Genomic DNA, 72,089 nt, shown 5'->3' with positions numbered 1-72,089 from the left:
TTCTTAGGATACCTATGAGTCCAAATCAACTGGACAGCAACGGGTTGTATGTTTACATAATTTGGACATGTTATCAGGATGGATCAGTCCCTGGAGAAGGACATCGTGCTTGGGAAAGTAGAAGATCAGCAAAAAACAGGAAGACCCTCAATGAGATAGACTGACACAGTGGCTGCAACAACGGGCTCGAGCATAACGATGATTGTGAGGATGGCACAAGACTGGGCAGCGTGTCATTCTGTTGTGCATAAAGTCGCTATGAGTCAGAACTGACTCGAGAGCACCTAACAACAACAGTAATACAAACATGAATGAGGGATGAAAAACCACTCCAGATGTCTACGATCTAGACCAAGAAAGGAACCATGACATTTCCCATATGAGAGATACTGGAAATCAAGCCTCTTATTTGGATTCTCTGCAACGAGTCTTGGATACCTCCAACTGTGCTATTTTCTGAAGTGAGATAAATTTTTCTGAAATGCAAATATGTGCACATTACTGCCTTGCTTAAACCTATTCCCACTGCCTTCAGCAGAATGCCCAGGAAAGGTGTTCAAGGATTTTCCTGAGCTATCTCGTTCCTGCCTCTTGAACCTCATTTTGATAGCTCCATGTGCTTCAGCCCTGCCAAAATAATTGCAGTCCTTACATAGACTTATATTGTAATTATGTTTGCGCCCAGGTGAAGCTGATCTCTCTCCCTTCCCACCCAGTAAACTCTAACTCTGACCCACCCTCGCCGGAAAGCCCCCTTCTTTTCTTGCAGTCTGTTATGGATTGAATTGTGTCCCCCAAAAATGTGTGTCAACTTGGCTAGGCCATGATACCCAGCATTGTGTGATTGTCCCTCATTTTGTCATCTGATGTGATATTCCTGTGTGTTGTAAATTCTACCTTTATGATGTTAATGACGCAGAACTAGAGGCAGTTATACTAATGATGGAAATCCTGGTGGTGTAGTGGTTAAGTGCTATGGCTGCTAACCAAAGGGTCAGCAGTTTGAATCTGCCAGGCACTCCTTGGAAACTCTATGGGGCAGTTCTACTCTGTCCTATAGGGTTGCTATGAGTTGGAATCGACTTGATGGCACTGGGTTTGTTTTGTTTTATTGGGTATATTAATGACACAGGACTCAATCTACAGGATTAGGTTGTATCTTGAGCCAATCTCTTTTGAGATATAAAAGAGGGAAGCAAGCAGAGAGACAGGGAGACCTCGTATCAAGAAAGAAGTACTAGAAGAACTATGCATCCTTTGGACCTGGGGTTGCTGTGCTAAGAAGCTCCTAGACCAGGGAAAGATTGATGACAAGGATCTTCTCCCAGAGCCAACAGAGAGAGAAAGCCTTGCCCTGGAGCTGAAACCCTGAATTCAGACTTCTAGCTTCCTAAACCATGAAAGAATAAAATTCTGTTTGTTAAAGCCATCACTTATGGTATTTCTGTTATAAAGCAGCCCTAAATAACTAAGACAGAGTCCCTTGTCATAACACTGTCTTATCACACTTATGCCCACAGGCTCCACTACCCTGCCATGGTCTTGTTTTCTGGTCTCTTTGCTTATGAGTGTGACAGCACAATAGAAGCCACGAGGGGACCTCTATCTCTTCATCTCCAAGACCATCATAGTGTTTTGCATCCAGTAGGTTCACAGTGCAGGCTCACTGATTTATACTGAAGGATGTATATAGAAGTGCATATATGTTTTAAGAAGAAGAAATTAATGTTAGCTTAAATAAATTTATATTGTTTTCAAAGTAGCTTAAATCAAAATGAAAACTTTTTTTTTAGCAATAAAGTATAAGAAGTTTTTCTTCCTGTATTCGCATTTAATACTACACTGAGTTTTAGTAAAAATTTAAGCAGTTACATAGTCACTAGGGGTCACTCTTACAATTTTGAATCTTACAAACTTGTGTAGGTTATTTTCCTTGAAATGATTTAATTTCAACACTTCGTCAATGGCATATATAAAGATTCCAGTGACCGTACTCGATGGGTGTGTCTGCCAATTACCTGGAAGGTATGTTTAACTTTTTGGTTGTTAAATATCATTAGGATGGTCTTCCTAACAATATTTAAGAGAACCAGCAAGGTCAATGAAAAACCTGGTAGCTGAATTACATACAAATGAAAAACAAAATAATATTTCATCAATTATCTCATTAGAGAGTTTTACCTTAATGCTATTACGTCAATTGTTAAAGATTAAAAAAAAAGATAATGGCAAGCCTCGCTTCTGTGAAATGCAGATCATTTTTCCATGGCTCCATCATTTAAATTACCTGCGGAAATGCAAGCATAATGCTTGGCTCTTCAATCCACCAAGTGTCATCTCAGCAGGGTTCTTAATCACAAACAGGCTGAAAGGCAACCAAAAGACATTTGGAAATGACAGGGGAGCAGCAAAAAGAGAAACAAATCTCTTCTTAACTGTTCTGTGAGCATCCTTATTCATGTACCCACTCCCAGACCTTCTAAGTAATTCGTGTGTGGCAATCAATCATGGCGCTTCAGGCAGGCACCAGCTCAGGTGTCGGGTCTTTGATTTCCTGTCTCCCAGGAGCAGGAATTTAAGGAGTTAGGGGAGGATGGGCTGGACAGAAGGCTGGGTAGAATAGACAGAGGGCTGTGGACAGAGCAAGTGACCCCTTCACCTGGTATCTGCAGCATGATGCCCGGGGCATGTTCTCAGGAGGAATAACCTTAGGAAAAGAAATGCAAGCAAGGCTTATGACACTAATACAATTGTTTCTGAGAAACTGAAATACTTGGAGGATTAAAAAAAATTTACATTTCAAAAATAAGTTTGAAGATATAGTAAGATTGAGAAAAAAAGACCATAGGCTTTAAAGTCAAATAACAAGGTTGAGATACCATCTCAGCTACTCAGAAGCAACGTACTCAACTTTCCCACGAGAAAGTTCTAAGCCTCACTTTTTCTCACGTGTGTAATGGGAGTATAAAAGGAGAGAAAAAAAAATATGTACATATACAGATAGATACGTATATATAATTATATCTCCAAATACCAAATATATACAATTATATCTCCATATATTTTATCTATATACATATATACAATTATGTCTCTCTCTATATAATCTCCAATTCTCACTACCTGGTTAAAAAAAAAAAAAATTGTATTAAAAAAGCTTCCTTCCCTATTCTGCTATCTGAGGAAAGCGTATCTCCCTAATCAAAAATCAGGAAACATCGACCCGATATACAATTTAGGTACAAGACAGATATTGAAATTGGATCTGTCAGAGAAAACTCAGGGCGTTTAGTTGCCATAACAATATGGCAAAACCTGATTCCCATTCATTCAGTCTCTCTGAAAGGCATCATAAGCCATTCATTGATTTTTCCAAAAGGGAAAATAAGAAGAAAAATGAACCAATTGAATATGAAGTTGGGCCATCCAATTTCAATTGCAAACTTGGGCAATGGGCCTGCCAGACCCTCTCCATGGGTGCAGCTGTATTGAGTATAAAGAAACCCACAAGATAGAGACCGCTTAACTCAGAGATAGTGGAGATGCTCGGGTCCAGACTTCAGTAAGACCCCGGAAGAGATGATCACTGCAGCCCTAACTCTGGGGTCTGCTGACTCTGACTGCCTTATGCCAGAGTTACCTTTACATCCAGCCTCCTGTCTCCCAAAGCCTCAGCTGACAGAATTTAGGGAAAGGAGAACTTGTAATGGAAGCCACAGAGCACGGGCAGGGCTATTTAAAGCGTTTAGTGGCCGGCGCTGAGAATAGAACTTCAAGAGCAACTCTGGGGAGACACGCTGAGAAACCAGCTGATTCTAACTCTAAAGTATTTGCTTATGAAACGACAAAAACACTATTGCTCTGAATCTTGAGGATCCAAAGAAATAAGCATTGTATCTGGGAAGTTTCTTATGTATCTTTCTGTGATCTCAAGGGTTTCGCACAAATGACGCTGCCATTTTGGAACTGAATATCACAACCACTGGGTGATGCAAATGGTTAAGTCCTTGCCTGCTAACTGAAAGGCTGGAGGCTCTAGTCTACCCAGAGACACCTTGGAGGAAAGGCCTGACAATCTACTTCTGAAAAATAAGCCATTGAAAACCCTATGGAACACAGTTCTACGCCGACACACACAGGGTTACCATAAGTCAGAGTCAAATCTACGGCAACTGGTTTTTTCTGTGGGTAGGTAGGCACAGAGCGTCATGGTGCAGAGCAGGACCTTGTACACACAGCAATCTGACATTGATTACATTACCTGACTTCTCTAATCCAACTTTCCTGCTATCTAAAATGGGATAATAACACCTACCTTTCAAAGTCTGGTTAGGATTAAAAACTAACCAAAAAGATAATACACGTAAAGAAGTTAGCACAGTGCCTGACACATAAACCAAAAAAAAAAACAAACTCGTTGCCATTAAGTCAATACCGACTCATGGAAATACCATGAGTTACAGAGCAGAACTCACTGCTCCCTAGAATTTCTTTTATGGAAGCAGGCCTCCAGACCTTTTTTTCTGTGGCACTACTGGGTGGGTTTGAACCTTTAGGTTAGTTGTCAACCACAAACCATTTGCGTCATCCAGGGATGCATAACCAAAAACCAAACCAAACCCAGTGCCGTTGAGTTGATTCCGACCTATAGCAGAGTAGAACTGCCCCATAGAGTTTCCGAGGAGCGCCTGGAGGATTCAAACTGCTGACCCCTTGGTTAGCAGCTGTAGCACTTAACCACTACGCCACCAGGGTTTCCGGCCAGGAACGCATAAAAAAAAATAAGCACTAAATAAATAGTAGTTTCCGTAATTATTATCATCATCATTAAATTACAAAATCAAAACAAAATAAAATCATCTGCCTTGTTCCTTTTAGTTTTTTTCAAGAAGAGGTACAGAGTTCTTTCTAAGCTGCTTGCAATTCTCATAATTGCTACTTGTTAGCAGGGCAAGGGTGGTGCCATGCCTGACCTTATTTTCTTTTGTAGCATTTGAAAATATTTGCAAAAGAGCTGTAAACCAAAATTTCTTAGTCTACAGCAATGATATAAGCATAGGATTGCCCTAGAATTCAACATAGTTGTCTCTAGAGGCAGAGGAATGGGCAAGATGATCCCTTAAGATTCCTTAGATCCTGGAGGCTCTAACTTTTCAACCATTTGGATTTGCTCAAAAGATGGTCTCTTACATTCGCATGACGATCTCTTGGCTGTGGACGGAGTACATCTGCATTTAGTGCCAAAGGAGGACTGCCTTACCGTAAAATGGTAACAAAATGCATAAATGGAGCAATGACTTCATGCCTAATTTTTTCCTCTTGAGCTGGTGTACAGATGACTTCATGAATAAATGAGCTATCTATCCATCATTCCAAGACCATTCGAAAGGGACTGCAATTTCCCCAAAGACTCTTCCATTCCTTAGTCCTAGTTTGTTCATGCACAGTGGTATGTATTCACATGTGTCTGCATATTTCCCATAAACCTTGGTTAAAATACAAATTCCTTAAAGAGAAGATGAATATTGTACCTTTTTGTTGAAAGCATCTTAATGGAGACTCTCATCAAAGGATCTCGGGACAAAACTTTATTCCAACAAGTCTGAGAATTCCAGCAAAGTTCAGGAAGATTTTGAAACGTAAAACATGAGCTCTGTGGGCTGACTCTTCTGTTTATTAATTCATTCAACTATCCGCCCATGTTTTCATTCAACAATTTTTTTGAAGCATCTATTAGGTACCATGATACATGTTAAATCTAGATATTGGGAATACAGTATGTTGTAAGACTTAGTCCCTGAATTCAAGAAATTCACAGTCCAGAGGAGGAGATGTCAACCAGTTGCTTGCCTCATTTTATGATGGATGCTATAAGATGTCTGTGGCAGGTGTAGCAGAAGGACCAAAACGGTGAGTGAGAATATCCATGTTGTGAATGGAAACAGAATAGGTACCAGTGCAGTTGAATCATGAAGGCTGATTACTTGTTCATCAAAAGGGCACTTTTGCACTGAGCTAAGTTTGGCTAGAGTTTTATTAAATGGTTATATTATCAAAATAATAAAATTCACCTTAATTGATTTTCTCATCACACTTGGTTTCTTTTTACAGTTCTGATATATATGGACATAAATCAGAAAAATAAAATCCTAGGAATGGGTACAGTGCTATGGAGACATAGAGGAATGCATGCTTAATTGCCTTGGTGAGAACACTTCCTAGAGAGATGGCATCTGAGCTGCCTTATATAGACAATTTTGACAGTCAAAGAAGAAAAGAGTCGTTCCAGGTGGAGGGCAAGGCTGCGTGCAGGCAGAGAGGAGAAAAGTATTAGTGATTTAGAGAATGGTGATTCATTTAGTAAAGCTGGACCCAAGAGAAGAGAAGGGAGAAGCAAGGGCCAATCTGCCATCAACTTATCTTTCAGGAAAGCCTTGTATACTGAACAATGAAGAGAGAATTCAGTCCTTTGACCACTGGGAAGTTATGAAGGCTTCTTCTTAAACTGGGGATATTGTCACCTGATTCATGATTAGAAATACCTCTCTGCTGGTAAGGTTTGAAGGTGAGAGAATCTGAAGAGATCAAGACCTCTTTGGAGGTTGGTACTGTAGTCTAGGCTTGCTGTGAAATCGTCGAGCCAATTCTGACTCATGGTGACCCCACGTGTGCCCGAGTAGAAGTGTACCATAGGGTTTTCAATGTCTGTAACCTTTTGGAAGTAGATTGCCAGGCCTTTCTTTCGAGGTGCCTCAGGTTGGATTCAAACTTTTGGTTAGTAGCCTAGCTCTTGACCATTTGCACCACCCAGGGATTCCCCATATTCCAGACTAGAAGTACTGAAAGTCCTCTCCGATCAATGCTTATCAAACATACTTCCCAGATATAAATGGCCAAAGCACATTAATGATAATTAAAGCAGTCCCAGCACAGCTGTTTGACTCTTAACCAAAACAAATGCTTAAAGCTCTTGGAAATTTTAGTAGAATTAATTTCAGTTCTCCAATAGTAGAGGGAAAAATCTTCAAGCACATTTTCTACTGAATATTTCACAGGATGAACAAATCACAGAACCTGAGTATGTACAGTTAATGAAATGTATAAATATTCTACCCATTCAGAAGGAATGTATGCATTAAATCCAAGGAAGGAACAAAACAACGTTGAGAATAAACACTAAATGGAAGGAAAGTCAGATTGTATTCAGCAGGTAATAAAAACATGTAAACCTCTGTGTATTCTAACCTAGAAATCACTTAACCAGTAGGAAGTGAAAGTTTATAAACCCAACAACCTCTCAGGGGGTTTCTGAGGATGCTAAATGCCATTCAAATCATTTTATCATTTTCTAAGTTTGTTTCCACCCAGGGTCTTATTTATACACATAGAACCTTTAACAGGTTGTTATGGTTGTCCACATTTAAGAAGACTGGAGAAAATTAGTTTCGAAGAAGTTGAATAACTGCATAAAATCTCAGAACTCTTTGTGGTACAGCAAAGGCTGCAGCTGAAGCATCTCTTATGCTGAACCATATAAATTGCCATATTTGAGGTTAAAAGTGTATAAATATTGGCAATTTTGTATGGTTCAACCTAACAGGTCCTAAGTGCTGTGCTAAAATTTTCAGTCAACAACCTGCAATTGTATACTAGTTTCATTGTTGCAAAGGCAAATTAATTCAAAATGTCAAGTAAAATGTCATGTGAAATGGTTCTGAATCTCAGTTCAGCTGGGCACCAAGCTGGCCCATGTTTGTCACCAAAATGGATATTAAGATAAGCTAAAGAAAGAGCTACGTAAAAATCATTCCTTCTCTTATTTTACTGAGAATCATAAATATTTTTCTGTTCCTTATACTCATGACCGCCAGGGTGTTTTCAATCACCTCATATGCATGTGAAAGCTGGATATTGAATAAGGGAGACCTAAGAAGAATTGATGCCTTTGAATTATGGTGTTAAGTGAGGAATATCGAATATACCATGGACTGCCAAAAGAACGAACAAATCTGTCTTAGAAGAAGTACAGCCAGAATGCTCCTTAGAAGCAAGGATGGCGAGACTTTGTCTCACATACTTTGAGCATGTTATTAGCAGATATCAGTCCCTGAAGAAGGACATCATGTTGGTAAAGTTCAGGGTCAGTGAAAAAGAGGATGACCCTCAATGAGATGGATAGACACAGTGGCAGGGACAGTGACCTCAAGCATAGCAATGATCATAAGGATGGTGTAGGACTGGGCAGTGTTTCATGCTGTTATACATAGGGTTGCTGTGAGTCGGAACTGACTTGACGACACCTAACAACAACAACAATAACACACTCGTGATTTGCCATCTATGGAATATTATAGATTATAAAAAAATATTAAAATACAGATTTATTATGTGTAACATCTTATCCTAGAAATACTATTACACACACACACACACACAATTACTTCTGTGTGTTTCTCCAGTTCAAAATATCCTTCTCATTAAAATGTACCATTTTTAGAACTGCATTTTCCTCCAGGTTCCTGAAAAGAAAAAAAGAGAAAGATGCTCACTAATACGACTGTAAAGATGAGCCTGTGCCTGTGAACCATGGTAGCTGGTGAAAAAGAGACACACGATCCTTTACCAGGAGGTTCCAATCAAGAACTCTCTGAATCATGTCCTTTTGGTTGCAATGTGAAGGCTACAGATTTTCAACGACCTTTGCTTTGTTATTTGCTTCTAATTGAAAGAATGTGTCTAGGATCACTACAAAGAACTCTCATTATCTCAAGTTCCATCTCAGCCCTTGAGAAAGGTTGTTCTACTGGTGACCTTTGGCTGGTTTGTTTCATCAGCATGCTTTCTAGTGACTGCATATGGTGACCAAAGTTATCTACCAGAACACAGAATTTTTGCAAAGGACTTAAATATGCCTAGGCCAATATCCCTCAAATATTTGTACTCATTATCCCCAACAGTTGATCGATCCAAAGCAGTCGGCAGAAGATTCCATCCTGGGGCAACTCCAAATATAGAATTTTCCTTTTCTTTCTTACTTTAATGTTGAACTGAAATATGTCACCCAGAACTGATAGTCGTTTTGTCACCCAGAGGTCACAAAATTTTGTCTCTCTCTTCCCCAGAGCACCAGTTATATGCTGCGTTGGTCTCACCCCCTCTAGGCTAAAAGCTACACTAATTCCTTCATCTGTTCTTGGATGATATGATGCAGAATTCCCACAACAAGTTGAACATTTTCCTCTGACATCTCCACATGATTTTTAAATGTAGTGCTCAGAAGTACCTTCCTTCCCATCTTAAATGGAAATGCTAGCCCTGCCACTCTCCTGCTTAGGATCTGGAAGTGTTTTTACATCACCTCCAGGGTAAAAGGAAACCCTAGTGGCATAGTGGTTCAGTGCTACAGCTGCTAAGCAAAGGGCCAGCAGTTCGAATCTGCCAGGTACTCCTTGGAAACTCTATCGGGCAATTCCACTCTGTCGTATAGGGTCGCTATGAGTCAGAATCGATTTGACGGCACTGGGTTTGCTTTGATTTTGGTTCCAGGATAAAGTCTAATCTCTTGACCCTGTCGTAGAACACGTCCGATCTCTTCTTCCACTCACCCATACTACCCAGTACTATCGCAGCCACGCAGTCAAGTCTGGTTTTAAAGCTTCTCCAGGCCTTTGCACAGGCTGTTCTTACTCTTTTTCACACGGAGAAGCTCTACAAGATTCAGCTCAAGATTACATCCTCAAACTAGTCTGTCTTTCTCCGTTTAGGCTGAGTTAGGCGCTGCTCTGCTGTGTTTCAGCACACCTGTGTCTCTCTCCACTCCTGGAATTTATCATACAGTCCTGCATTTGAAGGTTTCCTTTTCATCTCCCTCCTAAACTCACACAGATGGACCACAGCCTCTCTGGAGGTGGGCCCGGTCCTCTCATCTCCATGTATGTGGGTTCCAGCACCGTTACTGATAGAGGAAAAGTCTAAATTGAATACACACAGGAAATTAACACAGCATGGCAGTTGGAGACTGAGCAGAAATACATATATAGACCAGTTTTCACAGGCTGCAGGAGCCCTGGTTGCTCAGTGGTTAAGTGCTCAACTGCTACCTGAAAGGTTGGTGGTTCAAACCCACCAGTCACTCCTCAGGAGAAAGTCTGCTTTTGTCAAGATCACAGTCTTGGAAACCTATGGAGCAGTTCTCTTCTGTCTTACAGGGTTGCTATGAGTTGGAATCTACTCAAGGACAATGGGTTTCATTTTGTTTTTTATAGACTACAGGCTGTGGAAACACTAGGATGTTAACATGGTTCTTCTGTTAACCAACAGTCCCAGCCTGCTAGCCTGGCTCAACTGCCACGTTGGAGAGGGCTCTCTTTCAAGGAAGTGCTCAAATCACCCATAAAGCTGACTTTTTTTTAGTAACTTCTGCTCACAGAGACTATGTGTCATGGCTTAGTGGCTGGAGAGCTGGCACGTGTTCCTGGTTCTCAATATCATGAAAAGAAATGGAAAGTCATCTCAAAATGGGAAGAAATAAAGCTATTTTGAGAATAAGTGAAATATATTTTGCTTTCTTCTTTTTATTCTTACCATACAATGTCAGGGTGATCTTAATTCCCAAGATTTTCTGCAGTTCTGAATGCACTTCTTGAATACCCAGCCAACTAGAAAAGATTTAGAGTCAGGAGTGAAATGGTCATTCTTTAAATAGGATTAGAGTGACTGCCAGTGAGTAGTGTCAAAGTCATTTGAATATGAAGTAAGCAATTCATGGGAAGAACGTTTAGATCAACTTCTTGAAATAATGGAGAAAACCAGAAGCTTCTTTACTCTGGCCCATAAGGAGAAGTCATCACATGAAGACAAAATGATTTATAAACAAGTGACAAACAACAAAATGCATGTATGTATACATACATGCACACACATATATCTGTGTAGGGTCACTATGAATCAGAACAGACTGAATGGCGACAGGTTTGGTTTTTTATACAGATAAAGATATGTACATGTATAAAAACAAAAAATAAACAAAAAACAAAACACAACAATGTGTTGCCATCAAGTTGATTCTAACTCTATAGGATGGAGTAGAACTGCCCTCATAGGGTTTCCAAGAAGTGCCTCGTGGATTTGAATGGCTGACCTTTCGGTTAGCACCTGAACACTTAACCACTGTGCTACCAAGGCACTCATAAACCCTCCTCCCCCAACAACAACAACAACAACAAAACCCAACCAGTAAACCCAACCAGTTGCTGTTAAATGAGTTCCAACTTATGGTGACCCCATGGGCACAGAGCACAACTACACTGTGCAGGGTTTTCAAGGCTGTGACTTTTTGGAGGTAGATAGTCAGGCCTTTTTTCCGAGGTGCTTCTGAGTGAGTTGAAACTGCCAACGTTTTGGTTAGTAGTGGAGCACTTAATGGTTTGCGCCAGCCAGGGACTCGTTATAGGCATATGGATATGAGTACGGATATAGATATATAGATATGGATCCCTATGCAAAACCTCCGGCCGTAGCATTTTATAGCCATACTCACTCCCCAAATAAAAACCCTTCAGGGAATTTAAAGCCCTTCATAAATAGGTCCCTTCCTAACTCCATAGCAACTGGTGTGGAAAGCATTTTAAATATAAAACAATACCCAGATTCTACACTCAGAGGTTCTGTCTTAGTTGACCTCGAATGGGGACTGCGCATGGGCAGTTTTTAAAGCTCCCAGGTGATGCTAATGTTTTTCCAGGGTTGAGAAATTATACCTCTAGCCTCGGCCCAACTCCCTCTTGCTGGTACTATAAAAAAAAGTGTTTTTAATGTAGCATTTAAGGGCACATGAGATGCATATATATATATATATATATTTTTTTTTTAAATTAAACCATGTGTTTGAATTTGATTGATGTCGAAACATGTGTCTACTGACTGGTATCGGGTTTACCCTCATTTCTGCTTAACATCACCAGGTCCCATCAGAGAATAATGATAAGGAGAAGGAGAAGGAAGAGGAGGAGAGGAGCCAACGTTTATTGAGAACTTACTAGGCACTGTTCTAAGCTCTTTATAAGTAATGATCCATTTAGTCCTTGAAACAAATTTAAGACTTAAATGCTATTATTATTCCCTTTTTACATTTTATAGATGAGGAAAAGAGCCCAGAAAAGTTGAGTAAGGTCACTGAGTTAGTAAAAGCCTAAAGTCACCAAATTAAAAATCCAGAATGTTGTATTCTGTGGCAGCCAGCAATTCACGTGGGAACCTGTTCCCAATGATTTCATAAGCATTCAATACAGGATGAGACAAGAATGGGTCTAAAAACACCTGGTGCTAAAATGCCTGGGTTCAACCTGCCTCTACTGTTTCTGGCGGTGTGACCTTATACAAAATGCTTAAACTCTTTGACTCTCATTTTCTCTGTTTGATTAAATGGGATTGCAATAGTTTAAACTTCACAGGGAGCAGACTAAGGCCTAGAATAGCTAAACAACTTGCCAATCAGGATTCACAGAGTTAAGCACCAGGAGAAAAATAAAAACTTAGATATTTTGATTTGTAGATTCACTTCTGTTTTAGCATGATACGTCTTATGTAGGAGACATATTGGAGGAACATGAATACCTAGATAAGAAACTGACATTCTCTAACCATAGGAGCTATGACTCAGTACAGAGGACACTCCCGTTTTCTGTAGGGGCTCAGCCCAGGTGTTTGAACTAGTTAAAAACTCAGTGGGAATCCTTTGAGGTTGGTGTTTTTTCTGAAAGTACATGGAGCCTGCCAGTGATGTATCAATTTTCAGAGCCTGACATTAGAATCTGCAGGTTATGAGGCCAAAATTCTCCTCGAGTCAGATAGATGTTTTTTCCTGCTCCACAGTGTGCACCATTACATGAGGACAGGAGGCATCATCAGAACCACAAGGAGACCCTGAATTCTTGCCTGTGTGCTTTCTGACTGACCTGCTTTCTGCAAAGTAAGCACTTGGTGTCATTATGTTCTAGAAAGTAATGAGCCACAGACAGGACAAGGAGGTTATAAAGGGGGCATATGGCTTATCTGTAGCCCCAACTGAATTTCCGTTCATCTGTAGGGCCCCATCAACCCTGAAACTGCAGTTTGTGGGCAAGTAGTAGCTCGATACAAAAGCAAAAACCAATTATCTTATTTTATTAAGCCTGGGCCGTTTCATTTCAGTCTGAATGAAATAATTTGGCATTCAGTACCTTGGTGTTCTAGAAGAACTTGGTCTTATTGAAAATAAATTGAAATTCTATTTTGTTATATTAGACAAAAAGTGCTGTTCTTCATTGAAGCAATCTTCTATTGATTTTCTAGCTGTGTTTTCTATGTATACAAATCAAGATATGAAAATTAAAATAATATTTACCTTACAAAGAATTCACATTTCTATTGATAGCTAATATGATTGGCTCTTACCATATTTCACATACTCTTGCATATGTTATTTCAATTGTCACAGCAATTCTATGAGATAATGTTACCATCATATCAATTTTCAGTTGAAGAAACTGAGCGAGAAAGGCAAAGTAATTTGCCTAAAGTCACTCTGATAAAAATAGCTCTTAACCAATAGGTTTTATTGACTTTCAAATAATTGTCTTGTTGTCAATATGATTTATGAAGTGATACTCCTTTATCGTTTGTATTTCAGGTAGACAAAGTCAATATAATCAGTGTGGTTTTCTTAGGCTACCAGAGATGTTAAACATTTGGGGCTGCTCAAAAGTGGTTTACATGAACATTTTATAAGTGAAAAGACCAACTTCTTTAGAGTTGACAATTAAGGAAGTAATGAGACCAAGTGCTGGCACCCCAGATTAGGACACCTTTGTTTAGGTCTTTCTGGGGCCATGTTATTACCCTGAGAAACTGGCCTAACCTACAGAGTGTTCTTTCTATGTTAAATAAAGGTAATCTCTCTTCTTTTATACACTCAGGAGTATGGTGAGGACCAGTTAAAATAATTGTTCCTTCAAGATACGTTCTTTGGGGCTCTGGAATTTAAGGAGAAAAGCAAGGGTGACCACAGCCCTGTCGCCCCTCCACAGCACCTCTGCTCGGACCAGTACAGTAGCTCTTCTCTTTTACATATTAATGTTTTAAGTCTTGAAAAAAGGCACTTCTAAAAAAAAAAAAAAAATACAGGTTTCAAACAATCGTTATGGATTGAATTGTGTCCCCCTAAAATATGTGTTGGAATCCTAACTCCTATAAAAAAAAAAAATACCTGCTTGGATATAGAGTTTTGTTATATTAATTAGGCCATACCAACATAGAATGGATCCTAAACCTAAGCACTTCTGAGTAATATAGAGAGCAGCATAGACATGAGAACACAAACAGAAAAATGCAGATGCCCTGTGATGGTTGCCAAGGAACTGAGGAACACCTGGAGCTACCGACAAGGAAAGATATCAAAGTGTATGAGACCCTGATTTGGACTTTTAGCCTCCAGCACTGTGGAAAAATAAATCTGTCCTTTAAAGCCACACACTTTTCATATTTCTCTTACAGAAGCTCTAGGAAACTAAGTCAACAAGCCAAATAATTGAGATGATACATGAAAAAAACATGCTTTATGGTGTGCAACAACGGGTTTTTTTATTACTCCCCAAGTATAACCATAAAAATGAGCCATGCTTTTATTCACAGAGAAGAAGGACAGTGATAGAAAAAGCCCTGGATTTGAGATCAGATAGACAAAAGCCTGGATTCCTATTCTACCACATAGAGTGATTGTGGATAAATCACTTTAAACTGTTTTCTCATCAGCAAAATGCATATGAGAAACCATGCACACAGGCTTGTTTGGGGATTAATTGTGCCATTGTCTATGAAGCGTCTTGCACTGTATGAATTATATCACTTTTATTCTTCTTCTGTTCATATAAATGCTGTAAAATTGGAATAAACTTTGCCATCATAAAACCAAAAAAAAAAACCCATTGCCGTAGGGTTGATTCGTACTCATAGCAACCCTGTAGAACACAGTAGAACTGCCCTATAGGGTTTCCAAGGAGCGCCTGGTGGATTTGAACTGCTGACCTTTTGGTTAACACCTGTAGCTCTAATCCACTATGCCACCAGGGTTTCCTTACCATTGTAAGAGACAATAAATACAAAAGTATAAATAAAAGCACAGGAAGACTTACAGCCTGTGTAAGTTTATATATAAAAGAACCCTGCTTCCTGTTTTTACCTACACTGGGGGCCAGGAGCATGACCAAAGCATTCTTCTACACACCAACACAGAACATTTACTGATAGCAATTAACATTAAAGTTCAGAATTCCAGTAAAATAATGCTGTTCTCTCCATCTAACTTTTTTTTTCCAGACTCACATTGTGTTTTCAAATCGAAGAAAAACGTATTAGAGAATAACTTCTATCTATACTGCCAATTTGTTGCATCCATATGTTGCACCCATGACATTTTTATCCACACTTGCACTTGATATAAGAGATTATATTAGATATCTATCACTGAACAACAAATTCCTACTTGATTAGCAGGTCGAAACAAACCTTATTTATTAGCTCACAGGTACTATAGGTCGAGAATCTGGACATGGTTTAGCTGAGCCTTCTGTAATGTTTCAATCAGGGTGTCATCAGGAGCTACTTTCTCATCTGGAGGGGTAACTGGGGATGGATCCATTTCCAAACTCATTTAGGTCATTGGAAAAATGAATCTCCTGTAGGTATAGGACTGGGGTATGTGTTCTTGCTGTTTGTTCTCTGAGAGTCTCTCTCAGGTCCTAGAGGCCTCCTACAGTTCCCTGCTCCGTGGTCCTTTCCAAAGCCATTCACAATATGGCATCTTAGTTATTCAAGGCCCACAGAAGAGCAAGGCAGACTAGTGCACATCTGCTTACAAGACTGAGCCTTACCTAATGTAACGCAGTCATGGGGCGACACCCATCATCTTTACCATATAATGTAACAATCCAGAGAATATCCCATCACCTTTGTCATGTTCTATGGGTTAGAGGCAAGTCCCCATATTCAAGGAGATAGGATTATAAAAGGTGTGAATATCAGAAAGCCAGGATCATTGGGGTCCTTTTAGGGCCTACACACCACAGAAACATAGGAGAAACATGTTGTTGTCATTGTTGTGTGCCATCCAGTCAATTCCAATTCATAGACACCCTATAGGACAGAGTAGAACTGCCCCACAGGATTTCCTAGGCTGTTATGGGCACAGATTGTCAGGACTTTTCTCCTGTGGAAAGGCTGGTGGGTTTGAACTGCCGACCTTTTGGTTAGCAATCGAGACCTCAGCCATTGTACCACCAGGGTTCCTTAGAAGAAATATAAACAGGTATAAATAATTTTTTTGTAAAAATGTGGGCTGTGGACTGACCTTTTTTTATTATTATTTTTTAACTCATCTTTTGTTAAGAGATGTGATTTCTGGAAAGTAAATTAGCACCATGTTCAAGGTACTCCCCATGTACAGAGTTTGGGGGAAGATCTACTTCCCATGATGGTGCCAATATAATTTTAATTACCACTTTAGCAAGTTTTATGTATACTTAGTTTGGGCAAAACTCAAAACACTCAGTAAACTACTATCTGGTATATTCTTAAAGACACCATAGTCCCAATGCTTGAGTGTACTTGGGCACTTCCATGTTTCAAGCATGTTCATGGACTGTGTAGAATCTAAGAACTTTAACCTTATTTCCTAGAAAATATGATTTCCCTAGTAGAAAAGAAATCATCAATTTTTTTCCCTCAAAGAACTTCACAATTCCTTTTCAAAATTTCTAGTGGTTTGTGGATGTGCAGCTGACAAATATTTCTCATCCAAAATATTGTTGTTTTCAAGGGACAATGTTCACCTAATGATAATGATAATTTGGCTTGTGGGAAGGGGTCAGGTGATATATACACATTTTTACCACCTTCTTTATGTTTTTCTGGGTGGCTTTAATTTACTGCAAAGAGATTTTTTTCTTCACAAATCCTAAGGATGTAATTCTCTTTAAATAACTACACTGTGAGATACAAGGTAGTTGAAGGAAGGAAGACAGGTTCACAATTCCCCCCGCTGTAAAAAGAGCAATACTTAGTACTGCAGACAAGTTTGCATGCTGACTGTATGGCAAGCAATGCTAATATGGATTTACAACCATGCCGACGGGCCCAAGTCCAACATAGTGTTCGAGGTTCCCTGTTGCTATGTCAGTGATGTTCACAGACTCCGGCATCTGAGTCGTAAACTACACAGTGACACATATTACAAACTGAGGGCGTGCGAAGGAATCCTCAGGTGCGAATCACAACCTAAAATGAACATAATAAAACTTAATTTGAAAATACTGGACACGTCAAAATTGTATTTCCCACTCTCTTTGCCAGAAATATGGAAACTTCTTGTTACAAATATAAAGATTACAACCCAGGAACCCTACGGAGCAGTTCTACCATGAGTTGGAGTCGACAGCAATGTTTTGTTTTATCTTTTTATACTGCCTACTCTAAACCTTGCGGTTGCTAACTGGGAAGGATTGCACAGGGGAAAGCTGAGCTGGACAAAGTATCAAGGAACTGCAACGAAGAGCAATTACCAGGTGCTGGATGTCCATAAAGAAGTGTGATAACATCACCATAATATAAAGTCACAGAAGTGTGAGCCATCTACATTGCAGAGATGGGCAAGATATATGAACTGCATACCTATTTGTTCCAACCGTATCAGCCATGAGGGAGCACTAAATAATGATATCCTGCATTGACATTGTATGTGATTATGAAGGCACCTGGGACAAGAATTTGCCTCATAGCCACTTCTGGGCCATAACAAGGTTGCATGCACGCACGCACACACACACACACAAATGGGCAAACCCACACATATATGTGCACACACAAATGGACCCACAAAGAAACACACAAATGGGCACACACACATACACACATCCAAGAGTATGAGACATCACCACTGAAGACACGTGCAAAACATTAGCATGAGGTAACATTAAATAATGATATCTTCATTTAGAATAACTTCAAGATTATTTCATAAATTTATTCTACAGCTAGATGACACATCCAACTTTAAGATCGAAATATGTTTGAGATCAATCATTTTGGTTGCAAAATGTTTTGAAATATTTTATGCACTCCTTGTCCTTATTAAACATTAGAACTGTGAATTTAAGTTAAAACCACCTTGAAGAGAGGCCTTATTAATGGATATCAATTGCTGCAGAGTAGCTGGTTGCTTGGTCTGTAAATAAATGACCCTAGTTATAGCTCTGATTTGTAAAATATATATTTTTTGTTATTTCCTTAAACTGAGTTGGACACCTTTCACTTCTTATTAATTTCATAGTGACTCTAGAGTCATGGAATTGACCGGACAGCAATGCATTTGGAATTTGTTTTTTTTGTCTAGCTTCTAATGTAATGTTTCTAGTATTCCTTTGGCTGGAAACCTTGTTTTCAGGCAAGTCTTCTCTAATGGTGACAAGAGCTCAACAAGCCCAATTGGAAGATAAATTCTTTCAGTCCTATTGTTGTTGTTGTCAGGTGCCATCAAGTTGGTTCCTGCCGACCATGAACCTATGTACAACAGAATGAAACACTGCCCCATCCTGTGCCAACCTTACAATCATTGTTATGTTTGAGCCCATTGCTGCAGACACTGTGTCAATCCATCTCATTGAAGGTCTTCCTTTTTTTCACTGACTTCCCACTTTACCAAGCATGATGTCCTTCTCCAGGGACTGGTCCCTACTGATAATGTGTCCAAAGCATGTGAGATCCATCCTTGCTTCTAAGAAGCATTCTGGCTGTATTTCTTCCAAGACAGATTTGTTTGTTCTTCTGGCAGTCCATATTATATTCAATATTCTTAGCCAACACTGTAATTCAAAGGCATCAATTCTTCTTCGATCTTCCTTATTCGTTGTCCAGCTTTAGCAAGCATATAAGGTGGTTGAAAATACCATGGCTTGAGTCAGGGGCACCTCAGTCCTCAAAGTGACTTTTCATGCTTTTTAACACTTTAAAGAGGTCTTTCGCAGCAGATTTGCCCATGCAATACACAGTTTGATTTCTTGACTGCTACTTCCAAGGGTGTTGATTGTAGATCCAAGTAAAATTAAATCCTTGACAACTTCAGTATTTCTCCATTTATCATGATATTGCTTATTTGTCCAGTTATAAGGACTTTTGTTTTCTTTATGTAGAGGTGTAATCCATACTGAAGGCTGTGGTCTTCAATTTTCAGCAGTAAGTGCTTCAAGTCCTCTTCACTTTCAGCAAGTAAAATTGTGTCATCTGCATAATGCAGGTTGTTAATGAGTCCTCCTTCAATCCTCATGCTATATTCTTGTTCTTATAGTCCAGTTTCTTGGATTATTTACTTAGCATACGGACTGAATAAGTATAATGAAAGGATACAATCCTGACATACATGTTTCCTGACTTTACATCATGCAGTACCCCCTTGTTTTGTTCCAAAGACTGCCTCTTGGTTTATGTCGAGGTTCTTCATTAGCACAATTAAGTGTTCAGGGATTCCCATTCTTTGAAATGTTATACATAATTTGTATGATCCACACAGTCGAGTGCCTTTTCATAGTCAATAAAACACAGGTAAACATTTTTCTGGTATTTTCTGCTTTCAGTCAAGATCCATCTGACATTAATAGTGATATCCCTCGTTCCACATCCTCTTTGAATCCGACTTAAACTTCTGGCAGTTCCCTGTCAATGTTCTGCTGCAAACATTTTGGAATGATCTTCAGCGAAATTTTACTTGTGTGTGATGTTAATGATATTTTTTGATAATTTCCACAATGTATTGGATCATCTTTCTTTGGAATGGCCACAAATATGGATCTCTTCCAGTCGGTTGGCCAGGAAGCTGTCTTCCAAATTTTGTAGCATTGAGGGGTGAGCACCTCCAGTGCTGCATCCATTTGTTGAAATATCTCAAAAGGTATTCCATCAATTCCTGGAGCCTTGTTTTTCGCTATTTCCTCAGTGTACCTTGCACTTCTTCCTTCAGTACCATCAGTTCTTGATCATATGCTACCACCTGAAATGGTTAAACATCCACCAATTATTTAGGTATAGGGACTCTGTGTATTCCTTCCATCTTCTTTTGGTGTTTCCTGCGTTGTTCAATATTTTTCCCAGTAGAATCCTTCACTATTGCAACTCAAGTCTAGATTTTTTTTCTTCAGTTCTTTCAGCGTGAGAAATACTGAGTTGTTCTTCCCAGGTTTTTGCACATTTCAGTATAATGCTCTGCTTTATCTCCTGCTGCCCTTTGAAATCTTCTGTTCAGCTCTTTTACTTCATCCTTTCTTTCATTAGCTTTAGCTACTCTACATTCAAGAGCAAGTTCCAGAGTCTCTTCTGACATCCATTTTGGACTTTTCTTTCCTGTGTTTTTAATGGTCTGTTGCTTTCTTCATGTGTGATGTTCTTAATGTCATCCCACAACTTGTTTGGTCTTCAGTAATTAGTGTTCAGTGAGTTGAATGAATGCATTCTTGAAATAGTCTCCAAATTAAGGTGAGATATACTTAGGGTCATATTTTAGCTCTTGTGGATTTGCTCCAATTTTCTTCAGCTTCAACTGGAACTTGCATATGTGCGGTTGATGTTCTGTTTTGCAGTCATCCCCTGGCCTTGTTCTGACAGATGATATTGAGAGTCTCCATCATCTCTTTCCACAGATGTAGTCTATTTGATTCCTATGTATTCCACCTGATGAGGTCCAAGTGTATAGTCACTGTTTATGTTGCTGAAAAAAAAAAAGTATTGGCGATGAATATGTTGCCAGTCTTGCAAAATTTTATCATGTGATCTGTAGAGTCATTTCTATTACTAAGGCCATATTTTTTCAACTACTGATCCTTCTTTGCTACTCACTTTTGTGTTCCAATCATCAGTAATTATCAATGCATTTTGATTGCACATTTGATCAATTTCAGACTTGCAGAAGTTGGTAAAAAGCTTCAGTTTCTTCATCTTTGGCATTAGTGGTTTGTGCATAAATTTGAATAACAGTCATATTAACTGGTTTCCTGGTAGGTGTGTGAATGTTATCCAATCACTGACATCACTGTACTTCAGGGTAGGTCTTGAAATATTCTTTTTGACGATGAATGAGGTGCCATTTCTCTTCAATTTTTCATCTCTGACATAGTAGACCATACGACTGATTCAAAATGGCCAATATCAGTCCATTTCAGCTCATTAATGCCTAGGATATCGATTTTAATGTGGTCTATTTCATTTTGGTGACTTCCAATTTTCCTAGATTCATACTTCATACATTCCAATTATTAATGGATGTTTGCTGCTGTTTCTTCTAATTCTGAGTTGTATCACCTTAGCAAATGAGGGTCCCAAAAACTTGACTCTACTTTGAGGAGGCAGCTCTTTCCCGGTGGTATTTTGAGAGCCTTCCAAACTGAGGTGCTCATCTTCTGGCACTATACCATACAATGTTCTGCTGCTGCTCACAAGGCATTCACTCTCCAATTTTTTCAGAAGTAGACTGCCAGGTCCTTCTTCCTAGTCTGTCTTAGTCTGGAAGTTCCTCTGAAACCTACCCATCATGGGTAGCCCTGCTGATATTTTAAATACTGGTAGCAGAGCTTCCAGCATCACAACAATGTGTAAAGCACCACAGTACGACAAACTGACAGACATATGAGGTCTTTCAGTCCTAGAGTTCACCAATTTCATTGATCTTAGTCCTATTTTAGATCTCTCCCAGCCCATAGGTACCACACATAAGAATATGTCCTGCATGAGAGACCGTGTCTGTTTTACTTAACCAGCTTTTCTCTAAGAACTGGCATAGTACCTAGTACAGAGTTTATTAACCTCAACACTAATAAATACTTAATTAAATATTAATGAAGTATGAACTCATGAATAATTGAGTGAATAAACATGCATATTTTTTCTTCTAGCTAGGTTGGTTTTCAACAACTGCCACCCTACCTTTATATTTACATAGTGTATTTCCACCAAGTAGACCCAGATACTGGGCTCCTGCAACCCTAATACTACTAATTTCTACCTGTATTATGCTGGGCTCTTGGATGAAATCTTGGGCAATTTTCAGTTCCTTTGGGAAGCTGAGTCCAAAGCAAATACAAGATAGCATTCGAGGGCTACTTGGTGATTTTTGAACGGCAAGCACTGATGCTCTGATGATTGGTGTCCACATGTACAAATATGACATTGGAATTCCATGTTTCTTGCCTTTTCATTTCTCCATGCATGTAAAACTCTCCATCATTTCGTAAGTGGCATTGATCTGGTTTCTTTCATGTTTTGAAATCCTCATGATTACTTTTGATGCATCAGTGAGCTGCATATGCAAGGTTATTTCACACATATGGATCATGTTAACTATATATTTGAGGACGTGTTTTCTGGCAACACATTGTCTTATTGTTCCAGTGGGGAATGCCATAGTTTAGTGTGCACACAATACTTAAAGTCCAATGGATTAATATCAGGGACAACCCAGCATTTCTTGTCTGTGCCTAACCTTCCTTGAACCCTATTGTAGACCTTTCATAGTTATGCTTTGATTACATCATTGTGCAGAATTCCGTGTGGCTTGTTGGACCAGGGGAGAGACCCAAGCTATTAGTCTTATTGGGAATATGGTCCAAGAAACAGCCAAGAAAATCACTGCAGGTGGCTAAAACTGTATCATAAAATCAAGAGATGTTGACCAACCATATTGTGTTATATGGACTAGATGAACAGAAAAAGGTGGCTTTGCAGAAAGGGAGAAAAATAAGCAATTCTCAGAGCATGACTAACCCTCTAGTTTGTAATTTCAAATAATTTCAAAGCCTTCTTAAAATCCTTAGTTTTCCTGAGAAGTGTATAAATCCTCTTTATATATATATATATATATATATATGTATATATATATTTTTTTGTAAAATCAGTGTGGTAAGTATGATAACAGCCCCCAAAGTTGTTTATGCCCTAATCCCTGAAGCCTGTGATTATGTTACCTTACATGGCAAAACAGATTTTGTAGATGTGATTAAGAATATGGATCTTGAGATGGAAAAATTAATCTGGATTAATATCAAGACTGACACCCTTAAAAACATCTACAAAATAACACTAGTGGAAGCTACCATTGTTTGAGCAAATATTACACTGAACTACACTATATCTAACATGTGCGTGAAGAACATTTGTTCTGGAGCCAGTATACTTCCGTAAAAACTCTTTGATCTTTCAATTAGAAACTTTCTTTTATGCCTCAGTTTTGCCATCAATCAAATAAAGATAATAGCACTTACTTCATAGTGTTGTTGTAAATATAAAAACAAATTGGCACACATGAATGCTTAGAATACTGCCAGGCATATATCAATTCTCCAATAAAAAGTTGCTATTAATATGGTCTAATATAATTTTCTCTACAACTCTATAACGTAACATTATTATCTCCATTTTACCAGCCTGGAAGCTGAAATTCAATACGTTTAATATTTCACCAATGTTATACTAGTCATTCTTTCTGATTCCAAATGCCCTTCTGATAGCCACCGCTTTCTCATTGGTTCTACCTGCCTCTCCCCTTAACATGCAATCAATTCCTTTCTCCTCAAGATTACTTTCATGCTCCCGCTAAGTTATATCTTTATTTTAGGATGAAATCTGTTAAGTTTCTTCTCTGATCTATTATCTGAAATAGCTTCAGACAATTGCCTCCCCAGTTTACCAAGTCTTAAATATAATCTGTGTTCTCCACAAGCTCAATTAGCATAGCTTGATGGACTCTAGGATATGTGTATTATGGGCAACATAGGAGAGTTTAAAACTACCGTTTTATTATTTTTCCCCCAGGAATGGGAAGATATATACAGGTTTGTTCAAATAGTCAAAAAGTGCGATTAAGAACTCAGGAGCTCTGAATTTCAAATGAATCTTTGTCACCCACTGTCTGTGTGATCATGGACAAGCCAATTGAATTCTTTTGTGCCTCACTTTCCTCATCCATCAAAAGAGGGATTTGAATCAGTGGAATGTGTTTTGACTCCTCTAAGACTATAAGCAGTGTGCTTACCGAGAGCCTGGCTTTAGCGCATGTGTGGTGGTGGCTCATGAGAACCTAATTGGAGAAGATGCTCGATTTTGTGCTGTGCCAGAATCAATTGCACCAGAAGGAAGAGGGCATGTAAACAAGGGCCTACTGTGCTTATTTTCCTAATAAAATATCCCAAAGTGTGAGAATTCAGAGACTTGAGCTCTGTTGGCAATCAATAAAACATGAATGCATCTTTCTGAACGCATTTGCCTCATCCCCTTCAGGTTCCCTGTAATGAGGAGGTAATGAGCAATAGACATAGCCAGGGGTGCCTCCGAGCTGCTTCCTAACATCCATTTTGTTAGAGGAAATTTTGCAGCTGAAAGGCAAAGCATTTTCAAGGGATAGTCTGCCAACTGTGTCACACCCTGAGCTTAATGTCATGATATTTTCTCAAGAATACGAAGGCACCTACAGGGGTCCCTCTAATGGGTGCTACTCTGTTATTGTTGGGAAAAATGAGTTGCTGTTATTGTTGCTTCATTGGCTGTTAATTTGTTTTTTTAACCAAATCACAAGAAAATATTTAATAGAGAATCCCAGGAATCAACATCATAAAATGAAGCCCCCAAGTCACTTTTAGAGCTCAGGTATATTTCTGATGTTATTTTTCCTACATCTTCCACTGGCTTTTGTGACAATCTATCTTCCTTTTTTTTTTTTTTTTTTTTTGTATTTCCAACAGCCACTGTGTTTTTGGTGTCTGGTATACCCTTTTTTTTTTTTTAATACCCTACCTCTAGTGGAAGAGTGTCCTTAACTCCTTGCTTGTCTTATGGCTAGAGTGGTAAAATGATTTCATCTCTTTTCTTAAGCTAATTAGCTGTGGCTTCCTGAAAAATAATCATGAGAAGAATGCCAAAGCAGCCACGGTCCTCAGGGGGAAATGAGACAGTGTTTGGTTAGTGATGGCATTCATTGTTCAGAAAGGAAGAGGTGTTGTATTCAGTAGTTGCTACTGCTATCATTGGAAGAATTTCCCTGAGTACAATAGAGAAGAGTAATGGGGATGATTGTGATGTGGGGCATCAAAATATGGGAAAGAAACAAAAGACACATTCAACAAACTCATATTTCTACTTCATGAAATGCAATTTTAAACTGAGAAATCAGGCTCAGAAGTCAGATAGCCTTGGTTTAAATCTTGGCATAACCACTCATAGACTCCTGACCTAATGAAAGTTGCTTGTTTCAAAGCTTTTTTTTTTTTTTTTAAATGGGAACAATGTTAGAACCATCTCATAAGATGGCAGGTGATTAATAGAAAGACTGCATGCAAGACTGTAGTATTCGGATGCAGCAAGTGCCTTTTGCTGTTATTACATCATCAGTGAAATCTGTACCACTATTGTTTTGCTAGGGATCCCTGATGGTGCAGTAGTTAAGACTTCACTGCTAACCAAAAGGTCAGCAGTTCGACTCACCAGCCACTCTGCAGGAGAAAGATATGACAGTCTGCTTCTGTAAATATTTACAACCTTGGAAACCCTGTGGGGCAGTTCTACTCTGTCCTATGGGGTTGTTATGAGTTGGAACCAACTTGAAGGCAACAGGTTGTTTGTTGTTTTTTGTTAGTTTTCCTACCATCATCAATCAAAAATATCCTTGGGCTTCTACTTGACCCCGTTTACTCCATAGATTACGGTTAAGATCTGCCCTTCTTCTGTGTTTTTGTCTCTAGACTTGCAGCTATAGTTGTTCAAATGGTTTTTAAAAATGTTTGCTATTTGCTCTAGTCCCTCAGCACTCTGCACTTTGGGAAAGCCACTTTCTTACAATGCATTCCTTCATAGAAAGCATGGGCAGCTTGGCTTACTTATTTACTAAAGTTACTACCTTGGTTGCTTACCATATTTTATTATTTAGACTTGAACAAAACCTCCTCCATTTCCTTAAGGAGAATGCATTACTCAACTTCCACGATAGTTAGTTGATGGAAGAACCTGACTTCCCAGCAACAAACCCTACAAGGAACTTGCCTGAAAATCCATACTTTCTTATTCAGGCTAAACATTTATATCCTGGTGCAGATTTATGTTTATTCATTAAACTTCAATCCTTTTATTTTCATTTGCATGTATTAATTGTTGTCTTTTCTACCATAGTGACACTGGCTTATTTTATGAATATTGGGATGAACAGAATCATATAAAGAAGCAAAACAGAATTCATTTATGGTCATTATTATAGTGAGGAAATTGTTACTAAAGACTTTTCCTCCCTCTTTACCTGGTTGAAAGTGTCCCGGTAAAACTGTGTATCTTTCTTTAGAGTGAACCAAAAAGACAGACTCAAGTGGGACAGACAGCCTTAAAATGAGAACCTCATTTAAGAACCCTTCTCCCACCTCAAATGCATTGTATCTGTACCTCTCAAGGCAGGGATACACTCTATCTTGCATTATATGTTTAGTTTGCATGACCCATAACGCAAACTTTCCAAATAATTAGCATAATGATTTGCTACCCATTAGACACGCAGCGTCTTAGCCCTTTCCTTCGAGATTCTGATTCAGTGGGTTTGGGATGGAACTTGGGAAACAATATTTTAACAAGCATTCAAGAATATTCATGAGACACTGGCCCATTCTCCCCATGGATTTTAAACTACATGGAATTTGTGCCTTCCTCACCATTAGAATAGTTACGGTGCCTTTGTACCCAGTAGAATCTCCAGTGTTTAGCTAGTACATTCTATGCTTGCTAGGACTTGGGAGCAGAAAAATAATAATAACCACAGCCACAATAACTAATGTTTATTATACAGTCATTATGTATCTCATTCTTTAGGCATATCTCTAAATCTTAGAATAATACACTGACTCAGAATGTATGATTTTCAGGTTGGAGATACAGAAATGGAGGCTTGGGTTGGGGTGGTAAGTGCCTCAGTTCACGTAATTAAAAAGCAGCCAAATCCACCTTTATATCGCGGTCCAACTGACAGAGGGCCCTACGACTTGTGAAGTGGATTGGACATGTTTCTCCAGTCACTGCTGCTTGCCCTAGTTAACATTCTCCTTGAATGACCTACAAGGTCCTTAACTTCTTACTGCTGTAAGTGTCTCTGATGCTTCTAGTTTAAAAATTGCAATACACACATAAATAATTCAAGCAAACAACTTGATATAGTGGAGTGCATTAGGGCTAAAATAACCCTCCCCTTTTTGACTAGTACAGAAAACCATCATCATTTTCTAGAAATACTCTCTGGGCCTCATGTGGTGCATGGTACATTGAATTTTGTTAGCATTTGCCAGCTCTGCCATTCAAAAGAAAAAAAAATCACTTTGGAATCACTGCAAAATCAGCAAAAAGGCAGATTTAATTGGCTTTGCCTCACAAATACTCTTCTTTGAGCCAGCATTATTACCGTGGTTGGAGAAGTGCCTATCTCTGTTATCAATATACTCATTATTTCTATTTAAAAACGTTCATAGGTAGTGACAATTTTAGAGGTGTTTTCTGAGAGGCAAAGTGTGAATTGTCTTTAAAAAGAATTATTCCGTTTCAGCAGAGTTTTATTACAGGTAGTCCTCAGGGTACAAACTAGGTCCATTCCTATCTGTGTCTTTAAGAATTTGTAGTAAGTCAGAACAGGTGCATGTGGGTCTTAGTTAGTCTTGCTTTAATGCAAGAGACTGGAGCCCTGTGGCACAGTGGTTAAGCGTTTGGCTGCTAACCGAAAGGTCGGCGGTTGGAACCCACCAGCTGCTCCTAGGGAGAGTGATGAGGCAGTCAGCTTCTGTAAAGATTTACTGCTTTGGAAACCCCCCACTGGGGCAGTTCTACTCTCCTGTAGGGTCTCTATGTATAGGAATCGACTCGATGGCCCTGAGGGTGTGTGTTTGGTTTTTGGTGAGTGCAGGAAAGGGCTTGAAGTCTTTTTGGTGATTTAAAACCTGCATGTGCAGCAAGCGAAGGTGATTGTGATAAAGATTTTTGGAAACAGGGTTTGGTTCAAGTGTTTCAAAGTGAGGGCAAATTTACACAACATGAAAGGGCGAGTAGGAGTTGTCCATAAGTCGGACTTCCTAACCTGGGGGCTGCCTGTAGACGGATGGATGGACGGATGGACAGATGGGTGGGTGGGTGGATGTGTGGATGGGTGGGTGCATGGGTGGATGGATGGGTGGCGGACGGGTAGATTGTTGGGTAGATGGATCAATCCAAAACACCTGTTGATGTCAAGTTGATTCTGACTCATAGATACCCCACAGGACAGAGTAGAACTGCCTCATGGGGTGTCCAAGGAGCAGCTGGTGGATTCAAACTGCCAACCTTTTGGTTAGCAGCTGAGCTCTTAATCACTGCACCACCAGGGCTCCAGGTAGATACAGATAAATCCCTCGCTTTTATCTCCAGCATCATCTCATAACGTCCCCACTCACCCTTGGTCATTTCCTTCAGCTACAACTGGTCTTCTCTGAGGACCTCTAACATTCTAAGATCTTTCCAGCTTCTGGCCTTTTCTCACACTATTGCCTATTTCCCATACTCTCTACTTGGCTGACTTCCCATTCCTAAAAAAGAAAAAGAAAAGCTGCTGCCAAATTGATTCTGACTCATGGCTACCCCATGTGTGTCAAACTACGACTGTGCTCCATAGGGTTTTCAAGAGCTGTTACTTTTCAGAGGTAGATTACTAGGTTTTTTTTTCCCCCCGAGGTACCACTGGGTGTATTTGAACCACCAGCCTTTCATTTAGTAGCTGAGTGTTTAACAGTTTGTGCCACCTAGGAACTCCTTTAGGTCTCATTTAAATGTTACCTACTTAAAAAGGTGGTCCCTGGCACTTTCTCTGGGATGGTCTACTCTCCATTCTTTTTAGTCTCTGTTCTCCATTTTTTTTTCAAGGGGTTAGCAAAAATTTTCCTAAAGTGCCAAATGGTAGATATTTTAGGTGTTGTAGGCCATTAAGTCTTTGTCTCACTCACTTAACTTTACCACTGTAGCTTGAAAGCAGCCACTAGCCATTGCCATCGAGTCAATTCGGACTCATAGTGACCCTATAGGACAGAGTAAAACTGCCCCAGAGGGTTTCCAAGGCTGTAATCTTTACAGAAGCTGACTGTCACAGCTTTCTCCATCAGAGAAGCTGGTAGGTTTGGTTAGCAGCTGAGCACTTAACCACTGCACCACCAGAGCTCATAAAGCAGCCATAGACAATACTTAAAGAATGTGGCTGTGTAACAAGATTACATTATTGACAAAAACAGGCAGTGGGCAGGATTTAGCCCACAGACATAGTTGTCTGGCTCCTTGCTTCATAGCAAATCATAGTTGAAGTATTTCTTTTGTTCCATATTTGTTTATTGTCAGAACTGCCATTAGAATAAAAGCTTCATAAGGACCAACCACCAGTTGCCAACAAGTCAACTCCGAATTATGGTGACCCGACGTGTGTCAGGGCAGAGAACTGTGCTCCATAGGGTTTTCAATGACTGATTTTTTGGGACATACACCAGCAGGCCTTTCTTCTGAGGCACCTGTGGGTGGACCCAAACCCCCAACCTTTTGGTTAGCAGCCATTTGCACCATCCCGTTGTAATTCATTGTTCTTCACTGTATTACTGTTGAACACAGATGCTCAATTTAAACATTTATCGAAAGAAGGAATTTGTTAATTAAAAGTTTAGCTTCCTTTAAATATTTAGTCTTTAATGATTATCAATATCCTGCAGAAAAAAAAGACCCGTATCCTTATCGTGATACATACCCCCCACAATCTCCTGGCCCAATGTACTCTTTACTCTTTCAGCCCTCGCTATCACCTTCACTGGCATAGTACACGGAGCTGCAGTTCAATAGCTCATTTGCTCTTTCCCTTAGTATTTCTTGCACAATAAATGATATGTGAGACACTGTGTTAGACACCAGGATACAGTAGCACATAAACTAGACCCAGGCCCTCCTTCATGGAGTTAGTAATCTGATGTTTCAATGTCTATGGACTGTCACTTTCCTATGTCTTGCATGCTGTTTTGCATGATTTTCTTGCCTGTTAGATCTTTCCGTCATAGTCACCTAGTCATTCCCCACTGATGCTCCCCAATTTAGTTGCACAATAACTCTGGCAGTACCCCAATTCATCCCTTCTTTCTCTATGTTTTTGTAACACTCAGTTCATATCTTCACTGGCCACTTAATGGGTCATAGTTGTTTTCTTAAAGGGCCTGTCTACTTCATTCAACAACGATTTTTGGTGGGCAAAAGGGACATGTCTGACTTTCTTCTTTGTATTGGCAGGGCCAAACCCAATGCCCGAAATACAGAAAGTACAAGTAAATGATGGGCGAGCCAGTTCTGCCATCTTACCCAGATGCTTATACGGTGCTAAGTACTTGTGAGCTGAATTCAGAAGAATTTGATTAGGATACTAAAAAGTGCTGTGTCTGAATAATTGTCAAGTACGTATTTCTAAGAGTGTAATGTCTGTGGGTTAAAGTCTCAAAATGTTAACTGATTTTAGTTATATCATTATATTTTACTTCTATTAATCCTTAAAATTAAATGTCATTTGAAATTCAGTGTTTTGACTGGCGTAACAGGTGGAGATTTGGCCAAAGTGGAAAATTTAATAAGGGCAAAATTATATAATGATACCTTCCAATGGATTTGTGAAACAGACTGGTGCCATGTTCTCTGGTACAAAAAGGGGTCACGCTGTTTTTATTTCAAGTACGTTATAATATAGGACTTTCTGCGTAGGATCAAAAACTCCACTGACTCTTTTGATGTATCCATTTAAAGACATAAGTTCTAACCACACAAAACTATAAGACTTCCATAAGACAAAATGATCTTTTCAATGAAACCATAAACAAATGTTTATACAAAATGGCTTCAAAATATTTGCATTGAAAAGCTGTCATTTTTGTACAAAAGAACCCTCAGGTCCACACAAATCTCTGCTTTAGAATGTAAAATACCTTTGCAAACTAAAATGATTGTGTTTCAGAAAAAGCTCATGTTGGTTTTTAAGCAAGGGAGGGAATGGTTGTAGCTCCTAGGAGAACCTGCTGAAATGGAGAATTTTCATATCTGCTCACTGAATTTGCCTTCCATAGTGACAGCAAGTATTTTAAAGCAAATGGCAGGGGTGAAGTGGTGCTAACTTTCCTTTATCTGTTTTCACTTTTCCCAGAACATATGTTTCACAATAGTTTTATTAACAAGTGGAGGAGATGCCACTGTCCAAAATCTGTGGTGTGATGAGCATTATTGAATGGCAGGTTTTGTGTTACTTGTGTTTATTTTATGCCTTCCCAAGCCATCTGCTTCCTGGTGCTATGTCTTATTCAGATAATGAGAAACAGTGACAGTTAAGGTGTACAATGACACTCCAATTGTAATGCTTCCTGGAATTTTGCATTTGGGTTTCTATTTTTCTCAGTGTCACAGGCAAAACTGAGTAACAGTGTCACTGTTTAGGAAACAAGTTCTAGAAACAATTCATTCATTTGCTGGACTCAAATTTATTGAGTGTTTACTCTGAGCCAGGTGTTGGACGAAGAACTATGGTTACTAAGACAGATGAAACACTATGCCTAGCCACAATAGGCTTATAGTCTGGTGGGGAAGACAGACATATAAACAACATAGTATGATAAGCGTTAGGGCAGAATTAGGCTACGAGGATGGTGGTGTCAGGAAGAGACAGAGAAACCATCATTCCGAGAATGCACTGGAGTGGTGAATTGCATTCTGAAGGATTTAATTACAAGTATAAGAGGTGGAAAAGCTGCCAGAGAGTATTTCATACTAAAGTAGCTACATTGATTGTGGAAATGTGAGATTGTTTTCTTTTAAAATATTTTAATTATTTTGGTTTGGCTAGCAGACAGGGCATGCCTGGGAAACTAGAAGGGAATGAGATAGTGCAACTTGATACCAACAATTACTGTATATGGAGCCCTTCCTACATGCCATGTTCTGAACACCCATTCTCTCATTTAATCCTTTCAACAAGTTGTGAGACTTGGGTAATTTTGCTATTTGCTTCATTTGACAGTTAAAAAAGCTGAATTTCAGAGAGTTTAAGCGACATATTGATTCAGTTGGTACCAGCACAGAACATTCAAACTGGGTAATTAATAAGAATTTAATAAATCTTAATTTATTTAAAAAAAAAGCCTCTTCAGGCTATGAACCCCATCCTGTCCATAACCAAATATGGATTTCAGTGTTTTAAACACAAAGAGATGGACCTTTCACTATGCAATGTACTTGCGCCAAATGATTTTGGGTTGTGTCTTTCTGATGTAAAGCTATCTGCTAATTTGAAATATTTTAGCTTGAATTCATATGAAATGACAATACTTTCAAAGAAAATATCATATTAAGACATTTAGATATTGTTGGCCTTTCATAGAGAACATGGGAGTAGCTGAATTTCATTCCTGCCACTGACTAATTCTGTGACCAAGGGCAAATATTGAAGGTTTTCTGAGTTTCATTTTTATCGTTTGTAAAACAATGATACTGGTAATAGCAATTTTACAGAGACCTTCTTAAGATTAAATTATATGAATTATATGAAAAGGACCTGTACATAGATGTGTACAAAATAGAGTAGGCTTTTGATGAAGGTGTGTTGGGGTGAATAAATGACTTCAAAATACTGTTGGGAGGGTGACTAAGACATTTATTAGAAAGACAACAAGGGAAAATAACTGCCTTAAACATCCTAGCTTCCTTTAAGATTGTTTAGGGGAAAAATACCTATACATAGTAAGAACCATCTTTAAAAATAACAAAATTCTAATGACTGATTAAAGGAAAGAAAATTCTGAAGATGAACACTCGTCATTGCTAGAACTTGACTGCATTGACATTTGAATAATTCAGACAATTAAGAGTGGGGATTTTGAGACAAAACTGTTCCTGTAATGTCCTAGAGGGAGAAGACAGAGCAAGTCAAGGGATCAGTATCAGAGCTATTTAGCAGCCGAATTCAGTGGTTCGAACACACCTAGTGGCTCCATGGGAGAAAGACTTGGCAATCTGCTTCTGTAAAGATTACAGCCAAGAAGACCCTGTGGGGACGTTCTACTTTGTCACACGGGGTTGCCATGAGTTGGAATCAACTTCAGTGGCACTTACCAACAACAAGTGTTGTATCAGGGAGCCTTATGGCAAAGAGCAATCAAAAGTGGAGCAAACATTCCTTACCTGGCGTGCCTTAAACTTGTCCACAGCAAGGTTAATCATGTGTGTGAGGGCCACAGTGCACTAGATATGGCAATTATACCCACTAGCCTCAGACCCATCTGGAAATGTGATGGCAATATTTTGTGAGTCCTCTCTTTAGTGTTACAGCATAATTCTGACAACAAAAGCTCCTGTTGAGAGAACTGAAAGAATTTGATCCACCTGGATTTGAGCTACTTGGATTCTACCATCCCCATTCACTTCCTGTGTCTTGTATTTGTCATATCATGTATTTTTACTTGAACATGAAGCATTCTTCTTATCAATAGCTGTAACATTACATGTTAACTCCAATAAAGAGAACACAAAATAAAACCAAGACACTGCAAATATCCAATATTAAATATCTGTATAAAAATAACCAAGAAGAAAAAATTACCTTATTCTTGTCTATGACAAAAACTATGTAACTGGTTTTGTTTGGCCTCCATGAAAACTGGGTACAAATAATAGGTGAGAAATTGGCCATTATATCACCTGTTATGTTCAGAATACTTGGTTTCATTTTTATACATCACTTTGAATCAGAATCGACTCGACTGCACTGGGTTCTGGGTTTTTTTAATTTTTATTCTCATCAACATTTCCCCCTAGTCCTATTTTCTTACTCTCATTTTCTTTGGTATTATTTTGTTGCATGCCTTTTTGGAACAGTTTACCTTAAATCTTTTGGGAGAAGTAAGGCAGTATAAAAATAAATGCATGATAAGTAAATAAGGCATGTAGACTTTTGGTTTATTCTTCCCAATATTAAAGGGAGAGTGACTTGTGGCAGCATTCTCCGGAGTAAGGGGGTGAGGTGGTCATTTGAGGAGTATTTGTCTGAGGAAATATCCGGGGGGATGTGGTGTTCATATCACCAGAACATCAAGGGCACAGAGTAAAAATAGTCATGAGGCTGAGGCATTTGTGGCCATATTTGTAACACAGCAGCTCAATGTTGGAATTAGACATAATGTGAAAAAAAATCTATGACTTTTCTTCCAATAATTTGTTTTCAATTATATCCTTAATGGGTTGTAAGAAGTTATTCTAATTTTAGTTTCTCAAGTCTCCCTGAGGGAACTTCAATTCTCGGAAGGTATTAGGGAAACATGTACCCCAGTGGGCCCTCCTCTTCATTGAAAAAAATCATCTAGTTTCAGAGGCCCATGAGAATGTAAATTTTATGGGGCTTCATTAATTAGTGTTGGATTGAAATGTAGGCTCTACTTCACACTTATCCTTGAAAAGACATGAAGATGGCTGCAAAAGTCCATGTAGTTAGGTATAGGCATAGTCAGGCGTTCTTCTGCAGACACAGGCCCACAGCCCAAGACTTAGATTTGGAAGTGGGGAAAGATTAGAAGAGAAAGTCTCAGCATCCAAGTGAAGTTCTAAGTTAAAACTCTGGACAGTGGCCAGGTACATTAATTAAACTGAAATTGTCTCTTATCCTTACCTGGTTCCTTGACCCTGTCTTCAATTATTTAGGAACTCAGATGGAGGAAGAGTGTTATTTTCACCACTAAAAATCCCTCACACAATTCATTGGCTGAACCTGGACATTTCATTTTAATAGGCATACTGACTATTAGAATACTTCCATAGAAAATGGTGTCATGATCTGGATAATAAGTCTTAAGAGGAAAAAGTGAATGACTTGTGCATTTTTTTTTTTTTTAAGAGGAAGGAGAAAATCAAAGTTCTTCTCAACATTGGAAGGCCAACACAGAAAAAAGGAAGTTGTCCAGGGTTGCATTGCTTGTGATGACAAAACTAATAACCAATTACACAATTACAAAAAAGATTTCAAATCAATGAAAGAGAACTAATTCTATGCAATGGGACAGACTGACAGTGAAATCCCCATTCCTGGTGATGACTCAAAATCAGGGATGCAAGAGAATGATTCCCAGTCCATTCTATGATGGCAGATGCCAATGAGACTGGACTAGGAGCAGCTCAGCCCATGACACCTATAACATTCTCCCCTGGACTGTTATTCAGTGCTGTCCAGTCAGTTTTGACTCATAGCAACCTTATAGGACAGAGCAGAACTGTCCCACAGTTTCCTAGGCTATAATCTTTATGGGAGTGGGTCTCCAGGTCTTTTCCTCCACAGAGCCATTGGTTGGTTCAGAACACTGGACTTTCAGTTAGCAGTTGAGCATTTAACTACTCAGTTGCTAAGGTTAGAATAATTTAATGATTGCTGTTGCTGTTGTGTGTCTTTGAGTTGATTCTGACTCCTAGCAACTGTTTTAGTTACCTAGTGCTGCTACAACAGAAATACCATAAGTGGATGACTTTAACAAACAGAAGTTTATTCTCTCACAGTCTAGTAGGCTAGAAGTCTGAATTCAGGGAGCCAGCTCCAGGGAAAGGCTTTCTCTGTCGGCTCTAGGGAAACGTGCTGTCATCAATCTTCCCCTAGTCTAGGAGCTTCTCAGTGCAGGGACCTCAGGTCCAAAGGACATGCTATTCTCCTGGGCCTTGTTTCTTGGTGGTATGAAGTCCCCATGTCGCTCTGCTCATCTCTCTTTTATAGCTCAAAAGAGATTGATTTAAGGCACAACCTAATCTTGTAGATTGAGTCCTGCATCATTAACTCACTGCCTCTAATCCTACCTCATTGACATCATAGTGATAGGATTTCAACATATAGGAAAATTGCATCAGATAACAAAATGGTGGACAGTTGCACAATACTGGGAATCATGGCCTAGCCAAGTTGACACACATTTTATGGGGACACAATTCAATCCATAACAGCAACCGTATAGTAGAAACTGCCCCAGAGGGTTTCCAAGGCTGTCCTCTTTACAGTTCTTTCTCCCATGGAGTGGCTGGTGGATTCAAACCACAGAACTTTCAGTTAGTGGTAGAGCACTTAATCACCGCACCACCATGGCTTTTTCAATTTAGTAATAGGAAAGGAAAACCAAAACAAAACAAAAACCTCTGTTAAAAGTATTTCTTTTTCACTCAGAATTAGACCGATCTGTATCCAAAAAAAAAAAAAAAAAACCACTTTTTTTTTCTGGTTTGGGTAGTGTTCTTTATGGCTAGGTTTCAATTGACTTCTATAATGTAAACTAAACCAATTTGCAGTCTAATTCCAGTTGTTCTCATTAAAAAGAATCACTGGAGGCCGTAGTTTGGCAGAGCCTTCAGCTTATTCAATGAAGATATTGATAATAAAAAGAAAGATGTGATTCTGGAGCTAGGGGAAGTCATCTCAGTGCTTCATGCACTTATTAGGAAAAACTCCCATCCTATGGCTAACCATATATTTAAACATTTCCTGTTGCTGTTGGAAGGTGCTGTCAAGTCAGTTCCAACTCATAGCAACCCTATGTATAACAGAACAAAATGCTGCAGGGTCCTGCATCATCCTCACAATCATTGCTATGTTTGAGCCCCTTGTTGCAGCCTCTCCGTCAATCCACCTCATTCCTCTTTTTCACTGAGCCTCTACTTTACCAATTTGAAGTCCTTCTCCAGGGACTGGTCCCTCCTGATAACATGTTCAAAGTACCTGAGACGAAGTCTTCCATTCTCGCTTCCAAGGAGCACCCTGCTTGTACTTCTTCCAAGACAGACTTGTTCACTCTTCTGTAAGTCCATGGTATATTCAACATTCTTCACCAACACCATAATTCAAAAGCATCAATTCTCCTTCAGCCTTCTTTATTCATTGTCCAGCTTTTGCATGCCTATGAAGTGATTAAAAATATCATGGTTTGGGTCAGGTGCATCTTATTCTCCAAAGTAACATCTTTGCTTTTCAACACTTTGAAGAGGTGTTTTGTAGCGGATTTTCCCAGTGCGATGCATCATTTGATTTCTTGACTGCTGCTTCCATGGGCATTGATTATGGATCCATATAAAATGAAATCCTTGACAACTTCAATCTTTTCTCCATTTATTTTGATGTTGCTTATTGGCCCAGTTGTGAGGATTTTTGTTTTCTTCAATCATCTCCTAGACAATGTGATGTGTTAGGTATTATTCTGTGCATTGAATATAGACAGACAGTAGTTCTCCATCCCTGCCTTCAGGGACATAATATGACTTAGGGAGAGTCCTATGTGCAAACTAAAATACCTGCAGAAAATTCTAAGTGCTGAAATAGAAAATACAGAAAAGGCAGTGCCTTGCCCTCATTTTCCCATCTGTAAACTGAGGGTGTTGATCATGTAACGTTTACAGTCCTTCCCAGTTCAGAAAGAGTCTGTATGGCTAATACCTAATTATCAGCTACCTGGAGTGATCGCTTCCTATCTCACATAATGGTGGGCTTCCCAAGACATACACAGAATCCCACTATAGTCCACAGGCATGTTATAGAACAATGATTTTCTACTGGTGTCATAAGCTTTCTGTGTGTTCACAACAGTAAACATTTCACCCCAACAGTTGACTTACTTCTGCTTTTTAAACAATCGCAACAGATGGTTGACACTTGAACAGAATGTATAATTAGCTTTGCAATCTAACACTTCATTCTTATTTGTTCTTTCTCACAGGAGAGAAACTGTGCCTTTTTCCATGGGGTCTAATCTGTTAGTTTAATCAGAAGCAGTGCTATGAAAGTTCTCAGGAGAGATGATGGGCTGTGGGAGGATTCCTAATCCCAGCCTTTTGGAGATACTAAAAAAATTTTAAAAAGGAGGGGGAGGAGGTGGAAAGAGAAATCTCAAAACTTTTCTTCCAAGCCCGTGATCATGCTCATTTGTGCTCCAGATAAGGAAGGCTTTTAAACTTTTTCCTTTCCCTTTTTCCACTTCTCTGCCCTTAAACTCAGCTCCCTCTTCTGCAAAAATGTTAGCAATCCCCAGCTCAGAGGCTGCTCTGAATAGGAAATGGAATAATTCCTGTAAATATCTAGCCTAGAGCCTAGAAGATACTCCACAAACATCAGTTCCTTCACTGTGAGTGAATGTAGATAAAACTGAAGGGGCAATAGTCACCACTTGTTATGACACTGTTGACATACCTTGAATTAAGACCTCACACCTACCCATTCAACTGGTGCCTGTCCCCAAGTCCAAGTTTCAATGAGGAGCCTTGATCGGTGTTTCCCTTTCCCCTTAATGATATCATCTCTGCAAACTTCGCCTCTCCATAGTCTTAGCCGGGATGCCTCCCATAATTCTCTGTAAACTCAGAAATCCTTCTATCCTTCTTTGATCAATAGTCCTATTTGCCATGTGAATCTATTCCAAATTTCACTCCCCTTACCATTCTCTGAGTTAAGACATCTTAAAACTAATATACCATTGCCTCCAAAGTCGAAATTTTTATAATAGAGCTATTGCCACAGTACGTGATGTTTTTATATGATATACTCATTGGAAATTTAGATATTGGCCATCTCAAGAAGTTGAGAATTATGTCAGAGAACTATGATGTTCCGTAGGACAAAACAGAAGTCTAAGAGTGGAAGGTACCAAGCTGCCAAAAATGGAATTGGATGCCTCAAAGGAAACAATAACATTTCACTCATAATATCCTAAAGCTGTGAAATGATCCTTGATCAGAGATAATACTGCATTTATTCTGGGAAATACTACTTGCCATCAAACCAGAAGAGGCTACATGCCAAATTACTAATATTTGGTAATTCAATGAACTTTATAGAACTCAAGAAGGGAGTGGTTCCTTCCTTTTAGGAATTTATAGTCTTGAGGGAAAGAGTGACAAAGTACAACTTAATATAATTTACAAAACCAAAGGAAAAGAGGTAACAGAAATTATATAGAGGCAATAGAAAATATATAGAGAATTAATTGGAACGGTCTTACCCATTAAATCACTACAAAGAAGAAATGTATGTTTATTGATTACAAGACGTGTAGCAACGCATGCAATGTTCTTAGCACAGAGGGTGATGGCAATATTAGTAGGGACTTACTATTATCTAATTCAATTTCAGAAACATTTCTGCTTTGCAGATGAACACAAAAAAAACAGGCTTCAAATATTTGGACAGACAGGCAAATTTCACAAAAAGAGAATGTGGAGAACTCAGGATTCCAAATGAAGCTGCCAGACATTAAATCCCATTCCTTTTTTCCTGCTGTATTATATGACTTGTCATTGAGGCTGAGATGGCTTTTCTTTCAGAAAAGGCCTCGTTACTCATTCATGCTCTATCTTGGCACATGCAAACACAGCTCTTTTGTAGGTAGAGGACACTGGATGTCTGCTTCCAAGAGATACTTAAGCCCACTGTGAGATTTTAGTGCACTCCATATTAATTCACTCGTTCAACAAATATTTAATAAGCATCCTACCATGTGTCAGAGCCCTGGTGGTGCACTGGTTAAGAGCTATGGCTGCTAACCAAAAGGTTGGCAATTTGAATCCACCAGCCTCTCCTTGGAAACCCTATGGGGCAGTTCTACTCTGTCCTATAGGGTCACTGTGGGTCAGAATCGGCTCAATGGCAGTGGGTTACTATGTGTTAGGAACTATCAGAGACACTGGTGATACTACCCAAAAAAACCCAGTGCCGTCGAGTCGATTCTGACTCATAGCGACCCTACAGGACCGGTGATACTATGGGGAAGAAAATAGATAGGTACCCAAAGCAAATATATAGAGTAAACTGGAATATCTACCTCCGTTCAAAAACTATTAAGCTCAGAATAACAGCCATTTTGCAGGGCATATTGACAGTACTCATTTTTTTGAAAAAACATTTGGTGAAAATATACACAGCAGAACGTATAACTATTCATCAATTTCTACATGTTCAATTCAATAACACTGGTTAGATTCTTACTCTGTATCACCATTCTCGCTATCTCTACCCATATTGTTTCACCATCATTGATTTAGACTCTACTACCCCTTAAACTTCTCATCTATGCTTTAGAGTTACTATTGACACTTTGATCTTACATAGACAATAAAACCAAAACTGTTACTGTTGAGTCAATTCCAACTCATAGCAACTTTGTAGGGCAGAGTAGAACTACCCTGTTGGATTTCCAAGGCTGTAATCTTCACGGAAGTAGAATGCCACATCTTTCTTCCGTGGAGCAGCTGGTGGGTCAAACCACCGGCCTTTCAGTTAGCAATGGAGCACTTAACCACTGAGCCACCAAGGCTCTCGTATAGATGATAGGACTCATTTTTATTGATATCAAACTCTCTACCAGTCTCCGTAGGTAGTGGAGATATAATGATGAACAAAACAGAATCCTTGTCTTTGATGATTAAAATATACATAATCATAATAGAAACTCATAAAAGGTATAGCAACATTAAAAAAAAAAGTTACCTATAATTCTAGCATCCTTGGAGAAACACTTTTAATATGTTTTTATGATTTTCAAATCAAATAAGCACTCTACACACAAACATATTTACAATTTATGAATCATTCTATAAACTTTTTTATGGTTTAATTTTAAGCAGGGTTTAACATAGATCTGGTAGCATGCACAAGCTTACAACTGTGCCCTCTAGCTAGATCAAGGACATTGGCAGCACATGGGAGGCTCCCTCATGCCCCTTCTCAGTCGATAACAACTCTAGAGGTCACCACTATTCTGATGTCTATCACCACACTTTAATTTTGTCTGTCCTTGAAATTCATAAAAATAGAATTATAGAGGATATACTCTTTTTTGACTGGCTTCTTCCACACAACACTTTTTGTATCTTACTATTAAGACAAAACAAGTATGTCTTAGCACTGCATCGCGAATGGTTTTCCTCAGCAAACTTTTATGGGCTACTATGACCGGCACTGGCTTAGAGACTATTTACACAGGGATATCCACTATATTATTATTCAGTAATATATTGATGTCCAGTAATAATATAATTTTTTTAAATTATATAACACTTGAAAAGAGATTAAAATTATCTTTTGTTTTGATGGTGACTTTAGTGTTTACTTAGAAAACCAAAAATGATCACTTTAAAATAATTTATTAGAATTAATGAAGTGTTTTGGTAAGGTTAATGGATGAAAAATGCATTTAACAGTTTTTTCTCTACTCTAACGACACAATTCTAAGAACTGAAAAATTTATTTGCTCATTCTACAAATAATTATTTGGCACTAACCATGTATCTGGCCCTCTTATCAATACATAGGGATTAATAAGTGAACAAAAGAAACAAATTTCTTCCCCTTATTGAGCTCACAATGTAGAGAGAGTAAATAAAATACAATCATGATATAATAATATATAATCATGATACCACCCACCCAGACATGATCAATAATCATGATATATAATAATAAAAAAGACATAAAAATCTCTCATGAAAAACTAGAAGTGGATACATACTTAACCCATTAATTACATATTTTTCAAGACTGTTTATGTCAGGTATAATTCTAGATTCTCGGAGAACATACATTAAGAAAAAAAAGGTCCCTGAATTCATACAATTCCTTTTTTTTTTTTTTTTTTGACGAGGTGGAGGGGGTTGTCACAGACAATATGTATCAACAACAAAAATTATATGATCTATTTTGTCAAAGATTTCATTTTACTTGGATTCACAATCAAAGCCCATGGAAGCAGCAGTCTAGAAATCAAATGATGTATTGCATTGGGCCAATTTGCTGCAAAAGCCTCTTTAAAATGTTGTAAAGCAAAGATATCACTTTGAGGACTAAGGTGTACCTGACCCAAGCCATGGTATTTTCAATCACCTTATATGCATGTGAATGCTGGACAATGAATAAGGAAGATCGAATAACTGAGGCCTTTGAATTATGGTGTTGGCAAAGAATACTAAATATACCATGGACTGCCAGAAGAATGAACAAATCTGTATTGGAAGAAATAGAGCCAGAATACTCTTAGAAGGCAGGCTAGTAAGACTTCGTCTTACATACTTTGAACATGTTATCAAAAGGGACCAGTCCCTGAAGGAGGACATAATGATAGGTAAAGTAGAGGGTCAGCGAAAAAGAGGAATATCCTCAATGAGATGGGTTGACACACTGGCTACAGCAATGGGCTTATCATATAGCAATGATTGTGAAGATGATGTGGGACCAGACAGTGTTTCATTCCATTATACATATGGTTGCTATGAATCGGAATCGACTTGAGAGTACCTAATAACAACATTTTATTATAAGGCAACAAGGGCTGTAGAAAACAGGAAAAAAAAAAAAAAAAAACAGCGAATACAAGAAAAAGTGATTGTCAATGCTAGTGTCAGGAGAGGTGAATAGAGACTAGGCCAGGTTATGACACTAAGTAATACAGTAAGGGTAGGACCTATTGAGAGGGTGGCATTTGTGCAAGGACTAAGTGCTTGGTTAATAACCAAAAGGTTGTCTGTTCAGACTCACCCAGCGACTCCATGGGAGAAAGACCTGGCGAACTGTGTTCCCGTAAAGATTATAGCCTTGGGAAACCTATGGGGAGTTCCAAGCTATGAATCATAATTGACTCAAAGGCACCACCACCAACAATAATATTCAAGCACCTGTCCTGGGGAAGAGAACTCTAAGCACATAAGAGATGATGTAAATGTCTTAAGGTATGAATGTACCTAGGATATATAAGGAAAAGCAAGGTAGGCATTGTGGCTCTAAGAGAGGTGTTGGGAGGACTGAGAGGTAAAATTGAATCAGGTTATACAGAACGTGGTATGCACTTCAAAGACCTACATATGTAACCATTAGGTTTGTAAAACTAGACGTTAAGACCTATTTGGCGACGTAGAAGTAGTGGGTTATAATACCATAAAAACCCAACCCAGTGCCCTCGAGTAGATTCATAAAAAGGAAAAAATACTAACAGATTTTGGGAAAAAACAAAACAAAACTGTATTTGCAATACCGAAGACCGATTTTTTTTATGTTTTTTTTTTTTTTATATATATTAAATATATAGCGGCACTGGGTTTTGTATATATTAAATGGAAACATGTCACATGTATTAAAGAGAGGGCTTCAAACCAGTTCAGACGGGTTCACTCATGACCAACTAAATGAAATAGGAACAGACCCAAATTTTTAAAATAATCAATAATAATTTTTCCCATTCTGTTTATTGTTCCACTTGACCCAAATTTTTAAAAATTTGAGTGAAGCAGAACAATAAGCAGAATGGGAAAAATTATGGGTCGAAGCCCTGGAATAGGAGACTTGGAAGAGGCATAGTTTGCCCTCTCAGGAACCAGATGTGTGAGACTGAGTTATTGCCAGAACTGTGGAGAGCCACACACATTCAAAGTGGCATGTCGGCTGCTATCTTTGAGTGGGGCACTGCTGTTTCCTACGCTGTTGGTCAGGAAATTTGTTTGCTATACAATGTAAACGCTGCCCTTGTTTTCTAAGAGGGAGGTTTAAGTTTCTAGCAAGGCTTCGACCCATAAAAAAATTCTGCTTTGCCTACATTTAAAAATTTCAGGTCCCTTTGGGTTTTGCTTCATCAGCCATGACTGAACCTGGCAGAACTGGTTCAAAGCCCTGATTAAGGACAATTCACAGAAGAACAAATTCAGCAGTCCAACAGATATATGAATAGTTGATCTATCTTTCTAATAGTTAAGTCAATTAAAGTAACAGTGAGATATGAGCATATACCTATAATACTGCCATAAATTAAGAAGAAAAGAGCTATAATCCTAATTGCTGAGTAGGATGTAACGACACACTTTGCTAGTGGAAATATAAACCAGTGCATTTTTAAAGCAGTTTGTCAACATGTAGCCACATTTAATGATATTTATGGAAAGTATAATTTTAAGTGATTACTTTTATACCTTGGTAATTTTTTTTTTTATAAAAATCGATTCAAGTATCAATTTAAAAATCCTTTGACAGATCGTAAAGCCTGATTGTATGTATGTGTGTGTGTGTGTGTGTGTGTGTGCACGTGCATGGGTATATATTCAGGTGTGTGTTTGCAGATGGGCTCAACACTGGGAAAAAGACATCCAATAATTTTGGCATTGGCACTGTCACTCTGCTTCAATCACAGATTTGTCTTTATTTGTATTATACATAATTATGTCCATATATATACACATGGAAACCCTGGTGGCCTAGTGCTTAAGTGCTACGGCTGCTAACCAAAGGGTCTGCAGTTCGAATCCACCAGGCACTCCTTGGAAACTCTATGGAGCAGGTCTACTCTGTCCTATAGGGTCGCTATGAGTCGGAATCGACTCGACGGCACTGGGTGTTTTTTTTTTTTTTTTTTATATATACACATATGCATGTGTGTGCGTATGTATATATAGTCATTCATTACAGCCGAGTCAATTCAGACTCATGGCGACCCCCAAGTGTGCAGAGTAGAACTACTCAATAGGATTTCAAGACTGTGAACTTTCTGAAGCAGATTGCCAGGCCTGTCTTTCCAGGTGCCTCTGGTGGTCTCAAACTGCCAACTTTTTGGCTAGTAGATGAGTATACCACCTAGGGACAGACACACACACTCATATATATATATATATATACACACACACACCCCAAAAAAACCCAGTGCCATCGAGTCGATTCCAACTCATAGCGACCCTATAGGACACGGTAGAACTGCCCCACGAAGTTTCCAAGGAGTGCCTGGAGGATATATACATATACATACGTCAAATAAATATTTTATTTTGCATAAAAATTCAAGCTTGTGAAACAGGCTTAATAAACATTGTTTTACCCCAATATCCTTATGGTATAACTGTGAAGCTGAGACCCAAAGAGATATTCTAATTTATGCAGTGAATAACAAAGCCAGAAATAGAGCTCTTTTTTTTTTTTCTTAAACCATCCCAATGTTCTCTTTGGAGAAGGGGCCTGAGAACCTTGAATTAGATGTACCCACACATAAAGCTTGATTGTCTTCTCTGAGCTGACTTTGGGTTTTTTCCACTCCTTTCCAGAATCTTCCAGCCATTTGATGTTTATGTATGAAATGAAGTAGCATGCAAAACTCGCTGGACTGGGGACCAATTTGCTCTTTGATTATTGTGTCACATTTCCTTTACAGGAACATCACAGAGAAATATCTGGCCAATTCGTCGCCATGAGCTGGAAATGGAGAATTACTGGGAAATGCATCTAAGTCTATGAATTCTGAAGGCATTGAAGTCAAGGCATTTATAACAGAAAAGAGACAAGAAAGACCATTTTGTCCCAAGAATTAAAAAAAAAAAAAAAAGACAAATACAAATGTCAACAAAGGTTAGATATTTTCAATTTTATTCCAAGTAGAAAAAAGAAGTATTCCAATTTTGTTGAACATTTTCTTTAGGCAACAAGATTATATTTATTTACAACCAGCATCTTTAATCATCCTGATCTACACTGTCTAGATTTATACAGATAAAATAGCCAAGACCAGCAAGTGTAGTAACTTGCCTAAGGTCACAAAGTTAGTCATCAGCACTTCCAGAAGTAGGCATGCATTTTCTGATAGGATCATTCTCCCACCCCTTCTCTCATACAATGACCTGGGGTGAGATATTGAATGACTGTAGAAAAAAGAAGAGGCATAGTTCCTAGAACACAAAAGAAAAATCATTTTCAACTCTTACAACTATTACAGGTGCATGGAAGTTAACTGCTGCAATACTAGTATCAGCTTCTGTTTGTTTGGCTTAGATACAGGGTGCAAGTTGCACACCACCATTGGGGGAAGGGCTTCTTGAGAGTGGAAGATGAATGATTCAGTTCTTAGCACCCCCTTCTATGTATTCTTTTGGCTCAATACTACAATTTGTTTTTCACTAAGCTTTGGATGCCTTAAAGTCATGGGGTGTATCTTGAATGTTTGGTCTCTGCGGAAAATTTACCATGATCACGACATAAATGTGAATATGTATTTGTTGAATGAATAAATGAAAGAATGACTACCATCACAGCTTAGAAGTTCCATTTCTGGACATGGGATCTCAAGAAGTTGTTAGTGATTTCTAAACTCTAAAAGAAGTTGCGTGCATGTGTGTGTATGTTTGTGTGTGTGTGTGTACCATCAGTCACTTCCCCAGTTTTCGCTCGGAATCATGCAATATTTGCGATGATTTATGTTTCAGTGTGATACTAAAATGGGTTCGTCTTCCTGAGTCTACTAATCATCTTTGATTCAGCCTTTAATTTGTGGAAACCTATTGTGGGGCAAGGATCAGCCCAGGTGCTATGGATAAAGCAGGCAGAGACAACTTCTCTTCGTGTAGGAAATTGATAGAGCAGATTAAGAAAGAGATGCACACGAGCCACAGTGCACTACGAAGCGCTTCCAACCCTGGCTTGGAGGTGAGGCCTGAAGGATGAATATACGTTGTGCAGACAAAGAAGGTGGGTCTGAGAGTAGGCCGTGGAGTACTTGGGGCTGCTTTTTCAGGTGCATGGATCTGCACATGTGAAAGGAATCTGGCATATGAGGAAATCTGAGAGAAGATAGACTTTTCACGTCCTTGATGTGTCCATGTTTATTTGAGGTGATAAGAGAGGGAAGAGATAACATCTGGGGATAAGCAGGGATGGTCATACAGGGCTTTATAAACTTAGCTTAATAGCTTACGCTTTTGGAGGTTACTGAATGGGTCTAAGTTGGGGGGGTAGTATATTCAGATTACTTTTAAGAAAGATTTTTCTGTCTGCTGTTAAAAATGCGTAGATGGACAATACTGAAAGGGCTCTGTTCTTGCATCTGTAACAGCATATAATTGTAAACTGGCCAGCTGTAGGCACTTAACTGCTAACTGAAAGCTTGGTAGTTCAAACCACCTAGTAGTACTGTGGGACAAAGGCCTTGAAAACCCTATGGAGTGCAATTCCCCTCTGACACACGTGGGATCACCATGAGTCAGATTCAACTTGATGGTACTGGGTTTATACAGTTGTCCTGGAAATCCATCCAACTCGTTGCATTTATCTACAGTTTGTTCCTTTTTATTGCTGGGTACTGTTCTGTTGTATAGATGTACCAGAGTGTGTTTAGCCAGATTCCTAAGACTTATAATAGACTTTTAATATGATTTTCCACCGTTGCCATCTGGTGCTTATACTTCTCAAGTTACTTGTATGTGAATGTTTATAATCAAATTTCTCTCCATGAGTCACATCCCTTCATTTAAAGCTCTTATAGCTACAGAGAATAATTACTGGGCATTTAATTTGACCCTCCAGCAATCCTCAGCTTGGCACCAGCAATAAACTCAATCCCAGTAGTAAGGACGTGATGTTTATGGAAACTTGGCAAGAGCTTGGAACTGCATAGGTTCACAGTAAGTAATTTTGGTAAATGTTTCTAATTCACTATACTCCTATTGTACACATTAATCTTTTACACTAGGGTTTTTGGCAACCAACTTTTACCTTTATCAGAAATATATATATATATATATATATTTTTTCCTTAATCCACGAATAACTCAGTGAGTCTGAGAGCTTGCTCTTTGGGGGAAAAGTATTTTTTAAAGTGAAACCAATGATATTTGATACAGCTATGGCAAGAACTGAATTTAGTAAATCAATACACACTTAGGGTTTCAACAACGACTTGAGGTGGGGGAGGAGATGGTTGTGGTATAAGTGGGAAAGGCATCAACAATATTTTCTTACTCTAAGTGGTGGGGTTGGCATTTTGTCAGTAAAATAATGATTCAAACACACAAAAGGAATCCCCACCATGCTAAATAAGGAACACTTTCCTTTTTTTTTTTTTCCCCTCTCACCCTGAGATCAGGGCAAAGGATGGAAAAAAAGTAATAAGAGTCAGACTCAGCAAAAGCAAAGTGCTTTCTCTGTTAGGAGTACAAAGAGAGCGACGTCCCCAGGCCTTTCCTGTGTGTTCTGGAAGAAATGCCTGCTTCCAGAAACGGCAAGTTTAACCTTCTCCCGGTTTCATTTTCCTGCATTATCAAGGCTCAATCTTGTTCTTTTGTTACTGAATACATCTCCCATAGAACTCAAATGCCTTTCTGGGCCGACCCTGGAGCGGGGGGTGGAGGCGGCAGGGAGGTAGGTGAGGAGAGAGCCTATGTATTTCATGTTTCTTATAATCAGTTTCTTTCAGGTGCTTCTTCAGGGACTGTCTGATCCCTTCACAGTGTTTCTGCTCCTGACCGAGGAAAAGAAATGTGATCTCACAGTCTCCTTGTAGCGCTCTTTCACGGAAATGATTCTCTGTACTGAAACCAAGACGAATTCTAGGGCGTGGCTGAAAAGTGAGCACTCTTAGCCTGTTTTCAATTTTCCCAAGCCCCAGCCATGACTGGAAATTGTTAAGTAGAATTTCTCGTAGTTTCTTTCTGTTTTTACTGTTTTGGTTTCCTTGATAGGAGTCATTTTCCACTGTCTCAGAAAAAGGGAGGGATGGAAAGGTGACCAACCGAGTGCCAGAGAATAGAATAATATTTGGTCTCTGTTGAGTTCTCTGACTCAATTGCTAGTGGGGGGCATTTCTAGGCTCTGTATTTCAGGCTGGAAAGGGGCTTTTAAAAATCAGAGAAACTGAAAATAGTCCTTATGCTTGTGCTTCCTCCGAGCATATTTAGGGAGCTTTCTAGAACTTTACTTGATCTTACTTCTCACTTGTAAATTCTAGCTTTTTTTATGTTTGAATGTTAGGTTAAAATGACATGTAATATTATCTTAATGGCTGTGAAATAATCTCTATTCCAGGATAGGAAACAAAATGAGGACATTTGCCAGCTCTTGGTGTATTTTGTGAGTAGAAATGTGATGTAGTAGAAAGAACAGGGTTTTAAAGGCAGACACGTCTGGTGGTATTGTGTCACTTCATTACATAACAGCCGTGTGATTTTTGGAGCAGTCCCATTACTTTCCTGACATGGAATGCTACAATGCCACCTTTCTCACAAGGCTGCTGTGGTGATTAGAATGTGCATAGATTGTCCAGTCCAGTGCTTGGCACATGGTGGCACAATAAAATATTATTATTAGAAAAACCTAAATCTAATGCCTTTCTGAAGAATAGTCTACTCATACTGCCTCTATTTACAAATAAGAAATCAAAATCAAGAGAAATAAATTTATTAACACAGAAAACTAGTGCCAGAGATCTTCTGATCCCAAACTGATCCCAGACTGCTATATGTAGACTAGTGCAGTCTTATATTGTACCTCTGTGTATACTTCTACATATTTATAGTACTTAGATAACCAGTAATGGTAATAAATAGTTTTAGAGTCAATTTGGCTTATACCTAGTATCTTAGTTATCTAGTACTGCTGTAACAGAAATACTACAAGTGGGTAGCTTTAATAAACAGAAATTTATTCTCTTACAGTTTAGGAGGTTAGATGTCTGAATTCAGGACACCAGCTCTAGGGGAAGGCTTCTCTCCCTGTTGGCTCTGGGGGAGGGTCCTTGTTCCTTGGTTCCTTGGTGATCTTCATGTTCTGTGACATCTATCTTTCCCTATCTCTGCCCCCCACCCACACTTCTTGCTTAATCTGCTCCTTTTATATCTGAAAAAAGATTGACTCGACACATCTTATACTAATACTGTCTCATTAATATAACAAAGAAAATCCATTTCCAAATGAGATTATAATCACAAGTATATGGTATAGGATTTACAACACATATTTTTCTGGGGACACAATTCAATCCGTAACAGCTAGTAATACAAATATCATGACCTCGGGTGAAAGACTAATAAGTGATGATTGCTCTAATGAAAATAGAACAGAATTGGCAAGACCCAAACCAAAGATTGAATTCAATATGAGGACACAACATAAGTTCACTAATTTTTATCATACCCAGCCTACATCTGACTCTGTTACCCAATAAATGTTATGCTGGAACTGTTATGTAACATCCCCACATTCAGCTGTTGCTCCAGGAGATGACATTAAAACTCCTTTGACTAAGATAACAAATGAGTTTCACTTCCTTAGAAATTCTGTCAATGATTGAAAATGTATTTAACATATGTCTAGAAAGACAGGCTGTAAAAAAGGACAGAAAAATGATTATTCAATTTATTAAGTATGTTCCTAAAATTACCTCAGAATGATTGAATTGACAGTTTCCAATGGATAATGGAAGATGATGGCCCATTGCCTGTGATCTCTACAGTGAGAGGCTGGAAGGACAAAGGTAGGTGCAAAAATATGCAGACATTGAAGGAGATGTAAATGATCGTTCATGTCTAAGTGTTACAGATATGATTTAACCTTTGCAAATACATCAATAATCTGACACATAAGCAACTTTATATATCCCTTCTAAATTGCATTACTGGAACGAAACAAAACTTTAGCCTAAGAGAAAGCTTTTACAACAACTTAAGTGGACTGTAAAAGGCATATTTGATGGTCAGGAGATTGTTTACGTATATTTTAGAGTCTTAATCTTAATTTTCTAATGAAAAAAATTTAGAAGATAAATCAATGTTACAATCATTTGGGCAGCTAGACCCAAGAGTGCATGTCATTAATAATACAGAGTAATTATGCAACCATTTTTCATCGAGGATTGAGGCGAACCACTTCTGGAAAGTATAAATATTACCAAGAAGAAATTTGCTCTATGCTCCTGAATTTTACATAACCTGAACAAGAATTTCCCTCTTTGGACCTAGATTTCTTATTTGCAAAACAGGAGTGGGATGGGGAATATCTAAAGGGATCTTGACAGTTCTAAAAGGTTATGAAATCAACCTGGTAGAGTAAAGAGGTTCTCCATAGTATTTGCAGTCAGAAGTCCTGGCTTTGAATTTTGACTGTCGCTAAGTAGCTTTGTTGTCTGATTTCATAGCCTTGGTGTTATCGTCTATAAGATGATGTTGATACAAGCTAACTTCTAGCATTTTTGAGTAAATCACATGAAGCTGTGTATGTGAATATATTTTTATCATTTCTAAAAGTGCAAGCATATTCCAATGATTCTATTAGTAGTCTTGTTATCATTGTGTGCCATCAAGTCAATTCTGACTCATAATGATCCTATATGACAGAGTACAATTGCCCCACAGGGTAGTTTAATCTTTATAGGAGTGGATTGCCAGGTCTTTTCTCCTAGAACAAAACACTGCCCTACCCCACACCATCCAAATGATCGTTGTTAAACTTGACTCCATTGTTGCAGTCACTGTGTCAATCCATCCCCTTGAGGGTCTTTCTATTTTTTGCTGACCCTCTACTTTGCCAAGTATGATGTCCTCCTCCAGGGACTGGTCCCTTCTGATAACATGTCCAAAGTATGTGAGACGAAGTCTCACCATCCTTGCTTCTAAGGAGCATTCTGACTGTACTTTATCCAAGACATATTTGATGGTTCTTTTGACAGCTCATGTTTTACTCAATATTCTTCACTAGCGTCATAATTCAAAGGAGTCAGTTCTTCTTTGGTCATTCCTATTCATTGCCCAGCCTTCACATGCGTATGAGGTGATAGAAAATACTATGGCCTGGGTCAGGCACATCTTAGTCTTTAAAGTGACATCTTTGCTTTAACAGTTTAAAGAAGTCTTTTGCAGCAGATTTACCCAATGCAACATGTCCTTTGATTTCTTGACTACTGTTTCTATGGGCATTGATTGTAGATCCAAGTAAAATGAAATCCTTGACAACTTCAATTTTTTCTCCTTTTATCGTGATGATGCTTATTGGCCCAGTTGTGAGGACTTTTGTTTTCTTTAGGTTGAGGTGTAATCCATACTGAAGGCTGTAGTCTTTGATCTTCAGCAGTAAGTCCTTCAAGTCCTCTTCCCTTTCAGAAAGCAAGGTTGTGTCATCTGCACCTCGAAGGTTGTTAATGAGTCTTCCTCCAATCCTGATGCCATGCTCTTCTTCACATAGTCCAGCTTCTTGGATTATTTGCTCAGCATACAGATTGAATAAGTATGGTGAAAATGTATAACCCCGATGCACACCTTTCAGAATGCATTACCCACTTGTTCTGTTCAAACAATTGCCTCTTGGTCAGTGTACAGGTTTTTTATGTGCACAATTAAACGTCCTGGAATTCCCATTCTTTGCAATGTTATCCGTAAATCATTATGATCCATGTGGTTGAATGCCTTTTCATAGTCAATAAAACACAAGTAAACATTTTTCTATTATTCACTGCTTTTAGCCAGGATCCATCTGACATCAGCAGTAATATCCCTTGTTCCACATCCTTTTCTGAACCTGGCTTGAATTTCTGGCAGTTTCCCTGTTGATATACTGCTGCAACCACTTTTGAATTATCTTTATCAAAATTTTATTTGTGTGTGATTTTAATGGTACTGTTGTATAATTTCTGCATTCTGTTGGATTGCCTTTCTTTGAAACAGGCATAAATATGGCAGTTGGCCAGTAAGCTGTCTTCCAAATTTCTTGGCATAGAGGAGTGAGCACCTCCAGTCCTGCACCCATTTGTTAAAACATTTCAATTGCTATTATGTCAATTCCTAGAACTTTTTTTTTTTTCCGCCAATGTCTTCAGTGCAGCTTGGACTTCTTCCTTCAGTACCCTCAGTTCTTGATCATATTCTACCTCCTGAAATGATTGAACCAGTTCTTTTTGGTACAGTGACTCTGTGTATTCCTACTAACATCTTTTGATGCTTCCTGTGTCGTTCAGCATTTTGCCCATAGAATCCTTCACTATTGCAACTTGAAGCTTGATTTTTTTCTTCAGTTCTTTCAGCTTGAGAAATGCCCAGCATGTTCTTCCCTTTTTGATTTTCTAACTCCCGGTCTTTGCCCATGTTATCATAATGCTTTACTTTGTCTTCTCAAGCCACCCTTTGGAATCTTCTGTTCAGTTCTTTTACTTCATCATTTCTTCCTCTTGCTTTAGCTACCCGACATTCAAGAGCAACTTTCAGAGTCTCTTCTGACATTCATTTTGGTCTTTTCTGTCTTTTTAATGACCTCTTGGTTTCTTCACGTATGATGTCCTTGATGTCATTCCACAGCTAATCTGATCTTCAGTCATTAGTGTTTAATGTGTCAAATGTATTCTTGAAATGGTCTCTAAATTCAACTGGAGTATACTCAAGGTCATACTTTGGCTCTCCTGGGCTTGTTCTAATTCTCTTCAGCTTCAACTTGAACTTGCATATGAGCAATTGATGGTCTGTTCCATGGTCAGCCCTTGGCCTTGTTCTGACGGATGATATCGAGCTTTTCCACCATCTCTTTACAAATGTAGTCGATTTGATTCCTGTGTATTCCATCTGATGACGTCCACGTGTATAATCACCGTTTATGTTGTTGAAAAGATACTTGCAATGAAGAAGTTGTTGCTCTTGCAAAATTCTATCATGTGATCTCTGGCATCGTTTCTATTACCAAGGCCATATTTTCCAACTACCAATTCTTCTGCTTTGTTTCCAACTTTCACATTCCAATTACCACTAATTATCAATGCATCCTGATTGCATGCTTGATCAATTTCAGACTGCAGAAGTTGGTAAAAATCTTCAGTTTCCTCATCTTTCGCCTCGGTGGTTGGTGCATAAATTTGAATAATAGTTGTATTAACTAGTCTCCCTTGTAAGGGATATTGTCTTATCACTGACAGTGTTATACTTCAGGATAGATCTTGAAATTTGTTTTGACGATGAATGTGGAGCCATTCTTCTTCAAATTGTCATTCCCAGCATAGTAGACCATACGATTTTCTGATTCAAAAATCGTCAACACCAATCCATTTCAGCTCACTAATGCCTAGGATATCGATCTTTTATGCATTCCATTTCACTTTTGATGATTTCCAGTTTTCCTAGATTTGTACTTTGTGCATTCCACGTTCCAATTATTAATGGATGTTTGCAACTATTTCTTCTCATTTGAGTCAAATGAAGGGCCCAAAATCTTGACTCTGTCTACATCATTAAGGTCAACTCTACTTTAAGGAGGCAGCTCTTCTTCAGTTGTAATTTCAGTGCCTTCCAACCTGTGGGGCTCATCTTCCAGCACTATATCAGACTTTGCTCTGTTTCTATTCATAAGGTTTTCACTGCCTAATTTTCTTCAGAAGTAGACTACCAGATTCTTCTTCCTAGTCTATCTTAGTCTGGAAGCTTGGCTGAAACCTCTCCATTACGGGTGCCTTATTGGTATTTGAATACCGGTGGCATAGCTTTCAGTATCACAATAACACCCAAGCCCCCTGACCCCGCAGTACAGCAATCTGACAGATGCATGGGGGTCCTTTTTACTAGGGACTGAAATGAATCTAAAATTGTTTGGGAAGATGCTAGGGTGTTAGGAGCTGTAATTTGAGATCTAAAGATACTGGAAGAGGAGGCTAAATGAATATTTCTCAAACAACAGCAATGTGCTTGTCCCTTGACTAGGTGATTTACATACATTCCTTTGCATAATCCTCCCGATAACCCAATGCCATAGGTACTCCTATTCCCATTTTATAGACGTAAGAAACTGAAATGCAAAGAAGACCTAACTAGCCCAGAACCATGGAACAAAGATCAAAGCCCATCAACTTGATCCAAAAGCCACACCTATTCCCACATCACTTGTGATAAATAATTTGCCAAGTAAGTGAAATAAATCACCAAGGATTGATTGGTCTATCTATCTATCTAGCTAGCTAGCTAGCACCATTTCTGTATCTATATAGCAAGTTAAGAAAGTGAGTAAGTCAATCCAAATCTTATTTTATATTGATGAATACAGGTCAAGTAATAAGTGAAAATCAGCCTCAAGGTCATCCCTACTATACAGAATAAGGAAAAAGGAAGAAAATAATAATTCTGAAATAATTTTGTGTCTAGGAAGGGCTAGAATTTCTATAAATAGCATTTATTATAGTAATAATCCTCACACATTGTTAGGTTGTTGTTATTGGGTGCCCTCTGATCAATTCTAACTCATAGTGACCCCATGTCCTCATATAAGCTTGTATAATTCCACGGGAAGAACGGAGAATTTGGGGAAAGTAAACCTGAGAGTACCTTTGACATACATTTTCACACTTCATTAAGGTGAGTCAGTTCTTAGGAATTCCTCAGAAGAAAAAGGTATTTTAGAAAAACCTCAGATACCCCAGCAGTAATTTATTTGCATTACAGTTTACTTAATGGCTTTTGGAAGAAAACAGAGCCTGACAATACCAAGAAACACGTTATAATTTGATTTCTTTGCCATCAGCAAAATTTATCTCCAGGGGAAAAAAAAAAATTAAAAGAAAGTAGGTAAGTAAAAATACATGTGGAGAATATTCACAAAACATGAGTGATTCACAGGAAAATGTATCTATCCAAAATTTAATGACTTTTATGAAACTTTTCTACTACCTGGTCATTTCACCTCCCTCCTTCCTGAACTATGTACCTCCAAACTCACTGTGTATCTCAGGTAGCCTGGATTTCTCCTCTATCATCATCCAAAACCTCAAGAAATGCCCATGAAACTCTAAACCCTCTATTGGTGCCCCTTTTAGCTAGTCCATCTGATTTCTCCCAAAATCCTACTATGCTGTACCAAAGCCTGTTGAAACTCTTTTATCCATTTAAATTGGGAGACATTTTTGGCAGCAGTCTAATTAATTATAATTTCTATCTCTCTGCCCACCACAGTTCTTTGCACACCAAAGAATTCTGTTTTCTGGACTACTGGGGTCCCACTGATTAGATTAGCTCTGCACTACCTAAAAGAGATGCCTTGTTTGTTTTTCTCTTTATTTCCATGGCAAATATGGAAATTGAGACTTAGTGAGATAGGTTGCCCAAAGTCATGTGGTTAACTAGTGAGTATGTATTTGAGTTTGACTTCGTGTTTGCCATATCCCCATCCTGCCTCAAAAGCCCACATACAATGAACGGGACATTTGAGGATGTTTATCTGTGATATGTGAAAAGTGGCTGCAAAAGCTTTGAGAGTCGCTTCTTTAATGACGTTTGCACACTTCCCACTGCCCCCCATACAAGTGGACATACTAAAGACCCAATCTTCCTGTTCTAATTATGCATGAGCTGTCGTTTGAGAAGGAATTAGAACCTTTTCAAAAGGTTTTGGAGATGTTCATGGGTTTCATAATACTTCTGGGATATTTTTCCAGATCTCTTTGGTTTTCTCTCAGTATAAAAAATGAATTCCACATTATTTCCTCTTACAATAAAACTGAAAATATATATGTACACTTTGCAGAAGGTACTCAGCCTTGCCTGAACAATTGACTCTTTGATGATGGCCCTACTGTAGAGTTCATAGAAATTAAGGCAAATGGAACTTTAACCCATCTCTTTCCTTCCCCCACCAAATCTTATAAATTAGACTAAGCCAGAGGAAGATACACTGCTTTATTTCTCATAACTTATGTGGACTGTGATTCAACATCTACACTATTCTCTGGGAAGAGTAAAAATAGGGTATAGTATGCTAAATAACAGTTGGCAGGATGAATACTCATGGAAAATGATTATAGCTTTAAAGCATGTTTTATGTTCTAGTTTTATTTTAGATGTTTTATATATTTGTTATTTAATGCCCAACATAAATCTATTGTTGGTATGATTACCAACATTTTGCAATAAGGAAACAAGATTAAAGTGGTAACTTAACTACCACATAGCTAGTAAGTGGTAAGGCAGGATTTAGATTCAAATTGATCTGCATAAAATCCAGCTCTCTTTTAATCACACTGCACTGAGCAATTTATGTGGCTACTTTGATAATCTTCTGGCATCATCATGAAGCAGTGGAAAGAACATATATTCAGAACTCGATGTATCTACCTATAGTACCATAATGTAGGCAAGAAAAGAAGACTTCAAAGTCAGACTGCCTGGGTTCAAATCCAATCTCCACTATTTACCACCTGTGTCACTTGGGACAAGTTACTAAATCTCTCTCTCAGTTTTCTCATTTGTAAAAGAGGGCAATGATAGTACCCAACTTTTTGGGATATTATGAGGACTAAATAAACAACATCAAGCAGATAGTAATGAAGACAGTATGTGGCTTTTTTTTTTTTTATTCTCATGCCATATCCCTAGTACTCTATACAAGAGATCACCTCATTGTTGAGTTTCAAGAAAACTTATAAAGCCTTGAATGGAAGAACAAGTTTCAGCACCTAGATCCTGTTATACACATATAGTCATTTGGTTTAATAGGAAGTAGTGGAACATATCTGCACTATTTTGATGGTTTGGTTACGTGTATAGTTTTAGAGATGAGGGAGGAAAAAATATATATATAGAGAGAGAGATCTTAGAATTTTGAGGTGGTACGTGGTTTAGAACCATCACTGGAGGTGTGCAAAATCACTAACAGCATTTAAGCATTATATAACTCAGATGCTGGATTGAGGAAAGGTAGATTCTTTCGAAATACTATATACTTCTCTGAGTTTCTGGAAATCTTGAGTAATGCCACCTCTTTGGCATCTTGTCATATCTTGAAGGTCAGGCTGACAGCAGTGGACAAGCTCAATTTCTTCCTGATTTCCCAGGGAGACTCATTGATGTACTTTATTCTTTAGTGTGTGATTAGGTCTCTCACATTAATAACAGAGTACAGACCATCTGCAATTCTGATTATTAGTCTGCCTTAGAAAAATGAGGGTTTCATTTAACTAGTATTGAAGAACTGATTTGAAATTCACTAGCGATTCATTTTTCCCAGGTTATATGAGAGAATAGGGAACACTGAATTTGGAATCAGCCTGGATCCTTAATGCATGGGGAAAATTACTGCAAAGAAATGACCTATAAATAGCATAAGATACAAAAAGAGTGATTTCTTAGTTATAATTAAATAGACATTATTTTCTGAGGAGGATTAGAAAGGAAAGAGTTAACATCAATACAAATAACAGCCAACACTTGCAAAGTACTTACTATGCCTTAAGTACTGAGTTTAGCACTCTCAGACAAGAACCTGCATTTTGCATTATGTCAAAGCACATACTTTTAATCTTTAATCTGAATTCTCAATAGTCTTTGCATCTTCCTGTCTCTTTATTCAAGATTTCACTCTTGGGCAGAAGCAGTGACCTGCCAGATATCGTCAGAAATTGCTTCTCACAGCACACTCTGGGCATAGCATAACAAAGAATGAGCTATCAAATGCTAAATTGGGTTTTAGTCATTTCCTAGAGGATTTGTCTGCAGGAAGTGATTTTTGTACAAATATATACTACTATATTTGATCCAAATTTTACACACACATACATACACACTAGCTGTGATTAAAATACACATTAGTTAATGATTTTAGCACAGCATTGGACAACAGACTACTGCTTGTCTTTGCATTGAAAAATAATTACAAGAAAGCATATAATTTTATGCTTCCTATTCTGTTGATGATGCTGATCATTTCTTTCAACTAATGGCATGATTCAGATTACTCGTGTCAGCCGTCAAATGGTAATGTGCTTGAATTTTCACAGGAACGTTGACATTCTTCCATCCTGCGACTCATAAAATAGAACGATTGTCTACCACATAGTGTTTTTTTTTTTTAATAAAGAAGACAGGTAGCCTCCTTTAAGCGTTTAAATTAACACTCATTATTTGCCATATTCTTCCTTCATGTCATTTCACATTCTACCATGTATGAAAAAAGTTTGGCCAATGCTGTGTTACATTCATTAAAATCAATCTTAGAAGAAATACAACCAGAATATTCCTTAGAAGTGAGGATGGTGAGTTTGACTTGCTTACTTTGGACATGTCATTAGGAAAGACCAATCACTAGAAAAGGATGTCATCTTTGGTACAGTAGAGAGTCAGTGAAAACAAAGGACACCTTCAATGAAATGGATTGACACAACAGCCACAACAAAGGACTCAAACATACCAGTGATGACAAAGATGGCCCGCGAAGATGGTGCAGGACCGTGCATTGTTTCGTCCTGTTATACACAAGGTCACCGTGAGCTGGAGCTGACTCGATGGAAACTAACAACAACAACAATATTGTTCTCAGCTAGAGTGTATGTAAAATTCAAACATTTTGGATTAAAAAAAAAAATATTCTGGAAGCTATTGACAAGGGCCAGATCTTAATCATTTTTTGCCCCCAAACCAGTGACAATATGCATCCTATGGTAGAACCTCAACAGAAATCTTGGCAGCATATACTGCAATTTTACCTCATCTTTTCAAGCTGAAATATTTGCATTGTGTTTTTGTTGTGAGCAGTAGAAAATAGCCAGCTAACTCAAGATGAAAGTAAGTTCAATAGAAGGCTATTACCCAGTGCACGAGGATGCAGGAGAAGCAAAGGAAGCTAGTGAGCATCAGCTGACAAACCTGGATGTCACCTCATGTAAGGGATGCTGTTGTTCTCACCGCAAACCAAATTCTAGATTGTCTGCATATCTTTGCATCACTTAAGATTCCAAAAACAAGTCTGGGTAAAATCACTCACTTGCAAAAGAGAGGCCAATTCATGTGACCATGTCCTGCCTACCACAAAATAGGAAGACAGCACGTCAGGCTTTTTGTCTTCTAAGCTGGGAGTCACGGAAGCAGGAACAGTGGCAAATGTCTTTTGGGATATGATTGAATGGGGTTGGTCATCCTTTTATTTCATTGAATTGGTATTTTTACCATTGGAATACATTAATTTTTTAAAAGAAAAAAATTAAGACCAGAAAACCTGCCTACAAATACAGTATTTGCTACTGATAAACTTTGGAATCAAAGCCATATCCACCCTTCTCTGAAACTTAGAATAGCCAAACTCTGACTACCGTCCAAGTAGAAGAGGTATCTGCCAAGTTTTAGTTAGCAGGCTAAATGAATGGGGTAGGTTTATCACAAAAGCTTTTAAGCCTTGCCTTGCTTGTATTCCTGGAACCTACCAGACAGTTAGAAAGCAAAATCACCGTTTTATATTAATTGTGGGCCTCCTCCCTGCGAGTTTGATAGCTGAGATCTTAAAAAAGATTTCAGAGCAAACTGAAGTCATAACCAGATTCCACAAGACAGCTCTTGTATTCTTCCCAGTGGAGCCAGGGAAGCTAATAAATCTAATCAACTCTTTTAGGCATTGCCATGGAAGCAATATGTTGTTTAAAAGTATAGGAAGTTCTTATACATATAGTCAATCAAATGCCCAGAACAAGATTATACATACCAGAGGTTCCCGCCTATGAACAAAGTTAAACACGCACCTTTGAATTTGTTTATTCTAATAATGTTTTGCTTCCTTAAGGGCTCTCATACTAACAACAAAAAGTTTCCCTTCTCTTAACGTAATAAAAATAATTACATAAGCAACCAGCATTAACTTGCCTTTACTGATTCAAACACTCCATGATTTGTTTTGTCTTCATTATGCCTTGATGAATAAACTATGCTGTTTCCCTAGCAGCTATACCTTTAAACTAACTTAAAACATGCAGGTTCTTACTAGCCTACTGGTAAAATGCGACGGGCCAGTCTTAGACAGTGAAGTTCTAGAAAAACGATGAAACAAACAACAAAAATATTCCAGGACAACGAACAGTTTGCTGTTGCCCTTGTTCCTATTCCATTTAACTTAACCTCTGGCTCCTGGTTTGACTGATCGATCCCATGTTTTATGGGATCTTGGTTTACACAGATCAATCATGAAATTCTCAAGACTCTGATTTTTTTTTTTTTTTCCATTTATTGTTCTGCTTCCTGGTAAGGAAATCTTAGAAATAAATAGGTTTTAACTCCAACTAAAGGAGCCCAGGTAGTGCAGTGGTAAAGTGCTCAGCTGCTAACCAAAAGATTGGCAGTTTGAACCCACCAACCATTCCCACCTGAGAAAGATGTGGCAGTTGGCTTCCTATGACGATTATAGCCTTGGAAATCCTATGCGGCAGTTCTACCCTCCCCTAGAGTGTTGCTAGTAGTTGTAATCAACTTGATAGCAATGACTTTTTCGTTGTTGTTGTTAAGCCCAACTAAGCAATCCTGATATCATTTCCAGTATCCTAGATACCCATTGCCATTGAGTCAATTCAAACTCACAGTGACCCTAAAGGTCAGTGTAGAACTGCCTCATAGGGTTTCCAAGGCTGTAAATCTTTACAGAAGCAGACTGCCAGATCTTTCTTCCACAGCGTCCAGACAGGTGGGCATTATTACCCTACTGGACAAACATGGTACCAGAAACTCCATGGGTTCAAGTCACTTGCTCACTCAACAATAGCTGTTCTGTTACATTTACATAAAAATGCACCTACAAAATTGTCAAGTTAAATATAAATATAGAAAAATTGTGCCTTTTATTCATGCTTATATTTATAATACTTTTAAGTTGTGCCATGCTAGTACATATCCTGGATATGTAGAATGTAATTTTCCTAAAAGCAGAATATATATGTTTTTAAAAACTAGATGAGTGCTGAGAAATACATCTAAAGTTGTATTTATTTTAAAATAAGAAATAAAATATGAAACAATAAAATGGCATTATAGAAAATTTGAAAAGTTAATTTAAATAACATGAAATCACTCTGAGTTTAACTGATTATCATAGTCATTTTGGATTTTTTCCGCTTTTTGGACTGTTGCCATAATCTACTAACTGATCAAACTCTCTTGTGTCTCCCTGTCCAATATTACTTCCACTTTCTAAAACAAGAATGTAAACATCTCATCCCCACGCACACTTAAAATAACATAAGATATCCTGGTCATTTGTAGCAAAAAGTCTAAAAATGGTCTCTTGTGATTATTTAGCTCTCTTTCTACCTTTCTGTTAGCAACCCCCACACTTTTAACTCAGCATTTAAAAAAAAAAAATCTTCCCACTTGTGCCACACTGAATAATGCTTCATTGCCTTTTGCAGATATCATTTCTTCAGCAAGAAATGTCCACACCCCAGATATCTTCTACAATTCCTCCAAGATCAAGATCAGATAATATTTCGTCTATGAAGACGTCTATATAAACTAGAATTGAATGATTGCGTGTGACAGAATGTCTAAATCAAACTCAATTCAGCAAAGGCAAGTGATCTGACTTTGTCAGAGAAAGTTGAACATCTCATCCTCTGTACCCCACTTTACTCTTCATTCTATTTTAATCCTTAACTGGAAGGAAAAAAAAATCATTTTTCCAGTAGAGATTGAACAAATGAAGTTATGATCTTCAGTGTGTGTCTTAGTTATCTAGTGCTGCTATAATAGAAGAGTGTGGCTTTAACAAACAGAAATTTATTCTCTCACAGTCTAGGAGGCTAGAAACCCAAATTCAGGGTGCCAGCTCCAGGGGAATGAATGCTTTCTCTCTCTGTCGGTTCTGGGGGAAGGTCCTTGTCATCAATTTCCCACCGGTCTAGGAGCTTCTCAGTGCAGGTACCCCAGGTCCAAAGGACGTGGTCCCCTCCTGGCACTACTTTCTTGGTGGTATGAGGTCTCCCTGCCTCTCTGCTTACTTCTCTCTTTTGTATCTCAAAAGAGACTGACTCAAGATACAACCTAATCTTGTAGATTGAGTCCTGCCTCATTAACATAACTGCCTCTAATCCTCATTAACATCATTGAGGTAGGATTTACAACACATTGGAAAATCATATCAGATGACAAAATGGTGGACAATCACACAATACTGGGAATCATGGCCTAGCCAAGTTGACACACATTTTGGGGGGACACAACTCAATCCATAACAGTGTGTCTGAGCACAGAAATCAGAGTCTGATACAGAATAAGCAAACCATAAGTGTTATTTCAATGAATGTTATATTTTACGGTTCTTGTAATTATAGAGAAAAGTTAAAAGCATGTTATCTCTTTGATATATTGGGTTTCTAGACCATGATTTATGGTCCACTGTCTTTAAATAACCCATTGCCATCGAGTTGATTTTGAGTCATAGCAACTCTGTAGAAACCCTGGTGGCTCAGAAATTCAAATCTATCAGCCACAACTTGGGAACACTATGGGGCAGTTCTGTTCTCTCCTATAGGCTTACTGTGAGTTGGAATTGACTTGATGGCACGGGCTTGGGTGCTTTTGTTGTTTTTGGTATCCTTAAATAATTGCATCAATTTTCATAAAACTTTTAACAAAATCAGTTTTAAATTTGAGGAATGGAGAGAAAGAGAGCAAGGAGGAAAGGAGAGGGAGAGAATTACTGGCAAACTCCAGAACGAAGAAACTTCTTTTCCTGAACTTTTAAGATGAAGACAGTGCTATTTATGAAGTACAGTTTTCTACAAAAATAGGTTTGTATTGATTTTGATGACTTTTCTTTTTTATCCCCCAAGCATCTGGTGAATATTATTGTTGAGTTAAAGCTTGGTGCCTCAATCCAGACAAGTAACTGCAGTTCAGTGGGTGAGCCAGATCTCTTGAGTCAGGAATCCTAGACCATAAATCTCAAAATAACAAATGCTCATCAGAGGTCTTCTGGCATACATTTTTTTTTTTCACTTTTAGTTCTACATTTTCTGTAGATCCTAAAAGGAAATAGGCAAGTAAAACTTACCTTTATATGTGCTCGACAATATGCTGCACTTTTATTAGTGAGATAATTTATACTACTTTTAACTTGTGCCATACTAATGCATATCCTAGATATGTAAAATACAATTTCCCTAGAAGTAGAACATATATTCTTTTCAAAACTTGATGTGTACAGAGAAATATATCAAGATTTTTTCTGGATAGCAACATAAAAATAAGTTTCTCCATTTTTGCAAAAGAAAAAAAAAACACAGAATTTGAGAAACAAATTATTAAGTAACTCTTTTGAATTTTAGACACATATAAACTTTGGAGATAAAATTGTGTCACCCACCCCCACCCCCACCCCCACCCCCCACTGAATGCAGCTGTAAAATCTGGAAAGAATGAATACAGGAGCTAATTGAGGACTCTGAAAAATAAAGTGTAGCAGGCAGATTAGGGAAGAAGATAAAAATTCAAAATATCGCAGAGATGATCTGTACTCCTGCACACACTCCCACTACCCCCACCCCGCCCCATGTCTCACAGCGTGGACTCAAGACAGCCCCAAACCAGGAAGTGGACCTGGGCACAGGCAGAGAGCACCGAAAGAGTATCTTTAAGTTCTCTCATGAAGAGTGGACGAGAGGTCTAATGCTCAGAGGAGTTCCTTGGTGGCACAAATGGTTAAACGTTGGACTACTAACTGAAAAGTTGGCAGTTCAAACCCATCCAGAGAGCCTCAGAAGTAAGGCCTGGTGGTCTGCTTTTGAAAAATCACAGCCTTGAAAACCCTGTGGAGTGCAGTTCCACTCTGCAACACGTGGGCCGCCACGAATCAGAATCAACTGGAGGGCAACTAACAGCAACAATCCTCAGTGAGAGGAGAGAAAATCTCCTGTTTGTATATTATTTTCTTGTCTTTGTTTTCTAGTGCCTCAGCCCAAGACAGTCCATAAAAAAACAAACCAAACCAGATCTGTTGCCGTTGAGTTGATTCCAACTCATTGTGACCCTATACAGCAGAGTAGAACTGTTCCATAGGGTTTCCGAGGAGCAGCAGGTGGATTTGAACTGCCATCCTTTTGGTTAGTAGCCACGCTCTTAGCCACTGCACCCTAAAACTCTGAGGGAAAGAGAACTTTCTCTTCGACTGGAAGAAATGAGGTCTCAAGAGAGAAAGTAGAACTACTGATCATCCTCTCTCTTCCCTCCTGCCATTTGGCCCCAGATGCAGTTGCAGTTACAGAAGTGCATGGTAGAGTGAGGAGAACAAGGCTGCAGCTTTCTGGCAGGATGACCCAAAAGGGACACCTCAGGGAAACATACAGTATGAGAGATCATGAAGAAGGAAGAGCTCAGGAAAGGGACCACATAAAGTTGTACGTCAACTAAGGGAATCACTCATGATCTGCTCATACATGATTTGGATCCTAAAAGCATACAATAGATGTTAAGGACTGATATACACGCTACACCACCATTCAGCTCTAGACTGGCCACTGCTTAGGTAGGTGGTGCACACAGGGAACAGGTCCAATTATCTCTTCAAACGTCCTGAAAACGGAACTGAGGTTTTATACTACTAATTCAGTATTTTTAATAACTGTAGAACTAGTCAGGTTACCTTTCAGCTTTAGTAAATTTTGCTAATCTGTAGTTTCTCAGGAATTGGCCTATTTCATGCAAATTGTTAAATTTATGCATATAAAATAGTTTTCAGTACTCCCTTACAATTTTCTCCTGTCCGTGTGGTCGGTAGTGATATTCTCTCTTTCATTTCTAATATTTGTAGTTTGTTTCTCTCCCCCCTTCCTTTTTTATGTCAGTCTTGATGTTTATCAGTTTGTCTATTTTTTCAAAGAACCAGCTTTTGGTTTCATTGACATTTTCTATATTCTTTTCTGAATTCATTTCATTGATTTCTGCTCTTTTTTGTTTGTTTGGGGTTTAGTTTTTCTTCTTTTTCAAGGTTTTTTTTTTTTTTTTTTAGCTGGAAGCTTAGATTATTTGTTAGAGATTTCTATTTCTAAAATAAGAATTCAAAGCTGTAATATTCCCTCCAAGGATTGTTTTGCTATATTCAATATATTTTGATATATTGCTTTGTCAATTTTTTTTTTTTAGGCTAAAATATTTTTTGGAAAGATTTAGTTCTTTGGGGGCTGTTGACTTAAGACCTCTATTCTTCTCTAGTATTATCTGGAGGCATACCCCATTTCCTTGCCACACAAACTCCTCTGTAGAACAGCTGAGAACATTGCAGCTGGCTTCTATCAGGATGAGCAAGTCAGAAAATTAGAGAGTCCGAACAAGACAGGATCAGACTCTTTTTATAACCTAACCCTGGAAGATTTATTCCATCACTTTTTCTGTATTCTGTTCCTTGAAAGCAAGTCACTAGATCCAGTTTAAACTCAAGAGAAGTCTATTACACAAGGACATGAACACTAGGAGGTATTGGGAGACTTCTTAGAAGCTGCTGTTGATCATACAATCAAACAAAAAAGCAACAACAAACAAACAAATAAATGAAAGACAGAAGGCATTGGATAATGAGACACTGAGGTCCTAGTCGCTTGAGGTAACCTAAATAGGTGGACTGATCTCTTGCTCACTATGCTCTCAGAGGTAGCATCTATTCTATGCTTCATTGATGTAAAGGCTCAGGTGGATGTGAACTCTTATTTAGATTTCTCTCTTACTTTTTTTAGCCAGCAAAATGTCGGTTTCCTCCACCCATGGTAGCAGTAGAAATACTAGCATTTGCATTTGCTTGCTCTCTGATTTCAGTTCAGGAGCTGGCTCAGCTCCATTTTCTTCCATTTGGTAGAAAAACTGCCCCCAGACTATTTTTTCCTCCTTCCAAGCACTGAAGGTTTTGAGTCATGGAAAACACACCACACCCCTGGGACACAGGGAGCAGGACAAAGCTACTGAAACTCAAGTTGCTTCTCCAGACCACATGTAAACAGGTTCAAGTGGCTTCCACTGAGTCAGTGAGATCACTCCCCAGAGCCATGTAACTGGAGGATTCCAAATGGAGGAAGAGTGATTCTCCATTCCTCTTTTCTTGTAGCAGTTGCTGGACAAGAGCTAAGCCAATTCTTGAGACCGATGTGGATTTTCTGCAAATGTTGTATCATTTTCAAAGTTTATTGTATTTCTATAAAGAAAACACAATGGAAAATTTTACCTCCCAATTGCTCACTCCATGTTACACATTGTCCTAGGCCCTTTTTTTTTTCTTATGAAATACATGCTACTTCTCTATGAAGTAGGCATTAGAATCTCTGCTTTAGAGATAGGTATCTGAGGTTCAGAGGTTATACAACTTGCCCATGTTAGCTAGGGCAGGGCCGATCCATGTTTTTCATCCTATGTCTATCTAATGCTAAAGCTGGCATTTTTCACAAGTTAAAGAGACTCAAAGCACATGGATCATACCAGTGGATAATTCCTCACTTTTAGTACACTTTGTGGATGTCTAGTACTTTTCAGACACTGTGTTATGAACTAGGACACAAACTAGAGACTTAAATGTCATTTATCAGAGGTTCCCAAAGGAAATGATCACCTTATAAACAAATGTTACAATACAATGAATTAAGAACTAATAAAACATGATCAAAGCATTATGTTGCTGCTATTGTTAGATGCTGTCAAGTCAATTTTGACGGACAACAACCCCATGTGACAGAGTAGAACTGCCCCATAGGCTCTTCTTGGCTGTAATCTTCACAGGATCATATCACAAAGTCTTTCTCCCATGAAAACTCTGGGTGGATTCAAACGGACCTTTCAGTTAGCAGCCAAGTGCTTAACCATTCTCACCACCAGGCTCCTCAAAAAGTTGTATAGGGGTGTTAAAAGCTAGAAGAAGCTTTATAGGAAAGACCAGTTTTGTCTACTAAGGTATATTCCCCCCCAACCTTGACTATTTTTAGACTTCTGGAGTAATATAGAGGGGGCAGACACCACTTAGCTGGAATAATTTTGGTGTATTTTAGGAAATACTTGGTTGCTGCTATATCATGTTATTGAATGAACACATAAGTCCATAGTCATGGGTCTAGCAATTATTTGAGAGGTGAGTCATGTGGTGGTGTGAGTTAATTATGATTATGCATATGCCTGGCTTAGCCTAAATAAAGAACTCTGCTAAGATCTTTTAAAAGATATCTGATTAATATCTGAACACATGCAGCTCTTAACATGCTAATTAGATGTCAATTGTTTTGTAAAAATAAACATAAACATTTGTAATAGTAATTGAAGTTGAACTTGGTATAATTATTAATTCTAGTTTTCAAACATGTTAATTACTGAAGTTTAGAATAAACCCTATTCTAGATTCAAGAGGTCCCATTAACCCATCTCTACCTGCGGAAGTGGTACTTTCTGTGAGATGGCCCACTTTGGGTATTTATTTGCTGAATGTGTTAAAAAGGGGTCCTGGTAGCACAGTGGTTAAGCACTTAGCTGCTAGCCAAAAGGTCAGTGGTTTGGACCCACCAGCCACTAAGTGGGAGAAAGATGTAACAGCCTACTTCTGTAAAAGATTTAAAGCCTTGGAAACCCTGTGGGGCTTTGACTCTGTCCTGTAGGGTTGCTATGAGTCCAAATTCGACTCAACGGCAAGGGGTTTGGTTTTGGTTGGTTTGCTGTATATGTTTAATGATTTGTTTCTGCAACAGATAGATGAGTGGATGGACAGCTGGAGATAGAGGGTTTTTGAAGGCAGTAGAACAAAAGGGAGTTGCACAAAGGGGTATTAAATCTCCTCTAAATAAAATACTCATTATAGAAGAGTGATAGTAACTCGCACAACTTTTCACAGCCTCATGGAAAAGCTTATCTTCCAGGATCATCTTTTCAGATTCACCCAGCTGGAATTAGCCATTCGCTTTTCTGATCTTTCACAGTAGACAGCTTAGAACTACAGCATAGCCTTGCCAGTTCCTATCTCCTGAGTCTTCCCTGTGTCTTAGGAGCATAGACTAATTTAGATTCTTGGGCAGAAAGCAAAAAAAGATTTTTGGGTTATGTTCTTTTAAGTATGTACCTCTTTCTTACATAAAGGAAGGCAAAATTCTCTGTTAAGTGGGCATACTCTTTCTAACACTCTCTTCAATACTGGGTAAAAATTTAGTTCCACTGCTAATTATCAATTATATCAAAACATAGAATGATCCTCTGAATGAATTAGCAAGCCCTCACCCAGGGATTTTCTGACGTAATTATAAGATTCTAAGCCTCTCTCCCTTTTTTTTATGCCAGCATTATTTAAGTGTCCAAAGTTACATTTCCAACAAAGATATTATTCTGCCTTTACTCCTTTGCTTTGCCTAGTTTTTCAAAGAGCACTGTGGAAGTATGCTTAGGAGCTCATATAGAAGAACACCTGCCTCAATTATATAGTATCTGTTTAAAATTGGACAAGTTAAAATAATGTCTTGAAACCAAATTTACACAGCTATAAAATGGAGATGATGCTAGTCTTAAGACATAGCACCGATATGATTAAATGGTATTCATAAAGTGCTTCATCCAGCATCTGTACATACTAATAAAAGCTAACAATTAGCACTTTTCCAATGCTAAGGACTGTTGTGATTGTTTGCCCTATGTTACAACATTTAAGCCCCATAACAATCTCATTTTAAAAGTGCGGAAACTGAAGCATATAAAAGTTATATGGCTTGCTCAAAGGAACACTGATACTAAGTGGCAAAACTAGGGTTCAAGCCCCAAACTGTGCCTCCAGATTTGTTGTTCTTACCTCCATATACTCTACTGCATCCATTGTTATTGTTTGTAGGTAATTACTTATAACCATTAATTTCTGTTTTTTTCCCCAAACCACCTCATTAACACTCTTTCCATTCTCATTTGTTGCATAATTAATTATATACACATACTTCCTATTAAAATAAACAACTTGTAGACTATGGTTAGATTTGTGTGTGTGTGTGTGTGTGTGTGTGTGTATGTGTGTATTTTGAGGTTCTTGAACAGGATTCCATATTACTACCCCATTGCTGTCTTGATTCCGACTCATAGCAACCCTATAAGATAGAGTAGAACTGCCCCGTAGAGTTTCCAAGAAGCATCTGGTGGATTGCAAACAGCTGAACTTTTGGTTAGCAGTCATAACACTTAACCACTATGCCACCAGAGTTTGCTTCCATATAATAGCTGTTAATAAATATTGTGAATAAATGGATGAATTTACACATGGTTTGATTGATAATCTGTACATATACTCTACGGTGTTGTGCCAAGTTGTAATTTGTTTGGCATGGCACATATGGAGAAACTGTCCTGTGTACCATGCATTGGGCTACTAATAATCTGATAACCCGTTGCTGTTGAGTTGATTTTGACTCATAATGACCCTATAGGAGAGAGAAGAACTGCCCCACAGAGTTTCCAAGGAGTGCCTGATGGATTCGAACTGCTGACCTTTTGGTACTTAACCACTATGCCACCAGGGTTTCCACAATAATCCAGTAGGTGATTAATTAAATTAATTATCTGAATTATGATCCCATGGGAACGAGAAAGGATTGAGCTGGAGCGCTACTGGATTGACAGAGGTATATTTCATCCAAGGTAAGAATTATTACCTTTGTCGTATAGTACTGGAAACTGAGAGGTTAGGCCACTGCTAATGTCTATTAAAGGAGACGGTCATAATGTGAACCCAGATCTCTGGCTCTGACTCTATGCCTGTTTCGTATAGAACTCTATGCTGCTAGAATAAAACCCCAGAGAAGCCTGGAAGTAAGCTTTGAATCTGAAACAGGCCTAGAAGATAATTTAATTTGCCTTAATCACACCAAATCAAAGTACTCTATTTTAGTGGTCTTAAAGTTATTTTTATTTTGTATTGTTTATTTTGTAGTTTTGCAGAGCACTCATAGTGCAATTGTTAAGTGCTCAGCTGCTGACCAAAAGGCTGGAGGTTCAAACACACCAGCGGCTCCACAAAAGAAAAAACCTGGTGATCTGCTTATAGGAAATCCTAGGAGGCAGTTCTATATATAGCGTCCTTATAGGGTCACTATGAGTTGGCATGGGCTCGACAGCACACAACAACAACACTTTGTTGTTTTTGCTGTACCTGGAATCTACAGGAGGGTCCTATTTCCACATACTGAGAATTAAACTCAAGCATAGACATTGCACACACAGACACCCACAGAGAGTACAGGTAGTCCTCGATTTAGGATGCGTTTGCGTTATGACAAACTGCACTTACCACCATCTTTTTTTAATATGTATATCCTATAATTAGTAAAATATATACTACACTGCTATGTTGTAGCATGTAATTTGCTGATGTTATTATTCTCAGATGTTCACTTGTAGCTATTCAGTGTTATAATTTACTATTCAAAACATTGCTGTATAGTAGGCAATAATGAAAACAAACAAAAATAAAGTAAAATAAAAGAAGTATTCTACTTACGTCAGAACTAATGTACAATGGAATTGTCAGCATAGAACCCCATTCCAAGTCAAAGCCTACCTGTACTGAACACAGTGCATTCATAACTCTTCTGGGTAAAAGAATATATGTAGATGTCAAACAGACCAAGATAACAACTGAAGAATTAATTGTTTCTGACTCCTTCCTCTTCTTTGCCTTCTTTATTCTTTCTTGTGGCTAAATAAGTTGACTGACTTACTGAGAGTAGACATCGTCATGGTCAGCAAGTGGCAGCATAATACTTCTCTTAGCCTTCTCTAGGGCTCTCATGAGTACTTAGCAAGATGCTTTGTAATTAATTCACTTTCTCCCTCTATACCTCCTGACCTTTCTTTTCCCAGGGTCCACTGCTTAGTTAAGTGGACCCATAATTCACCTTCCCCCTCCCCGCCTGCAAATAAAGCACTTCTTTCCCTAGATAAAAGCTGTTCAAATATTATTTTGCAAGAACTTAGATCATATGGCCAAGAGAACTGTCATAAAACATTTTTAGTGTCCAAAAACACATTTAATGGTAACATTATAAACCATCCTTTAAAACTGAAATACAGCTATGCTTTTCATTATGTGCCCACTGGTGTTAGACACTGTGTCAGACGTTTTACTATGCTATTCAAACTATTATCCTATCAGATAATATCCATACACCTACAAGGAAGACCAGTTAATACGACTATTATTCAAATTTAATCATCAACTACTAAAGCCAAAGATAAAGAAACTGAAGTTTTTATCAACTTCTGCAGTCTGAAATTGATCGAACATGCAATCAGGATGCACTAATAATTACTAGTAATTGGAATGTGAAAGTTGGAAACAAAGAAGAATTGGTAATTGTAAAATATGACCTTGGTGACAGAAACGATGCAGAAGATTGTGTGATAGAGTTTTGCAAAAATAACAACTTCCTCATTGCAAATACCTTTCTTCAACAACATAAAGGGCAACTATACATGTGGGCCTTGCC

General features: G+C 38.4%; 1 long non-coding RNA gene across 1 annotated transcript; it reads left to right on the top strand.

Annotated features, from left to right (window-relative positions):
* Positions 1-48,216: 48,216 nt before the first annotated feature.
* On the top strand, positions 48,217-62,216 carry LOC126065199 (uncharacterized). Its single transcript, XR_007514757.1, has 3 exons — positions 48,217-48,480; positions 50,314-50,384; positions 62,025-62,216. It is a non-coding gene; the product is annotated as an uncharacterized LOC126065199 (long non-coding RNA).
* Positions 62,217-72,089: the final 9,873 nt, after the last annotated feature.

The sequence above is a fragment of the Elephas maximus genome, chromosome 21 (genome assembly GCF_024166365.1).
Source record: "Elephas maximus indicus isolate mEleMax1 chromosome 21, mEleMax1 primary haplotype, whole genome shotgun sequence".
NCBI lineage: Eukaryota > Metazoa > Chordata > Mammalia > Proboscidea > Elephantidae > Elephas > Elephas maximus.
The sequence above is the reverse complement of the archived record's forward strand: the minus strand, read 5'-3'. Positions and strand labels throughout refer to the sequence as shown.